Genomic DNA, 70,309 nt, shown 5'->3' on the forward strand with positions numbered 1-70,309 from the left:
GATTTATCTTCTGTATTTCATCTCCTATAGATTCCGAAAGGGCTAGGTCAAGAGGAATGCTCCTTTCCTCTACAGGCCATATCTGACCCAATTTCCCCAGGGAACTGAGCACATTGATGCTGTCCACATGGACCCTACTTTTAGTCCATCAAAACAATCCCCCTTTTGGCCATTTCTGTCTTTTTCTAATCCCCCAGACCATGACACTTCTCTGTCTATTAAGTAGCTGGGCCCTTTCTGCAATGTCATTGCTTGTCCTAAAATTGTAATTTTTATCACTCGTCAGTTTTTCTAGTTTTCATAACTCTTGAGAATTTCAGTGATGAATGCAGAATAGAAGAGAGGTCCTCATTATAGCCTAGCTTCTTCTCAAAATCCAAGAGGAACGCTCTGCTACTCTTTCAGCCATTCTAGTCTTATATGTACCCAATCTCAAAAAAGGTTTCATAGCAGATGAAAAAAAAAAACTTCTTTTACATTATAATAACATTATAATATATATTACATAGAAAATAAAGTGTGATGTCTTATGAACTCCTGTTTATACAACAAAATGTAAATAGAATTCATTTTGGAAACATTATATTTAGTCAACTTTCTTTCTGAATAACCTATATTACTTCAAATATGACAGACATACGTTTCTGGTTTCATACATTATGTGGCTCATTTAGCTATTCAGAAAGCATTTACTGAGCACCTAATATGTGCCAGACTCCATTCTAACCCTTTGAGATGTAGGGTAACACACTCACAAGGTCCTATCCTCAAGGAGCTGATAAGTGTTTTTTTTTTATATTTTAATTGTCTTTTTTTTAAAAGATAAATAGATCACACAAAACATTATGTTAAGAGCTGATATGTGTTGTAGACACAAACACTAAAGCAATTGACAAATTTAATTAGTTTATATACTATGCTGTAGTGTGCTTGTTAATATTAATGGTACATAATTAATAATTACTGAATTATAGGGTACTAAGGCCTTTTTACAACACTTTTCACCTGGATATTTTTTAAAGTTTAAAAAGTATTTCATTCTCCCTGGGTATCTTGACAATTTGCATTTCAATACTTTTTGCAGTTATGAGCCTCATTTGTTTCTTCAGCACAAGAGAAAACTATAACAGCAAACAAAATATTTCTATCATATGCTTCTGAATGACATTTGGTAATTTTTTTTTGCCCATGGTAATATCTCCTTTCTGAATTTCATGTCTGCCACAGTTTTGAACACTGAGTCACATCAGTGATCATCTTCCATCAGAGAAAGTTTTCCTCTCCAGCATGCTCTTCAGAGCAGCCTTTACATCCTTGTTCCTCAGACTATAGATGAGGGGATTGAGCATGGGGGTCATTACTCCATAGAAGAGGGAGATAAGGGCTTCAGTGACATCTTCAATATCTCTGTCAACAGCATCTTTAGGCTTGGGCTTTGCATACATGAAGAAGATGGTTCCGTAGAAAATAATCACCACTGTCAGGTGGGCTGAGCAGGTGGAGAAAGCCTTACGCTTTCCTTCAGTGGAAGGGATCCTCAGAATGGTGGCAACAATAAAAATGTAAGAGATGGAAATTACCAGCAATGGGGATCACCAGAACAATGAGATTTGACCCCGCCATGCTGATCACATTGGTGGAAATGTCAGCACAGGCCAGTTTCAGGATAGCCAGAATTTCACAGACAAAATGGTGAATGACATTATTAGCACAGAATGGTAATTGTATTGTGAGAGATGTCTGCACTATGGAGTCCACCAATCCAATGACCCAACACCCAGCTGCCATGGGCACATAGGTACCCTTGCTCATGATGACGGGGTACCTCAGTGGGTAGCAGATGGCCACATAGCGGTCAAGTGCCATCATTCCCAGGAGAACACATTCGGTGGCCCCCATGGCAAAGGAGAGAAACATTTGCACCATGCACCCTGAGAAGGAAACCCTTTTCCTTTCTGTCAGGAAGCTGTCAAGAATTAATGGAACAGAGCAGCTCGTGTAGCAGATGTCCAGGAAGGAGAGATTACAGAGGAAGAAATACATGGGGGTGTGCAGGTGAGAATCATAGATGATTACTGTAATCAGGACTCCATTTCCCAGCAGGATCATCAGGTACATCCATAAAACTAGCACAAAGAAAACTGTCTGGACCTTTGGGTGAGCAGAGAGCCCCACCAGGACAAATTCTGTCAACATGGACTCATTGATCTTTTCCATGTTACATATACTCTTTCTGCAACAGTTTCTCTATGGATGATAGAACAGGTATTTGTTAATATAGGGCCTGCAAGAGCTGCCTGTTTTTAAGCCTCTTATTCTGTGTTATTACATCCTATAATTGGATACAACAGACTAGCATGGCTGATTTATTCACCAGGTCCCCCAAGCACAGTGTCATGGGCCCGCCACTGTTTTAGATTAGAGTTTCTTTTAAAATCAAGAGGAAAAAATAGAACTTGGGGGTTGTAATAACATCAATACGTTTGTCTTTACTCCAGTGCCATTCTCGATATAACTTCTAATATTTTTCTTAAGGATGAAAGGGACCCTGAAGTTAAAAGTGCCCATCAAAGTCAAGATGCAGTCCATGTGGCCAAGTCTCTTTCAAAACTGCTTCTTGTCTGCCGGTGGTAGAAGTAGTGCCCATGTCTTCACTGAAGAAAGGATCTCATCTGTAGATTTGTCAGTGTCTTTTTAAAAAATATTTTTGGGGGTATACATTCAAATAAATATTTTTAAAATTCAAATATATTGAAAATATCTACAAAGTCCATTTTTTCATGTTAGGGACATGCAATGTTGTGTCTTGTAAACTCCACTTAATTTGCTTATTTTCACTTCAATAACCATCATTTATGGATCAAATGGAACAATAGTGCTTTCATTAAAATGTACACAATTAACTATACCACTGATATCCAACCACTGTTTTTTGACAAATATGGTTTACACAGAAGAATAATTTATAAAACCAAAAGGGGAGTTCTGCTGGTTGAATTTGTTGTGTGTTTTTGGGTAGATATAGCACTATCTCTTTGTGACTTATACACTCTTCTCAGTTCTGTTTCAGAAGACTCCAAGAGCATAGTTCAAAAAACCATCAGAGTCATATATATTAATTAATGTTGGTTATTTATACATTTAAATAACTTTATTAATTACCATGATAAAAACAGAACAGTGTATTAATTGATTACTACATACCAAATATATTTCTAAAAGTGTCTAATCCTAACAACCTCAGTAAATAGGGTCTATTATTGTAGGATAGGGAGGTTATCCTTCTTTAAACATTTGGTAAACTTCACCGGTAAATCATGATATAAAACGACTGAAGAAAAAAAGGGAATTATTACAATAGATACAGAAAAAGAAATTGAAAATATTTAATCTGTAATTTTGTATAAACTATGAAGTATAGGATTACTATTGAAGGTAGTCCTAAAACAGAAAGAAAACACTTTACTAAAAACCTATAACAAAATATTGTTTGTTCATAATTAATGAAAACAGTTTATACATGCTCATTGGGATGTTACTGTGTAAAATATACGTCATTCCTGGTCAAAATTATAAGATAAGAAGTAGGCAGATTTATAACTGAAAGAGGAAAAATAAATATAAGACTCGATGTAAAAAATTACTAGGATTGCTGACCATAAAATCAATGAAAAGATCAATAGTTCTATCCATATTAGAAGAAACTGATTAGAACACAAAATGGAAACAAATATAACAGAAAACTAACAGATAAAAAGCATCTGGGCTTTATCCTAACAGAGAATGCACAAAACCTTTATATCTATCATTTAAAAATTATATACAGGACATAACAGGATATTTGTAAAGGTATAATGTTAATGAATAGGATAAGCTTGATATGTTTTGATGACATTAAAATAAAGACTATTCTCTAACTATGGACCTTGATTAGTAGCAATGGCTCAATATGGTTCATCAATTGTAACAAATGTACTTCACTTATATAAGCTGTTAATAATAGAGGAAAATGGCAAAGTAGGTATAGCTCAGTGGTTGAGCACCTTCTTCACATGTACAAGGTCCTGGTTTCAATTCCTGGTACCTCGTAAAAAATAGAGGAAAATGAGTGTTGTGGGGGTTATTTGGGAATTTCCTATATTTGTGACGTAACTCTTCTATAATCTGAAACTTCCCTAAAAACAGTTTATTATGAATTTTTAAAATATCAGAAATAATGTTAACAGACTGTAGAAGACATTTATTATATCTAAACCTGACCAGAGGTTAATATCTAGAATATACAAAAACTCTTGCTAATGAAAAATGATAATGCTTTAAACCAACAGAAAATTGGGTCAGTATGGATGGAGGAGTGGTAGTGAGAAAATTAGGAGGAAAAAAGTTTCACACATTGGTGAGCTACATTAAATGCAGTTAAGGAATTATAATTTTTCTTCAAGTAATTGGGAAACTTCGGAACTTTCACCAGAGGATAATAGAGATGGAAACTCTGAAGAGAGTTGAGATGGAATCAGTTTTCAGGGCCATGCACTTTTCTCACCAATATTCAACTGTTGTAAGATATTCAGCAAAATGACCTGTTCTGTAGGTTTGCAATCATTTGTTCCTCCTCTGACTTATAGAGAACCTGACTCAAAAGTCCTCATGTTTGAGGATGAGATAGTGTTAATTATAGGTCAAGTTGGTATCAAAAAGTTTCCCATGACAAAAAGGCAATCCCCCCATTTCCTATGTAATATTGAATGGAAATCAAAGTGTTTCTTGGTTAATTTGGAAGGCCATGCCAAAAACTCTATTAGATCCTTCACAGCTAGGTCTTAATTAACAAACTAAATCAGCTAAAGATATTGTATTTACTGTCCCATTCTGCCTGGATCTTCCAGCTTTGTTCATTTCTGAGTATGAAGAGTAGTCCCCCAGAGGAAAAGAAAATATACTACTTAATTATGATATTAATTTCCCTAGGGTCACAGGAACTAACCTTTCTCCTATTCATACCTTTTTGGGGGTGTGCTTTTTAGTCAGAAAACTTCTAGACATAGCGTGTTCATTAAAGCATTGCTCACTGTGAAGAGAAGTACCAGTTCATTTTGTCTTCAGTTTACCCCCAGAGGTCCCAGTTTGTTTTAGATATTGGAAGCAATTTGTAGTCAAGTTTATATGGGCTGGCACACAACTCCATAGCACCAGGTTCTTTAGAAGTGTGCACAAATTGTCCAAGGAGAATAAGATAATTAGTTAAGATCAAAGTTTTAGATCTAAAGAAATCCCCATCAAGTTAAACAAGTGTTCTACCTACTGTTGTATTTTTTTTATAGGTTAAGTAAAAACATGAGTATTTAGAAGATAATAGCAATGGAATTAAAGATGCAGGTCTAATTTTACCAAAAGTGAAGAGAATAAGTGATGTATGAATGTAGTTTTTTTTCTTTTTTTAAACTTTATTTCCAAAGACATTTTAGGTTACAGAAAAGCTGCATTGAAAATACAGGAGATTCCCATATACCCCACCCTCTCCCCTCTCCTCTCTCACATTTTCCCCTATTAATAACATCTAACATGAGTGTGGTATGTTTGTTACAAATTGATGAACAAATAGTGAAACAGTGCTACTAACAATGGTCAACTGTTTATATTATGGCTTCCACTTTGCACCATACTATTTTATAGATTTTGACAAAATGTATATAATGGCCTGTATCTGTCCTTGCAAAATCATGCTGAACTATTCTAGTTCCCTAAAAATGCCTTATATTCTACCTATTCTTCCCTCTTCCTCCCCTTAGAACCTATGGCAACCACTACATTTCAGTTTTATGAGAATAAGGTTCATAGTTATGTGCGTTAATTTTGAGGGCTTGACATTTTAGTCTGTTTTCTTTTATTAGTAGCTATGACAGTCAGTGGAAGCATGGGGGGATTTAGAAGTGATGAGTTTTTGTGTGTTTGTCTGTTTTTTAAATTATTACTGGAATAATGAAAATGCCCTAATAATGATTGATGAATGCGCAACTCTGTGATTATACCAAATACCATTGTCTTTTCATTTTAGATGGATTGGCTTCTTCATTTATATGTATCAATAAAATTGATTTGTTAAAAAAATGAATACAGGCTGAAAAAAATGTCGGCTGCACATGTATGAGCGATGTCACATAATACTGTGTTTCTTGCTTCTCCTAGCTCCTGTGTCTTCACTTATATATTGGGATTAACAGAGGCTCATTAACATGGTCCCAGTTAATTATGATCACATATGCTAAGATGATGCAAAATAGGAGGAACTTAAAGCACATTTGACTCCTCCTTGAGTCATAATTAATTATAATTAAAAGAGTAGGAGACTCAAAGTTACTTTCTTAGGCATCCCAAGTCTGAATGCCACAATTTCTACCCTATAGGCAGTTGACCTAGGCAAGCCACTGCATGACTCTTCAGAGTCCAGCTTTCTTCATATGGAAAGTTAACAGTAGCATTTTCATAAATTTAATGGGTGAATTCAATGATATGCTACTGTGAAAGCACTTTGCAGCCTACAAGTCCTGTCCAAATGTGTGCTCATTCATTCATGAAAAATATACACAGCAATAGCAATGCACCTGATGGTCAAAATTGCTGGGATTGAGGATAAGGAGACAGAAGTGAAGAAATGGAATTATTTAGAAGTCAATATTTCTCAAGGCCAAAGGATAGCCCTTTATACAAGTACTTCAGCAATTGTCAAGCAGCTTAATTTCTTTTCATATGATTTTACAATTTTAAAGCTTAAAGGGAATTTTGCCCTAAGCTACTGTTTTTTCATTTTAGAAACAAGGAATATGATGCTGATAGAAGGTCAATGACTTACTAGTATTCTGTAAGGCACTGAATTATCTCACTCAGGAAATATATTCTGTGTAAATTTTACCCAGTTTAATGACAACCAGAGAGAGGCTGTGGGTTTGGTTGGTTGATTAAATCCAAACAGAACAACAGGCATTTTGAGTATATGACATCCACAGACTTGGTATACTGAGCATAGTTTCTGCTACTAATGAAACTATTTGACAAAATGTAGGGGTAGATGGCCTAGATACTCAGATATGTATGTCTTTTCTTGGAACATCTTTGTTAGCCAAGACTAATCCATGTCAGTAGTAAACAAAATAAGCAGAGTTAAGTGGCCTGTGGAAGATTTCTGTCTGCACACAATTTACTCTCTGTACCATAAATAACACTGACCAAAGCTCACACTGGATCTCAGGGGTCTTTGGGGCCCTAAGTCTCAAAGCTACTGATCACAAATGATCCTGGACCAAGGGACTTGCAGAAAAGATTCATGGAAGAGGATGTTTGTGTTCATTAATTTTGAGAGAGTTAGATGTAGGAGTAATTCTTTTCTCTTAATTAATTTTAGTGCAATAATTGTTTTGAAGATAAGTCTACAAGGAATCTAACTAAGCTGTTGAAAAATCTTTCAAACATCATGGTTGCAACAACTGCTGGAAATAGTCAAATAATTGAATTAAGTTTTTTGCAAATTATAAGACCAATAATAGAGCTCAAAGTGTTTGGCTACTGAAGAAAATGAGAGCTAACACACCTACTTTGCAGGTTAGAGCATGAGACAAAAGTATTCTAATTTTCTCTTTCTATTTGCAGGAAGGAGGAGAAGAATGCATGCTTCTTAAAGAGGCAGGTATGATATTTGATAAAAGCACTTAATTTGCTTTAGATTGCTTAGATATGAAACTTGTCTTGGAACCTCCTTTTTTCTCTTTTTTTTAAAGGAAGGCAATCTCTGCCTTTGAGCATTCTTGGAAAATTACCCTGACAGTGGCCTATTTGCAGTTAGGAAAATTAGATATATCCAGTTAAAACATAGAACACATATGAAATGAAATCCCTAATTTGAGTTTATCAAAAAAGAATTTTGACTGTGATATAATTTATGTACTTCTGGGTCTGAAGAATGGTTTCCTTTCCTTGATTTGAGATCAGCCTTCTTCCCTAAGAGCTGCCTGGCTTTACAGCCTCCAGAAATGCTTGCCACTTTGTGTATAAATGTGTAAGATTGAGTGAGGGGCTATTCATGAGTATTATATAGCAAACAAATGCTGTAATTATTTTTTCAAGTTTCCACTTACCAGTAGATTATTCCTCTGTTACAACTGAGAGATGAAACTTTTTAATGCACTCCACCTTCAGGCCCAGAGTTTCTTGTTCAATTTCAGATGAAAAGTTCAAAGATGGCCCAGTGGGTTCTTGGGGTGTTCTTTGCAACCCCAGTGTTTCTTGACATTTTGAGCTCCGGAAACATGTTCCAAAGGACAATCCATTAGCACAGCAAGGCCATTTAAATTCTTTGTGAGGAGGGAGGGCATCCAATATTTGCAACAAATTAAAGTTAGAAATGTAAACATGGAGGATTAGAAACTTTCTAAAACTCCAGGGACAATGTCCCACAGACCCAATTACGATAGCTGTATTCTTGTAATAACACTACTTAAATAAGAAACAGATACTGCAGTATATTTTACCTCAATATTTGAAGGTTTTAAGATTCAAATAAACAAAAAATGTTTACTAAGCATAGCTTTTCCTGTTTTAAAATGATCTACCTGAAAAAATTCCCATGAATAAAATCATAAATTGCCTTCATTTCAATAGTACTTTCAAATAGCTAATGGGGTTCTCAAAACCCAATCCTGAGACAGTACAATCATCCATACCTAACAGACAAGGGGCCTGAGACAAGCAATTTAGAATTGTTTGCTGAAATATGTAGATGATAGAGGAAAAACAGCCCATATCCAGCCTTTGTGTTTCCAGCTCCTGCATTCCACTGCAGCACCTCCCCATCTCTCACTGAGAAGAGCTTCAGATGAGCTTTGAGTATCAGTATCAGCTCCATCCATGAGTATAGGAAAGTACGGTTAGAAGAATGAAAACAATTTAGATCAACAATTAAATGTCAGTAAAAATCAAAACTGAGCTATAATTCTCTGTAGATCCAAATCAGGTATGATGTGCATGCATAATTATTTATTAAGAACAATTCCTCTTTACACTTAATGTCATGGGTTTGCAACCGAACCCACCATTTGTTCAGAAATGCATATTCCTTTCTCAAAATTTTTCTCTGAAAGCTTTGTCAGATAATCCCACTTTTCAAATTGGTAATTTCTCCTTAACCCCCAAACACATTTTTCTTTCATTCATTCCACATGCAATAAATTAAGTTGTTCAGGCACCTGCCTTCAATGCCAAATATTGATAGCCCAACACCAATTGATTCAGTGACTATCTCCATGCATTTACCTGTCTTTAATTTATCTGATCCTTATTGTGTTGTATGAGATATATGACATTATTATCTTTATTTTACAGATTTGGTTATTGGGGGGGGCGCTTAAAAAGTAAGGTATCTTTTGAATATTATATGTTTTTAAGTGGTGGGGTGCTGGGCATCATTTCCCAGCCTGGTAGAGTATATACTCTTAGCCACTAGAGATACTTGATAAAAACAATAATAAATTTGAAAGGGTGTATGTAGGAGTCTTGCAGTCTTGCATTGTGTGCTATTGGGTAGTTACTCAAGTGCTCAACTCTCCACAATGTAACTACCTTCAAGATTGAGTGTCAGCTCTCCAGCTGTGAGCTACCATCTGGAAATCATGCTGCTCATTTGGCTTCCTCTTATACTTCATCATTCTAGAAGTTTCCCTTCAGAAATGGAGAGTAACTTTTTAGTATTAATTTTTAGCCCAAAGACGTAGAAGCCCCCTTCTCATGGAGTAGATGAATAACCCAACTGGCCTCCCATCATGTTTTTGAACTTACTATTTTCATTTGATGAATGAACTTATCTGTGCATCTCTTTTTGTCACAATGTTGTTTGGATATAATTTCTGATATGATGGGTATTTCAGGTGAATTCCAGTAGTGTTTTTTGGTTGCTGTGATTGTTTGTAGGTGTATGGGCCTCAGTAAATCATGTTCTCAAAGCTAATCCTTTCTTGTGGGCATAAACGAATTGTTACTAAGGCTTTTTGATTAGGTTACTTTAGTAAAGAGTGCCCCACAGTAGGACTTAATTCTCTTACTGGAGTCCTTTAAAGAGAATGTAATTCACAGAGAGAGGGAAGGAGAAAGTCATAGAACCCAGGAAAGGAGGGAAGACCAGCAGATGCTGCCATGTGCCTTCCCGTGTGACAGAGGAGTCCAGCATGGCTGGAAGCTGGTCTTTGAGAAGATAGTATCATCTGATGATGCCTTGCTTTGGACATTTTTCTCAGCCTCAAAACTATAAGCTTGTAAACTCATAAATCCCCATTTAAAAGCCAACCCATTTCACAACATCTGCATTTCAGCAGTCTAGCAGACTAAAACAGCTGGCCGTTATAGGATTTTGTCAAATTCTATGGTAAGAGTGATTGCATTTTCCTGGTGCTCCTAATATTATTTGAGCATCAGGGTCTTAGAAGAATGGATTGAACAATGGCTCTTGTAAGTTAAGGTCCCCATTAAATGTGAGCTTTGTTTCCTGGTGGCTAGGAGTAGATTGGTTAATATTGTAATTCTGTTAGTCTGATCCTCACTTTGAGATATCAACATTATAATATCTACATAATGAATAACAGCACTTTTCAATTTTGTCAAATATATGTCTCTGTGGTAATAAGCAAGAGAACTTAATTAAATATCTCTGCAACTTTAACTCTGTATGGGCACAAACTGGCGTATGCTGTCTTCTGAAACAGTTATTAAAAAGTTAAGTGTTAGCCAAATTAATTGGAGATACCAGTGATGGTTAGGTTAATATGTCAACTCAGCCGGGTGGTTATGCCCAGTTGTTTGGTCAAGAAAGCACTGGGCTAATTTCAATACAAGGACATTTAGTCATCAGTGCATAGATGACTGATTACATCTAAAGTCAGCCAGAGAGATTGCCATCATCAATGAGTGACATTTTATCCAATCAGTTGAATACCTTAAAAGGGGAAGTGATCTCAGCATTCAGAGATAATTTCCCAGCTTGTCTTTGGACAGCTAACATCTCCCAGGAACTCATAAAAGACCTTCATTGGACTTTCATTGGAGACCCTGGTTTGCAACTTTGCAACCTGCCTGTGGAATCTGGACTTGTGCATTCCCATGGTCATGTGAGAGACTCATAAAATCTCATACTATTGACAGATATCTCCTGTTGATTCTGTTTCCCTAGAGACCTCTGACTAATAGTTTGGTACTGGGAGTGGGGTTCTTGAGGAACAGAGTTGTAAACATGGGATGTTTGAAGTAGTTCTGGGAGTTTTGCAATTGGCTCTCTACTCTAATTGAACTCAAGGGTACTAATGACTCCCTTTCCAATATTGAAGAGGCCACTAACTATCCATGGTGTGTGTTGACAATAGAGATATGCAAAGTATCATCAGTGGATTCCCCTACTTTCATGCTTATAAGAAGCAAGGATCTGGGTAAGAGTATTTTCAACATCTTAACAGAGTTTTGTGGAGTCAAAAGGTATAATGATGTTGGCTGGCTCACCTTGATACTCTCGATACTGTTAGAAAAGAAAGAGATGAGTTAAAGGCTTCAAATTTGAAACTTAAACACCACAAGAATGATGCAAAAGTTTCTATGTGTACCCTGAAAGAAAATCTTGTTTCTTGTAGCCATTGACTTGAAATATCTGAGAACCAAACTTGACTATCATTGTAAGCATAGTAGAGTTACAAAGGAAACTAAAATCTCAACCCTGCAGGGTTTCTGCAGTTAAAGTGAAGGCATTGATTGGAAAAGAGTGGAACACAGATGACTGGGATGGAGACATATGGGATGATGATAATATTGGTGGGGCCACTGGAACCCTAATTCCATGTCTGTGTTTTCTCAGTGTTGCAATTTGAAGCTTTTGTGGACATCAGAAAGTTACATTCTTAATCTAATCCATTCCTGTGTATGTAAGCCTTTTGTAGGTGGGTCTTTTGATTAAATCACCTCAGTTAAGGACCTTTGATAAAATTGCATGGCTCAGGGTGAATCTTAATCTTCTTACTGGAGTCCTTCATAAATGAAGGAATAAAAGCTGGAGACACAGAAAAAAAACATCAGAGACACACAGGAACACAGTAAGCAATGTACAGAGACTGAGAGAGAAGACCCTGGGAGCTAGAGGCTGGAATTGATGAAGCACAGAGTGAGGAAGACACTTTTTCCAGAAGCCGAAAACAGCAAGGTCCAGAGGAGAGGGGAGAGATGAGTGGATGCCCTCATGTTCCTGATTACCTACAGCTAGAGCTCAGGAAGAAAGTTTATTCTGATAATGCCTTTGTTTGGACACTTGCATGGCCTCAGAACTGTAAGTTTATAAGTTACTAAATCCCCAGTATAAAAGCCTACCCATTTCTGGTATATTGCATTCGCAGCCTTTAATAAACTAAAACAGAAATTGGTACCAAAAGAATGGAGTTGGTCTGCTATGCAAATACCAAAAATGTTAAAAGGGCTTTTTAAAATGGGAAAGGGGAAGATTCAGGAAGAAAAAGTCTAGATTGCCTTGAAAAGACTGTTGGTAGAAATATGAACGCTAAAGATGTTTTCAGTGAAGACTTAGACAGAAATGATGAAAGTATCATTGCAAACTAGAAGGAAAGTCATTCTTGCTTTAAAGTGGCAGAGAACTTGGTAAAATAGACTCCTGATGTTAGATAAAAGGCAGAATTTGAAAGTGATGAGCTTAGATATTTAGCTGAGGATATTTCCAAACTAAATGTGGAAAGTGTAGTCTGCCTTCTCCATGCAGCATATTGTCAAATCAGAAAGGAATAAGATAAACTGAGAACTCACTGGGCACAAAGATAGCAGACATTGATTGTCTGGGCATTGTGTTACCAGATTTTGTCTAGGTTCTTGACTATGCTGCAGAAATAAATTTCAAGAGCATGTTGGGTGAGTTAGGCCAGTAATTTATCAGGTAGGGAGCAATGAGAAATGGGGGAAAATAACAGATCAGGGCTCTCAGATAGAGAGGAAGGGGCTGAAAAGTGATAAAGCAGGCTGATTTACTGGCTAAAATTTCCCATTATAGATTATAAATCCCCAGGTTTACTTGCATAGTGATCCAAGTGGGAGAAGAAGGCAGCCAGAGTCAGGGTCCAGAGCAGAGAGAGAGCAAAATCAGCCCTTGTGCCTGATTTTTGAACCATTAATTATTCCACCCCTTTGCTAATGACAGGGAAGGAGTTCCAGCTCTTTGATTACCCCACCCATCAGTCCCCCATGATGGCCCAATGATAAAGACTTTGGGGAATATCCAGGGCTTCTCCTGGCTTCTGGAGGAAGTCATGTTCTGAATGACAGATTCTTGAGGAGGATCTTCCAGCAGCTATCTTGGGGATTATTGATGTCCATGTGAACTTCTTGCCAGGTTTCAGATCCATCTATTGATTCTCTATCTTACTGGCTGGCTTCATTCCCCCCTCAGAGTTTACACCTTTATTTCTTAAAGGAGTGCTGAAGGGAGATGAGCATTCTTCTGGAGATACTTCCTATGATTAGGGGCAGTAGGCCCTACCTGAAAAGGTACAAAAACCTCCTGCTATTCTGTCTCAGTTGGAGGAAGATGGATCTGGCATCTTGGGCAAAGCTGTATGAAGTCCCCATATGGCAAACAAGATGTTGATTCTGGAAGAAATAAACTTTATTAGAATTTTGAGAATATATGGTGCCACTAAGAGGACACTGGACCACAGAATTTAAAAAGGCCAGGTGCCTGCAAAGGCTGCATTTTCCCAAAGCTGGTGGGAAACAGTATTTTTCTTTGAGTTATTTTATGCTGTTGGCTAACTCTAGAGAGAGATTGCAGTAGACAATGGGGTTAGGTATAAATTGCCAATCCCAGTTCCTATGGTAGAGGAGAGGAATGAGAAAAGGCATTGCCTTTTCAGTTAAGCTATAGGATATGAAACAGACATGGTTTCTTAAAGGTATGTCTGGTTTGCCCTGCCCCTAGCAATAGGTATTTGGCTAGAGTTAGAGGGAGCAGCTGACTTTGACATAGTCTCTACTTAGCTTTTTCTCTTTAAGAGGTATTTTAAGCCATCCAGTGAATCCCATCAGGTGTTTCTGGTGAACTGACACTTTCTTGGGCTGCTGGCTTCACTCAGGATTAGTGCACCAAGCTGGAAATTCCTTCTTTAACATCTGTGGAAGTGGTCAGAACTACAGAGTGAAGTTCCTTACATTTTGGCTTTAATTGACAATGAGGCTTGTTTTCCTACCAAGTTTTGGTCAGAACCTGGTTTTCCAGGTTCTGGGTGAGGAATGGTTGTTTATGGACTATCTGAAAGGGGCTACGTTGAAGTGGTTCCTAGCCACCTTGTTTGCTGTTTCTTTTCTGGTGGGAAAATGCTTAGCCCTGGTAGGATGGCATGTCTGTCTGCCAGTCCTCTCCAGGGTATGAGTGGGACAGGTTTGTAATAAGGGTTAAAAGGGAGGCCTGGGCTAAGCACATTTATTAACTACTTAGAAAATTAAGTTTACCAGAATTTTTAATATGTTCAATGTTTATTTGCATATGGTCTAGAATAGAAAAGATGTTATTATAATCATCAGGCATGTATATAGAATACAGGAACAGTATTTAATACTAATTAATATACTACCAAAAGCTAAGTTTCTTTTTGAGCTGCACTTAATGGATTAAAGTTCCAGGCTTGCAATAACTTACATGTTATCTCTTCATGGGAGCAGGCTGTAAAGCCATTTGTGTTTAACTTCTGCATACAGTACTCTGGTGATAATTTTTCCGCTTGGTATGTCCTTCACACAACCAGCAAGCTGCAGCATCATTGACCCTAAAGAGAAGCTAAGAAGGTAGTTTCCAGTATTCCACCAGTCTGGTGCATAGCACCCTTCAGCACTATGAACCAGTGCCAATCTGGAGGTGATATCCATTGTCCATTTGGCTATATTAAGCCAATTATAATTGGCTGCTGCAGGAGTTTGAAAACTGCAACATAGTCTCCATCAACTCCAGGAGCACAAACAGAGATGTAGTAGATACCTTTGTTGTTTTAGGGGTTAGTGACAATCTAGCCAATAACTCAAATGGAGAAGCAACCAAGAAAGTTTGACAATGCTGAAGTCTATCTCTTGATTTTTATACACTTTTTTAAACACTTCAAATACAATGTGTAGCATATCAAATGAACTTTTTTAGTACTTTGCTTACTTCTACAGTTTTATCACAAAGATATTAATTAGCAGGTATTTTACTTTAGTAGTAGAGGAAAAACTACCATTTTTTAAAAAGTGAAAATTAAAGATTCCCAGTGGAACTAAGGTAACTTTTCATTACCACCACTTGAATATGTACTTTGAGGAGGCTTCCAGACAGGTTTCACTACTATGAAGTTATTTTGAGGGCTCTTTTTAATTACTCTAATTTGCTCTGTGACCTTGCAGTTTTGTACAAGAATTTCATTTCTTAATTATTGCTTATAACCAAAATTTATCCAATGTTTTAATACAATTTTCCTTTGCTTCATTTTTTACTTTGCTTTATTTTTTACTTTGACTTTAGCAGACCTTGGATGAGCAAGACTAATTCTATGTATATTCAATGAGGCTATCAAAGCCTCAAGGAAACTGGTTTCTCTCATGAATTACTGCTTTTAGGAAGCCCGACAGTCAAGACAATAGGCTTTCTTCACTTCCCAGTCCTGAGATAACAGGACTCCAGTGGCCACAGGACTGGAAGAGTGGATGTTCAAATTTGAGGGTTGAGAATTCCACCAAGCAGCAATTTAGTCCACACTTGTACCCATGAGAGAAAGCAGGGTCACTATACCACTAGGACAGGAGACAGGAATGTCTCAAGTTTGCTTTCCCCTGAGTCAAAGGGGCAGAAGCTGTTACGAAATGACCATAAGCAAAGGCAAGGGGTGAGGCTAGGCTTAGAAGTGACCATAAATGAAGGTAAGGTCAGTTTTAAAATTTACACTTATAATAGTAGGCTTAGGCTAAATCTACCCAATTATAATTTCAGTTATTATCCTTCTGTTTCATTATATAAAGGCATATATAAATGATCTTAACTCTTAATTACAGTTTCTAATAAGCTTTTACCTTGAAGTAAATTGGGTACCTTTATTAACTAAGCTACAAGAATTTTATTAGTAACAACTTTGTGAATGTGTTCTGCTTTTCTAACAGCTGAATTAATTCCACTTGTGATTTATACATTAAATCCACTCACAAGACAGTATTGACATTTAAAGACTATTTTTAGGTTACCTTTCACTGTCATCCAATTTGTAATAGGTGAACCCCAAATCTGATTTCCTAGGCACAAGCAAACTGACAAAGTTAAATGCAGATTTCAAAGTTGAACACAAAGTTAAGCACAGTTTAAAACAGAAGAGAGAATTTTATACCTTTAGCATTTCTAGGAACTCTCTACTCTTAATTGATGGCACAAAAGGTTTCTTATTTTCCAGGAGAGGTTTAGTAACAGTCTTGATCCTGATCTCTATTCATACCTTTTATAGGCAAACCAAGTTTAAACTGAGAAGGCTGTTTCTAAAAGAGTGTTATTCAAAGTTTGAGACTTATTTCCTCATTTCTTTAAGGAGATTTGACATGAGGTTTCTGGGTCTCAGATCTGTCTTTCCTATTTTCTTACACTGGTTTACCTGGAATTCAGGATTTCATACAATTGCTGCTCTCAGCTATACTGTGGCCATATAGAACAGCAGTAGGCAGAATTTTCTGGTTCTTGAGGAGACACTCCTATGGAGAGTTTACTGGTGGGCTAAGAGGCTGCACTCATTATTCTAGGAAGAGTGAAGAAGCACTTTTTAGTCAACCGATCTGGCATCCCAGAGTCCTAGTCTGACTAAAATGTTCACCACTCCACATAATTTGGAGTTGATGCTCTGTCCCAGCTCCTGAGAATTTCAATTTTCAGAGCCCAAGTGGCCTACAAGCATCCCTGTGGGCAACCTAGGTCTTGGGGGATAGCTGATTTCTGGAGATCAGATCAAAACACCCATGCCGAATTGGTGGGAGAAGTTTTGAGCAGTTATCCCAAATCAAAGTGCCTGAGATGTCTCAGGTTATTTGGCTGCCCTCTGAATTGAAGGACCCATGGAATAGGGGCCATTCCGAGTTTACTGCTCTGGTTCTCAGCACCCCTGCATTCCAGGGTCCAAGACTAACTGCACTGTTACCCAAACAGAAGTTACTGAGTTAAATCTCAGGAAATGTTTGGCTGCTCTCTGAATAGAAGTGCCCAACCTTTCAAGTCTTGGGGTCATTCAGAGTTACTTCTCTGGTTCCCACCATTCCAGGTATCAGAGACTCTGCCTCTGGGCATTTCTGGGGACATTCTGGACTTGGAAGACAGATCAGATAGATTAGATGCCCTCTGAGCTGAATACTACTCCTTCAAGGGAGAAGGGGCAGAAAGCTTCTTCCTCCTATCCTTCCAGAAGTCTTAGGCACAGGCCTAGTTTTATAACTTTACTGTCTGAAAGTATCTCAGTTAGACCAGCTATCAAAAGGTCATTAAGTGATTAGAGATCAATTGTTCTAGCTAACAATTGTTCTAGCTAAGGCATTGGGGCTCTGAGGCAATAGTTTCCTTGCTAGAAAAGGCATTTTCCATTTTACAGTTTTTAAGACATTCCAAACTATTTTAACACAAACCTGTAAAGAGAAATTCAGTAGCAAGAAGTAGGAAGAAAAAAAACATGGGAAAGGTTAATTATGCAAGGGTATCCTGGCCTGTGACCCCCCTGAGGAAGGGAACTCCTGTGGTATCCATTTTGGCTCTGCCTACTGCCTTCTCACTTCATCCCCCAGGTAACTGAGTGTAATTAGATAGGGAAACCACTTGCAAAGGTGTGGACTCACTGGGAGGGGCAAACCCCCAGCTCTCTACCCTTGCTGTGATGCCTTTGAGGGGAGAAGGCAGGAGAAAGAAACAACAGCAGGCCGGAGGACAAAGTCTCTGGCTGCTAAAAGGGCTTGAAAAAGAAACTTGGCAATGCCCAGCACTCTGCTGGGGAACCTCTGTCTTGGCAGTGCTGTGATTTGAGCCACTGCCCTATGACCCAGCTGTCCAGGCTGGGGTCAGATCTCATAAGCCTGGGCATGAGGTGCAGATGCTGAGAATTCCCATGCCCCAGCCTCTTCCCTCCTGGGATTATGTACTGTGGGGGCTCATAGCAAACCTGTTTAAAATGGAGAACCAGAGGAAGGCATTAAATAGGCTGGAGGCCACGGTTTCACTCACCAATAAGCTCCTGGGCAGGCTCATCAAATATGTTACCAGATTTTGTCTAGGTTCTTGACTATGCTGCAGAAATGAATTTCAAGAGCATGTTGGGTGAGTTAGGCAAGTAATTTATCCAGGTAGGGAGGGACAAGAAATGGGAGAAAATAACAGATCAGGGTCCCAGGTAGAGAGGAAGGGGCTGAAAAGTGATAAAGCGGGCTGATTTACTGACTACAATTTCCCATTATAGATTATAAATCCCCAGGTTTACTTGCATAGTGATGCAAGTGGGGGGAGAAGGCAGCCAGTGTCAATGTCCAGGCAGAGAGAGAGCAAATTCAGACCTCGCACCTGCTTTTTGAACCATTAATTATTCCACCCTTTGTTAATGATGGGGACGGAGTTCCAGCTCTTTGATTACTCCACCCATCAGTCCCCCATGAAGGCCCAATAATAAAGTCCTTGGATAATATCCAGGGCTTCTCCTGGCTTCTGGAGGAAGTCATGTTCTGAAGGACAGACTCTTGGGGAGGGTCTTCCAGCAGCCATCTTAGGGTTATTGATGTCCACATGGACTTCTTGCCAGGTTCCAGATCTATCTATTGATTCCCTATCTTACTAGCTGGCTTCAACTGATTGGTACTTTCTAACCATCCAGAAAGTAAATCCCTAGAGAATAGTGCCCCAGTGAGGTCTGAACATGGAACCAGCCAGTCCTTTCAGTGTAAGTCAGAATTGGAAATGCAGTTATCCAAGAGATATCTGTAGAAGGTCTTACTGTCTGATGGCTTGAACTCCTGTTTCCTATATGTGAAACCAACAATTTATTTTGAGAGATCTGTATGAACAGGACCATTGCTAGCCTGAAGTAAAAGTGACAGAAAAGGGAGAGATTGAAGGAAAAATTCCAGTACCATGAAATCAGAGGTCTGTACTAAAGGCATCTTTTTGGCCCTAGAGAGCAGACCCACCATTGTGTGTGGAAAAGGTGAGTATGCCTGGAGCTTGAAGAGGGTGGGCCTTCTACCCCATTATTCAGGAAGAGTGTTGCTGTCCCAGGCTTCAGAGAGGGAGGAGTACATTTCCTGGGCATTGGGGAGAGTTTGGCCCATACTCCACCTGTTCTGAGGTGGTTGAGTGTGTCTTAGAAATTGGGAAGAGTCCGACCATCACCCCTGTGTTCCAGAGGGTAGAGCCTGGAGTCCTACCACTACCCTAATGCTTCATGATGGTGGAGCTGAGAACATAGCTACTGAGAAAGCCGATGGAAAGGGTTGAAACCCTGAGGACAAGAAACCATGGTTCTGTAGATGACTCTCAACCTGTGAAATCTAACGGAGGATGCCCTGCAGGTTTTGGGAACTGTTTGGGACCCATGACTCCTGTTTTCCTTCCAATTTCTCCCTATATTAATGGAAATATTTATTCTATGGCTTTCCTTTCTTTGTATATTAGAAGCAGATAACTGGTTTTCTAAGTTTCATAGGACCACAACCTGAGGGGAGTTTTGCCCCAGAACAGACTACATGCCTACAACTGATTTTTATGAGACTTAATACTGTTACTAAAATGATTTAAGATTTTTGAAGTATTGTGATGGAATGAATGTATTTTGCATATGCAAAGACAAGTGTTTTGGGGGTCTGGAGAGTGGGGTGTGGCAATTTAAAGCTTAGTGCTTTCCGGGATATCATGTTCTTAAAACTAATCCATTCCTGTGTATGTAAACCTACTTTAGGTGGGATGTTTTGTTTAAAGTGCTTCAGTTAAGGGTCTTTGAGTAGATTATGCGACCCAGGGTAGGTCTTACTTCTCTTCCTAGAGTCCTTTATAAACTGAGGTATAAAAAGCTTTATAAAAAGCCACAGACTGAAAAAAAGCTAGAGACGGAGATCTACCCAAAGGTGAAATCAACAAAACTCAGAAACTGAGAAGAAGCCATGTTAGCCAGAGCTGAAAGCCACGAGGTCCAGAGGAGAGGGGGTTGTCTAGCTGACATTGCCTATGTCTAACTGCCCACAGCTGCAGCTCAAGGAGAGCCCTTAGCCGGATGCCTTGATTTGGACATTTTTCTCCCCCTCAGAACTGTATGCTTATAAGTTAACAAGACTCCATTGTAAAAGCCAACCCATTTCTGGTATTTACCTTGGCAGGCTTTAGCAACCTGAAACACTAAGGAACAGTTTCTATTGATTACTTTTGTTTTTCTGTGTTTGGGCTACACTTTCTTGTTTCTATGGAGGTCTCATAACATTTCACTGAAACCTGAACATTTAATATTATTATGTGGCAAATCCTGAAATCAGAATTTTCATTCCCCAGGGTTTGTTTTTGCTGCTTCTGAAGTTGTTGTTCTTTGTTCAGTTATTTTTCTGACCCAATTTTGTGAGGTCTGCATTCTTGGTTGTTTATGACTACTGAGGTCTCTGTTCCATTAGCTTAGTTGTGAATTAGATATTTGACAAAGATTTTCATAAATGCCTGTAACCAAAAATTAAAAAAACTAAAGTATCCAGTCTTTGCAGATTACTTCTGTGTACATGTTGAGGCCAGACTCTGAAATTCAGCCAGGTGTTTACAACTCAGCCATAATTTTCACTTCCTGCTTGTGCATAGATTGCAAGTTAGCTGGAGGTAACAACTTTGCTTTTCTTAATTTCTTTTCTGATGATGCACCCATCCCTGTGCATGCACAAGCAATTCTGCATTTCCAGGAATATATGGGAGTGCTACAAACCTCTTATTCTCCAAACCATCTCATTCCCTAGGCTTGCTTTTGAAGAAGTTTGGATTGTTGATTGTCTTCCCCAACTACTATCTCTTGTGCCAGGAGGAGGCAGGTAATACGTTTGGCTTTAAATTTTTTGGCAAATTCTTCCTGGTCAGTCAATTAAACCCTGAGAGAGATCCAATTAAATGACATAAAGGCCAGTCTTTTGAGCCAGTTCTTCAGGGAACCTCCAGGTAGGTTAAAACAAACCACCACGATTTTGAATGACTAAAGCCCACGCTGGTCCCTTTTACTCAGAAACTGTACCAGGGATGTGGGTTGTTTTTTTCAAGGCTGCCATTAAGCTGTAATGCCAGGGATGTGGCCCACAGCAAGACACAGTTCCACAATTCTCTTTTACAGAGAGTCAGCTGTGGTTGCTGTTGTTTTTTTTTCTCTAATAAATACTCCCCTGTTGTTGTAAGCTTTTTATTAGATTGCAGCTGAGGCAGGCTAATAAAATAGGGAATCAATAGGTGGATCTGGAACCTTCTCAGGAATTGGGAAAATTTGCCTACTGCTGGTCTACATGGCCACAGTAAAGCTGAGAGCAGCCTCTCTTTGGGATCCTGAATTCCACTTAAACCAGTGTAAGAGAAGAGGACAGACAGAGCTGAGGGCCAGAAACCTCATGTCATGTCTCCTTATAGAAAATGAGGAAGTACACCTCCAACTTTCATTAAGTCCCTATTTGAAACAACCTTCTCAGTTTTAAACTCAGTTATGCCTAATAAAGCTGTGAATAGGGATCAAGATCCAGACCAGTTACCAAACCTCGTCTGGAAAATAAGAAACCTCATGTGCCATCGATTAAGATCAAAAGTTCCTAGAAATGCTAAGGGTATAAAATTCTCCCTTCTGTTTTAGTCTGTGTTTAACTTTATGTTCAACTTTGAAATATTCTTTTAACTTTGCCAGTTTGTTGCGCATAGGAAATCAGATTTTGAGTTAACCTATTAAAAATTGGATAATTGTGAAAAGTAATCTAAAATGAATCTTCAAATGTCAATACAGTCTTGAAAGAGGATTTAATGTATAAATCACAAGTGGAATTAGTTCTACTGATAGAAAGCAGAAAAATTTAGCAAAGTTGTTACTAATAAAATTCTTATAACTTAGTTAATAAAAGTACCCAATTCACCTTAAAGTAAAAACTTACTAGAAACTTTAATTATTAGTTAATATCATTATATAAATGCCTATATATTATAAAACAACATAAGGATAATAACTGAAATTATAACTGGGTAGATTTAGCTTAAACCTACTATTGCAAGTGTTTACATTGCATTGGAAATATTTAGAAAGTGTGTAAAAATTAAAGGAGTTATACCTCAGCATTGTCAAACTCTCTTGTACATTCAAACCAGGCCTTCAATGCACTGTAGTTTGCCTCTGCATTTGAGTTTTTGGCTCGGTTGGTCACTGATCCCTAAAACAATACAGGTATCTATTACATCTTTGGTTGTGCTCCTGAAGTAGATGGAGACTATGTTACAGTTTTGAACTCTGGCAGCAGCCAGCAATGGCTCAAAATGGCCAGATATACAATAGATATCGCCTCCAGACTGGTGCTGTTTCATAGTGCCAAAGGGCACTGTGCTCAATGCCAGTGAAATACTGGAGCCTACCTTTCTAGATTCTCTCTAGAGTCAAAGGTGCTGCAGCATGCTGTCTGTGTGAAGGACATACCAAATGGAGTAATAATTTCAAGAGTGATGTAAGTAGAACTTAAACACAATTGGCATTATTGTCTGCTCCCTTTGAGAGATAACATGTAAGGTATTGCAAATCTGGAGCTTATCTCTATTAATTGCAACTCAAAGAGAAACTTATGCAATGATAGTACATTAATTAGTATTAAATACTGCACCTATATCTTCTTCTCTAGATATATACCTAATGATTATGGTGATATCTTTTTTATTCTAGACCATATTCAGAGAGATATTGAATATGCTAAAAGTCCTGGTAAACTTTATTTTCTATTAGTCAGTGAACATGCTTTTAAGATAAAAATTGGCCACCTTGCTTAAGAGCAGTGGGGGCAACAGCCCTTTTAATTTAGAAAGCCACTAAATTAACTTGGGGTTGGCCTCGCAGTCTTCAATCCACACCAGGTAAAAGACCTGCTTAATGCAGTTCTCCCTCCTAGCCCTTATTCCAAAACCTGTTCCAATCATACCTTGTGGATGACTGGCAAACCTACATGCCATCCTACCAGGGTTAAGCATTTCCCACCAGAAGGGAAACAGCAAACGAGGTGGCTAGGACCTACTTCAGCTTAGCCCTTTCAAGATGGAAAACCTTTCCTCACCCAGGACCTGGAAGCCACTGAGCTGTAATGCCAGGGATTTGGCCAGGGTAAGATAAAATGCCACAGTTCTCTTTGACAGAGAGTCAGCTGGTTGTTGCTGTTGTTTTTTTCTCCCATAAATATTCCCCTGTTGTTGTAAATTTTTTATTAAATTGCAGGGTTCCAAAAATGTTCATTCTGGTTATTTTTCCCAGCCTAATTGTTGCATTTGTGAAGGGATGGCATATTAGTCAGTCAAAGGGGTACTGGTGCAAAGTACCATAAATCTTTTGACTTTTATAAAGGGTATTTATTTGGGGTAGAAGCTTACACTTACCATGCCATAAAGTGTAAGTTACTTCTCTCACCAAAGTCTGTTGCCATGTGTTGGAGCAAGATGGCTGCCAATCTGCAAGGGTTCAGGCTCCCTCTTCCTCTCTTGGCTCTGTTGTCCCAGCTTCTTCCTGTATCAGCTGTAGGTTGAGATAAGTCTTGTCTATCTCCTGGGGCTCATTCCTCTCCAAGCTCAGCTGCTCTCATCTCTCTTCAAGGTCAACTGCAGACTATCAGGTGAATGGCTCATTTCTCTTAGAGGGCCTCTGCTCTGTCTAATGTATCTGCTTCTCTGTGTGTTTATTCCTGGGACCCCAGCCCAAAACTCTAACTTCCCTTCTTTGCAGTGTGGTTTTGCTGTGAGTCCCTGCCCAACAAGGGGGTGGGGACCCTACATCCTTCTGACATGCCCCAATCAAGTAAAAGTGAAACCTTTGAGGCCAATATAATCTAATATGCCCAGAGGAAAAGACCAGTTCAGAAACATAATTCAACGTCTATTTTTGGAATTTGTGAATAAGATCAAACTGTTACAGATGGATTTTGGCGATCCTCTACTCCACTATTTTTGCTAATGTCTCCTTCACACTTTTATCTTTTAAGTTTTTCACAGTTGCATCACTTTATCCCCCTAACTTAAGTTTATTGCACTTTAACTGGTCATTAGATATTTTCAGTATGATAGTACATTGTGCGCATTTGTCTGAAAGTTCTGAATGTTTAATCACTGTCCCCAGGTCATGGTACCACACTAATTCAGAAGACCTCTGGTCCCCTGCTGGGAGGTGCACCAGGGACTCAGATCAGTCTGTGACTCAGAGTCACTATCATCTTTTTTGTCCCTTTAACTTTCAATCCGCATCTGCTTTAATTGCACTGATTCTGCTTTTGTGGCATTATCAGGTTTTTAAAATCCATCAGGGCTGGGATAAGTTGCATCAATCCCTTGCATTTATGTAGAGCATGAGAATTTAATGGGGTCACCTGACCACCTATTCTCTTACAGTGAACCAGTAAAGACCTTAGTAGTTAAACCATTAAATTTTTAGTTTTTCATGCCACTTTAAGTTAATTATCTGATCACTTTCACTTGCTTTAATTATCCTAAAATTTTTCCATTATTTTTATCTTTACTTTCTTTAGAATATTCCTAATATATATTCCTATATATAACTTATAGAATTATAATTATATATATGTATATAAGCTAGTAGATCCATGACAACTTCACACACCTCACTCTGCCTTCCCAACCATGTCAGGAAAAGGAGTCCTAGCCGCTAGAGTGATTTTCATCACGGCATCAATCATCACCTGATTCGAAGGCATAAAATTAGGGGATGCTTTAGTATCATCATACAACCAATCCACATTGCATCTATACATCTATTTTATAGTACTCATCAAATTGTGTTATACCAATTCTTTATAGTTCTGTTTATTCCACTCTGTTCAGATTCCTTGATGAAAGGGATTATAACAACCCCATCATCTGGTGGAGATACATATTCTAAAATATGATAATGAACATGGACATATTTTATGAATTCTAAAATGCTGTAAGGTATCATTAAAATGTAGAAGAATAAGAAATAAAAATAAAAGTAGTATTTCATTAAAAATGTTTCCTGGGACACATATGAACTTGGCAAAAATATGAAATATCAGAGACATTTGTGAAAGGTACCCTATCCTCTGCTTTAGGAAGAAAAGAATTACAGAAAAATACCTCAATTTTATTTCTTTTAAAAATGTTTTTGATGGAATTATCCAGGGCTATATTTAAAACTTCATTTCAATTCTAAAATATAGGTGTAAATCTATGTGAATAGGATAATGGGAGTTCTTAAGAAATTCCTTATACTATGCTTATTGGTATAATGTTGCAACCTTCAGGATTTTGTTAGTCATATAAAGTAGTTTCTATAGTAAATACTTGGCATAAACATGTTATGTGTTTTTAACACAACTTTGTTTTTCCAGCACACATTTCCTTGCAAAATGTTCAGTCAGATATTGTATCCTCAGTGCCAAGACCAATGCCCGGTGCTTAGTGGGTGCTCGGTAAATATTTGCTTAATGGAAGAATTTAATTTAATGTATTGGAAAAACATTCTCAAATTTTAAATTTTAGTAAATAAACCCAGTTACATCTCAACCTCCAAATATAAAAAGTAACTACAATCTTAAAAGCATTTGTTTTTTTTCTCGAATATTAGACTTTTGTCATTGTTACAGATTCATTTATTACTGGTGAGTCTGTGACTTTGGCAGATCACTTTACCATTAAATACATTCAATTACTCTCCTTTCTCATGAAAAGAGAGTCATAATAGGTGACTCCTATGGTGGTTTCCTATCCTAAACATCTATAAATTTATATGACAATTTTCTTTTTTTAAAATTTATTGAAGTATATCACTCATACATAAACATACATAAACAATAAATTATAGTAATAGTTGTGGATTTACAAAACATACATAGCATCATACAGGATTCTCATAATTCACCCTACCACCAATACCTTGCATTGTTGTTAAACATTTTAAACTAATGATTAAAGAGCATTGTCAAAATATTACTACTAACCAAAGTATTTTCCTGCAACCCACACTATTATAATTATATTTATATCATTTATATATGAACACACATAAACAATAAGTGTATAGTAAAAGTTGTGAACCCACAAAGCAAACATGCATAATGTTATACAGGGATCCCATATATCAACCCTCCACCAACACTTTGCATTCTCATAAGATATATGTTACAGATTATGAAAGAATATTGTCAAAATCTTACTACTAATCATAGTTCTTATCTTACATTTGGTATAGTTTTCCCTCAATACACCCTATTGTTATTTTTTAAATATATTTTTTATGACAGAGGTTGTAAACTTGTAAAACAATCATGCACATGTGCAGAATTCCCAAACAACATCCATCTATCAACACACCATATTGTGGTGGAACATTTGTTACAGATAAAATAATACCATCTGATTGTTACCACGTCCATAGTTTATATTTGGCACACATTCTCCATACTGCCCCGTTATCAACACAGTACATCTTTTGCACAGATGCAAGCATATTACATTATTACTGTAAACCACAGTACATAGGTCACTCCAGTTGTATTTTTCCCATGCTTCTTCACATTCCCACCATGCTGTGTAGTGATGCACATTTCTAGACTCTCTTCCAGACATTTCTCTCCTGTCTTTTCTTTTCAGGCTCTAGCACACCCTTTAGCATTTCCTGAAAATCTGGTCCCTTGGTTAGAAATTCTCTCAGTTCCTGTTTATCTGTGAATATTGTAATCTTGACCTCATTTTTGAAAGACAGTCTTGTCAGACATAAAACTCTTGGCTGTTAAGTTTTTCTCTTGTAGTATCTTAAACATATCATGCCACTGTCTTCTTGCCACCATGGTTTCTGGTGAGAAATCAGCACTTAATCCTATTGGGTATCTCTTATATGTTATGTACTACTTTTCTCTTGCTGTTCTCAGAATTCTCTTTTTGTCTTTGGCATTTGACATTCTGATGAGTATATGTGTCTTGGAGCTGGACTATTCAGATTTTTTTGGATGGAGTACGTTGTGCTTCTTGGACATGGATATCTATATCCTTCAATAGGATTGGGAAATTTTCTACCATTATTGCTTCAAATATTCCTTCTGAGACACCAATGACACATATGTTTGCATGTCTTTTGCCCCAGAAGACTTCTGATTATTCAGTCTGTGCCAGCCAAAGTTACCTGCAGTTACCTGGATAGGCTGGTGCAGGTCCCGCCAGCCTCTTCCCTGCCAGAAGTGGGGCTGAAGTGTAGGCTAGGGCTGCAAGTCAATCTGGGTGAAAGAAACCAGTTCCTAGTGTCACTGTGATTTTTGATCCTGGCTTCCCCTCAGGCTGGCAGTTGAGTCAAAATGGTAGCCACTGGCCTCTTTCTGACTGGGACATCTGTAACCCTCTGAGTTACCCCGAAATCATGAGCAAGGTGTTGAATGTGCTGATGGTTTCAATGTCATGGTTCTCTGGTGGAATCAACTCGATTGTGCAAACAGCTTTTGCAATGCAGCTGCTGTTTTGTGGGAATAACATTATCAATCATTTTGGATGTAAAATCTTAGCAGTACTGAAGTTAGTTTTTTTTTTTACATTTCCCTGAATGCTGGTATCCAACATGATCTTCCTAGTTCTTCCGTGGCTGGTCATCTACTTCTCCTATATTTTTATCCTCTCCATGATCTTGAGCATGAAATCAGCCACAGGCAGGCACAGGCCTTTTCCACCTGCTCTTCACACCTGACTGTGATGATGATATTTTACGGTACCATTTTCTTTATGTATGCAAAGCCCATATCTCAAGACCAGTTGGAGAAGACAAGTTTCAAACATCAGACAAGTTCATGTCCCTGTTTTATGGGGCAATAACCCTTATGTTGAAACCTGTAATCTACAGCATGAGGAATAAAGATGTAAAAGCTGTTGTGCAGTATCTTTTGACTTGGAAACCTATTTAATAAGAAACCTGGAAAATGTGCATGGTCCGTAATCTTCTATAATAAGAAGAAAATCAACCTTATTAGCAAAATCAATGAGGAACTTCACTGAGGAAACCACAGTTAGGAAGAGAGATTTTTTTCTTTGCCTTCACTAGACTTGCTTACCTAGAATCACTGAGGACCATAGTCTGCTAACAATCCAGCTTCCAACAAGTTCTGATCCAGATTTTCAAAGACAAAGTATTCTTTTAGAATCTTATCTTTGTTGATTTGTGGAATGAATGTTCTGGTGTACTCTGTGGCAACCTAAAGAAAAAAATTCACACAACAATTTAGATATAGACAGGCAGAGATAGAAATTCTGCTCTACCTCAGACTACTTAAATGTTATTAGGTACTCAAGTGAAAATAGAGACATTATCTCTCTTTATCCCTAATTATACTTTAGTGTGTATTTCCCAAAAATGAGAAAGTCTACTGTGTTTTTCTGGGGGCCTTTTCCCCCCAGAATATTAGTTTTCATGTCCCCTTAATTTCATTTATGCATTTTTACTGCAATAGTTTCTTGCTAATTTGTTTAAACCTGGAAAGCATAAAGAGCTTCAATTTGATAATAAATGCCTCTGGGTAAAAGTGAGAGGATTTTTTCCACTTTCATTAGTGACCAGACCTTCTCATGATTGACACATTATTTCTTTTGTTAGGTTGAAAAATTGTTAGATACTTTCCAGTCCCAGGGATTAGAATCTATTCTTTGTAGTTTCGAGCCTGGATATCTTATGTCTAAACTTTTTTTTTTTTAAAGATTCATTTATTTATTTATTTATTTACTTACTTACTTATTTATTTATTTATTTCTCTCCCCTTCCCCCACCCCAACCCGGTTGTCTGTTCTCTGTGTCTATTTGCTTCATCTTCTTTGTCCGCTTCTGTTGTTGTCAGAGGCATGGGAATCTGTGTTTCTTTTTGTTGCGTCATCTTGTTGTGTCAGTTCTCCATGTGTGTGGTGCCATTCCTGGGCAGGCTGCACTTTCTTTCACGCTGGGCAGCTCTCCTTACTGGGCGCACTCCTTGCGTGTGGGGCTCCCCTACGCAGGGGACACCCCTGCGTGGCAGGCACTCGCTGCACGCATCAGCACTGTGCATGGGCCAGCTGCACACGGGTCAAGGAGGCCTGGGGTTTGAACCATGGACCTCCCATGTGGTAGACGGATGCCCTAACCACTGGGCCAAGTCCGCCGCTGCGTCTACACTCTTATAAGGAATTTTATACAGAGCATGCCAGAGAGGGCTATTTTGTGTGTGTGTGTGTTTTTTCTTTTTTGGTCCTGTTTTCCCAGTTTTGGTTTCATCTCTGTGTTATAAGCAGTTTAGGTAGACTCCTTCATTGGTCCTTACTATTCATCGTTTGCTGCCTGAGATACATGCATATGTCAAGATTTGCTAAATCTGAAATCTACTTAAAGGTAGAAAACTTCCTTTTAATTTTTCTTCATCGTAACACTATTACAAGACAAGTTTTGGACTGGGTAGACACTCAGCACATATACTTATGTTTTGATGGAAAATTTTACCACATATTTTTAGATCCTCAAGTGTTGCTCTGTATTTTGTATATTATGAAATTATATGCTGCTTCAATATTTAAAGCCATTGCTTGCAGTAGTATATTTCACTGAATGACAACTGAGGGAATGATGGAAGTTGAATGGGGGGCAAAACTTGAGCCTCCTTTTCTGAAGCTCTTTCTCACAGTTTTTAAATAGAGCTCTGAATCTATACATTTGAACACTATTCTCCATTACATCTCATGTGACATTCTGTCTCCACAGCTTAACAATGTTTTAAAACCCAGTATTAAATGCTATTTTTTTTCACAAAAACATTTAATTCAGATTAAAAAATTTGAATTACCAAATTAAAAAGCATGTATTAAGAACAATACAACCATCTCATCTCACAGAAGTACATTTAACTCAAATCAACAAATATTTATTTGAACATGTGTTTTGTGCAAGACCTTGTAAATAGTGCATGAACAATAAAAACTACTAAGAAATAATGTTGGTTACAAATAGAAGCCCTTTTAGCTGAAGAGACAAATATGTGGTAACTATAATAAGCATATTTAAATTAATACAATATAAACTTGAAGTCAGGTATTAAAAATTGAAGTGAATAAAAGATCCTGACAGGTTAGCATGGCCAAAGGAAGACTGCCTGGTATGAATGGCCAGTTATACTCATTCTGGGTCAGGAGACAATAAAGAGTAGTAAGTACTGAGGGCACTCACAAAGTGCTCAAATCCTAGGGCCACCATTCACATGGTATTCTGTAGAATACACCCCTTGGAGCAGTTATAAATGATGACTGGTTGTTCTTAAATACCCTGGGTCAGTTATTCATTAAAAGAATGAGCTCAGGGCTTCAAATTCCCAGCTCAACACTACATGAATGATGTCAAAGTTTCTATATGTGCCCTGAAAGAAACTCTTATTTCTTACACCTGCACATTTACGATTTATAAAAACCTCATGCGAGTCTCATTATGCAAGTAACAATCTTAAAACATGAATTAAATTCCCAACATTACATGGTGTCTGCTGTTAAAGTGAGAGCTCTGAATGGGAAGAAAAGTAACCCTGGAAATTTGAACAGAGATATATGGTCTGATCATGATGAACATGGGACATTGGACCCATAAATTCTGCTGTGTCTTCATTGCCACCTAAGTGTATTCTGCTCTGCCATCTCCATTGGAAGAAATAAAACAGCATTTCCTGATGAACTTGTACTTGCCTCCTCTGAAGAAACAGTCTCCATCTGGAGAAATTAACTGTTTCACTATTGGAAGTGTAATAGAATCCCCTGAGGTAGTTGACCTACAAGCACTGGTAATTTCTCTCTTTATCCAACCCTACTACCCTCTTTTATTCCAGACCTACAAGTAGAAAGAAGTCCCATAAGACCTCAACTGTGAGATAAAAATTGTGACCAATGAAGAATTGCACTATATCCAAAAGAATTGTGTGATTTTTCAAATTTCTACATACCAATATTACGGTAATATGTATGAGAATTGATACTGCGGGTATGAGATAATGGTGTACAGAATATAAAGTTGTCATGCTAAATTTATTATTATAGGCCATCTCTTAGTTTGCTAAAGGCTGGCAATACAAAAGTACCAGAAACAGGTTTGTTTTTATTATGGGAATTTATTAGGGTAAATTCTTAGTTATAAGACTCTGAAAATGTGCAAATCAAAGCATCATCAAAGATACTATCTTACCAAAGCTGGTGATTCTGGACTCCTGCCATGTGGCAAGGCAAAATGGCAGCCAGTCTTTGCTTTCTCCTCTAGACTCACTTGCTCTCTGAGCTTAGCTGTCGGTGATCAGTCATGTGACTCTTCTAGCTGCTCCTCTGATTCCAGCCTCCACTGCTCTCTCAGCTTCTCCTATTTCTCTCTCTGTGACCATCGGTAACCCTGGAGTCCTTTCACACATGGCAGGGTAAAATGGCAACTCTTTCTCTGTGTCTCTTTATGTTTCTCCTATTTATAAAGGACTCTAGGAAGACAGTCAAACTCACCCAGGGTCACATCTCATTGAACTACTCCAATCAAAGACCCCCATTTGTATCCAATCCAATCAAAGGGTATTTTATTTTATTTTATCATTATTGTTTTTATTTTTTAGGAGACACCAGGGGTTGAACCTGGAGCTCATACATGGGAAGCAGGCACTTAACCAACTGAGTCGTTCCTTTTTTTCTGTTGTTGTTACAAAAATTAACCCATTTTTTACAGGCTAGAGCTATTTCAAATTGTGGCACTTATACTGGTCTTTCAATTCTTTCAGTCTCCTGATGGCAGACTTTACTGTGACTGCAGACATGGTGGTGTAGTTCCAGGCACAGTCAGCTACTGTTTTCATACAGGAACCACTATGCCAGGTGCCTGTAGCTCTTCTCTTTATTTTGGTCTTGCCACAGAAAGGACAAGTGCACTTGGCATGCTGGCTGATTTCAGTTTTCTTCACTATTTTCCTAAGGGAGGCACCATAATGGGTCCAGTATTTATTTACCAAGGACTCCTCAATTCTTGGTGCATTTTGCCATGTTGCTGCCAACTAACTCTGAGCCGGTGTGCTGGTAGTTTTGAGTTGGGACTGAATAGGAATGGACTAGCTCCAAGAACATGATGTTTTCTAGGATTCACAAAAGTTTCAAACTGTCACAGGTCAATTAAACAGAGATACTGGACACAATACTGTAGCTTGAGAGGTCTCTGACAGCCTAGATCATGAAGCATGGAATAAAAGATGTCTTACACTGAGTGAATTTGAAACTCCAGCACTGCTGTGATATTCAAAGACATAGAGTGATTGAAATGTTAGAGTGGATGTATCATAATAGATCTCTGCCACTGGAGAAATGTGAGACGGCATACCTTTCACTACAACTTGGGGAACAAATTTGTCAGAGCAGCTCCATCATCCCTGAGGACTCCATGGTTGAACTTCTTTATAGGTCAGATATTACTTTGGGATCTGCAGCTACTGAACTTGGATCCTTAAACACAAATGGGTTGATCAGAACCTGGATTGGCAGAATCAAGTGGCAATATCTAATCACCTAAGACATCGTAGGGAATGTTGAGATATCCCTGCTAAGATGAAGGGACAGTTGTTGCATCTGATCCCTTCTACAATCAAAAAGAAGGTGACTTCTTTGGAGTTCCTCATTGGGCTGTACTACTCCAGCCATTTATAGAGTGACTAAAAAGGCTGGTAGTTTTGAGTTGGAACTGGAAGTAAGAGGATTCTCTGCAGCAGGTTCACACTGCTATGCAAGCTTCTCTCTCATTTTAGCCATGTGGTCCAGCAGATTCAACTGTATTAGAAGTGTCAGTGGCAAACTGGGATGCTGTTTGGAGACTTTGACAGATCCATAATGGAGCATCACTGCATAGACACATAGAATATTTTTATTAAAAAAATTTTTTATTGAAGTATATCATTCATACATGAACACATAAACAATAAGAGCATAGTAAAGATTGTGAACTTATGAAAAATACATACATAACATCACACAGGGGTCTCATACATCATCCCTACACCAACTCTTTGCATTGGTGTGGAATATTTGTTACAAACTATGCAAAAGCATCATCAAAATATTACTACCAACTATATTCCTTATCTTACATTTGGTGTATTTTTCCCCCAACTCATACTATTTTTTAAAATGTATTTTTGTTACAGATATTGTGAACTTGCAAAACAATCAACAGATGTGTAGATTTCCCATACAATTCCACAGTCCTGACATCCTCTGTAAACATCTACTGTCTTTTTGAGAAACAGCTCTTGGTCTGCTATTGGACTTTAGTCGAGACTGAACACTTAACCATAGGCCACCAAGATAACATGACTCCTGACCTGTCCCTCATGAACTGACTCTTGTTTGATCCACTAAGCCATATTATTGGGTGTGCATAGCAGCACATCATCATCAAAGAGAAGTGCTATATATGAGATTGGGCTTGAGTAGGCTGTGAAGCCACAAGTAAGTTGAATGACAAAATGGCCCAAATGCCCATAGCCCCACTCCTGCCACATTGCCTTCTCTCTCACAGAATAGAGCTATAGCCTATTGTGGAGTTCCCTAAAATCATTGCTTGAGGAAGAGAAAAGTCGGGTCTGGTTAAAAAAGATCTACGCAATATGCAGGTACCACAAGAAACTGGACAGCTGCAGTACTAGAACCCCTTCCAGGACATCCCTGTTGGACAGTGGTGAAGGAATATCTTCCCAGTGAGCAGATCTATCAGTGCACCTGATTGCTCATTTTGTTGGATAGAAAAATGGCTGGAGGTGCATGTACACACTGATTCATGGACTGTGGCCAAGGGTTTGACAGTATGGTGAAGGACATGGAAGGGAAATGGTAGGCAAATTGGTAACAAAAATTCTATGGTAGAGGTATGTGGCTAGACCTTTCTGAATAAGAGAAAATCAGAAAAGTGTGTATGTCCCATGTGAATTCTCATCAAACGGTCAAGTCAGCTGAGGAGGATTTTTAATATCCAGTAGAAAGGATGTCCCATTCTGTGAATACGAATCAGTCTCTTTCCCCTGCTAGGCCTGTCATTGCCCAATGGATTCATGAACAAAGTGGCTGTGGTGGTAAGGATGGGGTTATGCATGGGAGAAGCCATATAGACTTACACTCACAAAGGCCTATCTGGCTACAGCCACTTCTGCATGTCCAATCTGCCAGGTGTAGAGATCATCATTCATTCTTCATATTCCACTATTCCTAAAGATGTTCAGGCTGCCACCCAGTAGCATGTAGATTACATTTGATGACTTTCATTGTGGAAGGGGAAGGATTGTTTTCTTGCTAGAATAGATAGGATTCTGGATACAGAATTATCTGCACTGCAAAAACTGTTATGACCTGATCTACCATCTGTGAACTTACAGAATACCTTCTCCTCTGTTATGTTTTCATTGCAGAATTGCTCCAGAGTTAATGAAGTGTAGCAATGTTTCCATGCCAATGGAATTTACTGGTCCTACCATGTTCCCTATGATACTGAAGCAATGGATTGAAAGAATGGAAGAATGGCATTTAAGAATTTAAGGATTCATTTATGGCATGAATTGGGTCTCAAAATCTTGTAGGGCTGGGGCAATGATCTAGAGGAAACTTTATGTTCCAAATCACCATCCATTCTATGGTGTGCTATCTTAGCAAGTTAATGGATCCAGGAATCAAGGGGTGGAAATGGAGTGGTACCACTCACTAAAATCTCCATAACCTTATTTCCTTCTGGTCTAGAGGTCTTATTTCCAAAGGTAGGAGTGTCTCCACCAGGAAACACAACACTTATTCCCTTGAACTGGAGTTAAGATGATCGCTCAGCCACTCTGAGCTGCATATGTCTTTGAATCAATAGGCAAAGAAGGGAGTTATAGTTTGGATTGCGGTGAGTTGTCCTGATTACCAAGGGAGGTAAAGAAATGTATTCCTGGAATACACAATATCCCTTAAGACGTCTCTCAGTATTATGGTGCCTTGTAATTAAATTTCATGGAAAACTACAAGAATGGAATCCAGGCAAGATTACTAATGACTTGGTAACCTTCAAAATGTCTTATATTCATTACTCTATGAATCTTCTTATTTCACTATGCTCAGATATCTTTGATTTAACAACCCCATTCTCTTGCAATATCAGATACCCAGTAGTGTTGCTTTTATGTACTAATAGATACGAACAGATTTTATAAACTGTCAGGTGTTACTATTAAATAAGTAAAGCATAGAAAATAAGAATTTTATTAAAAGTATCTCTTAGGTCTTACATGAACTTGTCAAAATATATCAATAAAATGTGATAGATATTTGTACAAATACATTGCTTTCTCTCCTTAAGGAATAAATAAGGAAAACGTACAGCTCACTTTCATTCAGTTTTACAATGGTATATTGAGAGTTGCCTAAGTTTATTTCCAATGTCATTTTTGATCATAAAATATCCATGTAAATCAGTTCTCTTAAAGTCATGGAATTTTCTAACATATTTTTAAAACCATGTTCATTTGGAAAAATGTTGCCACCTTGAGGGTTCTGTAAGTATTATCAATTATTTTCTCATGTAAAAAAGTTGGCCATTAAATGTTATGTGTATTTAAATCAACTCTGTTTTTCCAGCACATTTCTTTACAAAATGCTCACTGAGATTTTGTAATCCAGTGTCCAAGCAGTTGTTGGCACATAGGCTTGATCAATAGTAACATACTTATTAATTAACAAATTAATTTAATAGGTAAATACTGGGAAAATTCTCAAAATTTAAAGTATAACAAATAAACCCTAGTATCCAAAGGTAAGGTGTTGTTTTAAAGTAATTTTTGTCATCTACAATACTATACTTTGTGTTTTTTTCTTATTAAAATACTAAGGGACTTTGTGACCTTGGAACATTATTTAATTACTTTATGCTTCAGTATATACTCACCTATAGAAAGTGGAAAAGTATCTGATTTTTATAGTGTTTTTAACCCTTAAATTATTATTAAAAAATATAAAATATGCCCCTGGACATAACTTAATTGGTATTCTTTTGAATAAACTTGCTATTTGGGAATTATTTTCAATTACAGACAATTTGCAGAGATACTACAGAGAGTATCTGTTTTCTCATTCAGATAATTAGACTTTTGCAGTTGTTACTTATTCAATATTACTGTGTCACTCTGAAACCATATTTCATTATGCCATACTTCAATGTACCCATCTATAGAAAAGGATGTGTTACTGTTTATTTATTTATTTTTTTCTCATTATTTTTTAAAAATGTTACATTAAAAAAATATGAGGTCCCTATATACTCCCCACTCCCCTCACCCCACTCCTCCCATATCAATAACCTCTTTCATCATTATGGGACATTCATTGCATTTGGTGAATATACTGTTTAATTACTAAGAGTTTGACATCTCTAAACATCTATGAATTTCTAAGATAAAAGTACTGACATATTTCTATTTGTATTTTGAGGCAAACTTTATATTTTAGGGTGTGTGTGTGAGTTTCTACATGGGTACATAAATAGTTCTTTGTTCCTCCTTTCTTAAGCAAACTGCTAATTCTCAGAATTGAAATATTTTGCAGAGAAACATTCCATATATAAGAATATTACAGTCAGAACCTGAGGGTTGATATATAAAATAGAGCCTATATAAAATAGGCATTTCTTTAACACTTAAATTTAAAAATGTGAATTATACCTACATTAAGTTATTGTTGAATTCTTGATATCTTTTTCTACTATGCTTGAAAATTATGGACTCACTTTTCTCCTTCAGATTTATTTTCATTCCATAAAAGGTATAAATTTGGTATATCCTGCATGAACTGATCTGCTCTGAAAGATAGAGGAAAAAACAGCAAAAAGTTCAACAATAATCATTTAATTCATAGCAATACTATGTTTTATTTCATTTATAATATCTAGGTCATTTCTCAAATCTAGCATTTGACTTTTTAAATTGTCATTTGATTTATTGAGCACTAATGTTTAATTAATTTTGCTTTAGTAAATGTAGTTTGAATTTGAAAGTTTTTATATTCCCTAACATTTATTTGGTAAATATCTACCCTATTTCAAAATTAACATTGGCAGGCAAAATTTATTTCTGAATTCTTGTTCAGTACAATTTATTCCCAACAACACTCTTAATTGGAAATGTGGTACACTGTCCCTGACATACTAAGAAGTTTCTTCATTCCACACATCTCTCACTCCAACTTTAAATTGCTTTGGGGATTGGGGAACAATTAAAACAACTGTTGCATAGCAAATATCTACTAATCCACATCTGTGGAATCTAGCATCATATTTTGAACCTGATCTTAATTCAGAATGACACAAATATTAAGGGAAAATAACCTGCTCTACCAAGAGGTGGAAATAATTTATCAGTATAAAGGTAAGTCTTAAATATCATGAAACTGTTACCTTTTCAATTATAAATAAAGGAACTAATAAATATGAATTTTTAAATGAATAACCTGAAATAAAACACCTACCAATATGCTATTATCAACATCATACATCAGCAATTTTTATAGATAATTTTATAATGACTGTGGAGCCATAAAGCAATTTCAAAATGCTATTTTATTTTTTCAACATTGCATCCCTCTGAGGAAAATAAGGCACATATACTTATCACTATTTTACAAAAGAGAAAACTGAGGATATAAATAGAAGCAAAGAAAATCAAAACAAAAATGTTGATACTAAGTCCCAAGCAATTTACCACTCTGCTAAGTCCACTTCACATTTGTTCGAATGAATATGAAGTGATCCCACTCTACTTATATAGACTAAACTAATGAGTATACCTAATATCTCCCAGCTTGTTTGTACTGACTGAAAGATACTAAAAAAAAATAAAAAAGAAACATTCAAAAGAAAAATCTAAAGCTTAAGGCAGAAGAACAATTGGCACATATTAAATTTGTTTTGATCATAAAGTCACTAATTCTGCACAAGGAAATTGCCTAAAAACCTAGAAATTAAATATTAATGTATTCAGTTTAGACCCGTCTGTTATGTGCAGCCACTGAGTTAGTCACTAGTTGAAGAGGGATAAACAAAGCAGACAGGGTCCTTCCTCTGTGTCTCTGTTATTTCACTAAATACAAGATAACCAGTGTAAGGTGTTAGGAGAAGAAAAAACAAAAGCAGTAAGATAGGCTATTGCTCAATGTGGGTTTGAATGGCAGAGGGGATCTCTGCCTGGGAGGGGAGGGCTTGGAGCTGGTGGCAGGGGAAGCTTGCAGGTGGCCTAAGATGCATTGTCATTACAGTTGTCTGGAAGAGAAATCCTCTGCACGCCTGGACCCAGAGACCAGACCTGGAACCTCAACATTTTTCCCAGTAAGGTCAGTGCCCTGCCATCTTTCTTCTATTTACAACCATGATTAGGTATTTCAGAGTGTTCCTGCTCCTTTCCCAGTATCCTTTGATTAATTTCTAGACACGATGGGGGGAGAAATTTGATTGATTGTACGAAGTAGTGTAGTGTAAATATAGAATCATTGTCACTTTCCTCTGGGCATTGCTGAATGAGTACAGTCAAGGTTGTCCTGGGATCTCATTTTACTATCCAAGATGAGGACAATTCCCTCTTGTTAACATATGATTTCTCTGTGGATTTTAATGGCACCAGTTATTCTGAGTAGTCGTAGAAAGAGTATAGGCTCTGGATCTTGTCACTGCTCATTATTTTCCATGAACTTGAGCAAATAAAGTAATTTCCAAGTACACAATATGACACCTACAAGCCAGCAATAAAAATTGGCTAAATGAAATAAATGTAGGATTTTTTTTTAACGCAAATACAAGATACTTTAAATAAAAAGTTAAGTAATGTAACTTAACTTTTTATTTAAAGTATCTTGTATTTGCGATGTATGCTTTCTGGATTTTGTGACACATTTTAATGTTAAAAGTTAAATTATTTTTTTTACATGCATGTAGTGTGACGTTTTTCCCACATCGGAATAATGATTATAAAAAGATGACATGTCACACAGGTTAAGTATGTTTTTCAATTGAAAAGCTACAGATTACCTACTTATTATTTCTCCCAAAAAACCACAAAGTGGTTCATAACAATATCTAGCCAACATATCCAAAGGTAAGTGGATTAAAAATACAAACACAAGTCTTCAGTTCCAATTAAGGGAGCTCTCTATACAGACTCATCAATACCAGTGGTACTCCTTGACTTTTAGAGAGCTGGAAGACATACTAAATAATTCCACTCAAAACATTTACCTCAAATAGCCTTTTTCCAGTTTCCCACTCATGAATAAATATAATACTTTGTTAATTCTATTTCAGAAAACTTTTTCCAAGTTGTTTTTATTTACAATGCCAACTCTCAAAAGGGCACTAAACTGAAGTTAACTGAACAGTAAACTAAGCAAAAACTGTTTTACATAGAGAGGGAAAGCCGAAAATGCAACTTTTTTTTATATTCAGGTTTTTTTTCTCTTTATTTATTTTTTTTAATGTTACATTCAAAAAATATGAGGTCCCCATATACCCTCCACCCCCCTCACTCCACTCTTCCGCCCATAACAACAACCTCCTCCATCATCATGAGACATTCATTGCACTTGGTGAATACATCTCTGAGCACCACTGCACCTCATGGTCAATGGTCCACACCATAGCCCACACTCTCCCACAGTCCACCCAGTGGGCCATGGGAGGACATACAATGTCTGGTAACTGTCCCTGCAGCACCACCCAGACTACTCCAACCCCCCAAAGTGCCCCCACATCACATCTATAGAGATCCCACAGTTCAGTTTTATTCAGAGCAAAGAAAAAGGAAACTTTTGCTCATAGTGGAAGAAACTTGGCCATAGGTTTGGAATCTGTACTCAAACTACACATGCAATGAGGACAATATTCTGCTAATACAATTGATTTGCTGCTGCATTTGTCTACTGTTTGTCTCATATTAACAGTTATAAAGAGAGCAGTGCAACTAGTATTTGGAACTTTTTACATAGCTCTGAGTTTTATATGAATTAATTAAAAAATTAACACTTTATGGTCAATAATTTGTCTCTGAAACTGAGATGGCACATTCACTCTCTTTTGTTTTTTCTTCTTAGTTGAAATATTTCTACTGTCTATTTTTAAATTCGATTCTAATTGGAGAATCTGCCAAGTTTGGTTTCTTGATTTCCAGTCCTTATCTGCTCTAGAGTTAAGTTACCATCTTCTATTACACAAGAAACTCAGAGGGAGAATGGCGAAAAGGGCTGTGCTGATATTCTCAATAACTCACATTAGCCCACATGAGGAATAACTTATGATTTTGGACAACTTCATATCTGGTAGTATTTATGGAAAGATCAAATTTCACAGCCAGTCAGTGATTTCACAGCCACAACACTCTAAATATCTGAATCTTTGTGTCATGTCTCTGCTCAAAAACTTCATAGATTGTAAGAGTCACTGGGATGTGAGTTAAAGTCACAGGTTCTGAGCCCTTACCCCTGCTTAGTGCTTTCTACTAATGCGACACTTCCCCACCAAAAGCAATGGCCATTTTTCCACCACACTTTTGAGACTTTGTGTACTCCAGAACTTTGTCACCACTCCTCTATAGAAATTCTCTTCTCTTAAAAGGTGGTACTGCTATCCGATTACCCCTCAACTTTGCTCAACTGATATAGTTTTTAATTTACCTCTATCCTGTCTTCTCTTCCACACATATCTAATCATTTCCATACTTCCATGTCTGGCCTGAGTCTGAAATTCTTCCTGAATTATCCCTTGAATGGTTTATTGCTCATAAAATTCTTCTTTCCAGGAAAATTCATGATTTTCAGCCAAACTACACAATATAATTATGCTTATATTTTCAGCAAGAGATTCCCTACATCACTAACTGATTGTGAACATTGCCATGACAGTTACCTTAGATTACTGGTTTCATTTTCTTCCTGTGCTTGGAATGTATGAGAGGGCTCAGACAGAATGCCAGGAATGTCCTAAAAATATTTTAGAGTCCAGCCTAAATAATCTTGCTTTTTAAAAAAAATGGTATTTTCAAGTATATATTTTTCTTAAGAGTATTTGATATCATGGCATAACTGGAGTTTACTGTAAAACACAAAAGAAGTATGTTCTTGTAATTAGCCATATACTAAGCCAATCTACATAGTGAGACAAAAGATAATCTCTCTGATTCAGAATATCTGGAGAGTCTGTCAACTAGGGGTAGATTGAAACCTTAACACTCGGTGTTATTTCTTGATCAAATTTGTCAACATCATCTGGTAGCTTATGAAATGCAGATTCTAAGGTCCTGCCCTAAACACTAAAACAGAATCTGCACTTCAGTAAGATCATAAGACCACATTATTGTGAAATTTAAAGTTAGTGAAGCAGTGAACTAGACATGGCATCAAACTTCTGAGTTTCAAGCTCCAGTTGTTATTTACTAGTTCACTGGCTTTTGCTAAGTTTGTCTCTCAAGAATGAAAAAAATTCTGGCTAATATAGGAATGATTATTAGTAAAGCAGATCACATACATACCTAACATATTTAAACATTGTTTTTTTCTCAGGTTGACTAAAGTAAAGTATGAAGATAAATTCTGAAGCTACAAAACAAAATAAGCAAAGATACTATTTAATGTTCTCTAAAGTTTCTCCATCATATCCAAGCAGAATTGGTTTATTAAGTGGTCTTGTCGTAAGAACAATCAAACAAGATATTAAGAGTGGAGTTCAGTAAGAAATTAACAATGGACTTTGCCTTCTTTTGATTTTAAAATGTAGTGTGTGTGATTTAATTTATCATAGGTAAATATCTATAACATATACAATACAACCAACTGGAGTATAAACAAAAATAAAGTTCCTTTGAAATTTTGACCATGTAGGCTAAGTAAAGATCAAAATTCCTCCCTGTTGAGGTTAATTTGCCTTTGCCACCTCCTGCATCCTGGGCCTGATGAAATGAAGATGTATACTAGGAGGTCTGTAATCATCCATACTTTTCATAATCTTCAACATAAAAGTGTCCTCAACAGTAGGAGAGGTTATTTCTGGATTTATGTCTGATCATAGATAGAGCATCACACATTAGCTACAGGGATAGGTACATCCAATTCTCTCAGTTTCACTGTATTTTAATCATGTGCTTTATTGAAGGTTCTTACATGTCAGAATTTCAAACAAACACTACTTTATTCTGTGCTAAAAATGAATTGATTTCTCAGGCAATTTGTAACATTTGTTGCTTGGCACTGAATATATTTTAGATTATGCTTTCCTCTGACATCCTGAAAGCAGATGACATGGATAATTATAACCATACATTTGTGCCAGAATTTCTTCTTCTGGGTCTTTCTGGCCATCCAAAACTTGAAATCATTTACTTTGCTCTGATTCTAGTGATGTATCTAGTTATTGTACTTGGCAACAGTGTCCTCATTATAGCCAGTATCTTTGATGTTCGTCTTCATACCCCCATGTACTTCTTCCTGGGAAACCTCTCTTTCCTGGATATCTGCTATACATCTGCTTCAATTCCCTCAACATTGATCACCTTCATTTCAAAGAAAAGAAGCATTTCCTTCTATGGATGTGCAGTGCAGATGTTCCTTGTGTTTGCCATGGGGTCTACAGAGTGCTTCCTCCTTGGCATGATGGCTTTGGACCGCTATGTGGCCATCTGTAACCCTCTGAGATACTCCATCATCATGAGCAAGGTGGTGTATGTGCTGATGGCTTCCACATCATGGTTCTCTGGTGGAATCAACTCAGTTGTGCAAACAGCTCTTGCCATGCGGCTGCCATTTTGTGGGAATGTTATCAATCATTTTGGATGTGAAATCTTAGCAGTCCTCAAGTTAGCTTGTACTGACATATCCCTGAATGTTATCACCATGCTGGTGTCCAATTTGGCCTTCCTGGTTCTTCCACTGCTGGCCATCTTCTTCTCCTATATTTTTATCCTCTACACAATCTTGAGAATGAAATCAGCCACAGGGAGGCGCAAGGCCTTTTCCACATGCTCTTCACATCTGACTGTGGTGATCATATTTTATGGTACCATTTTCTTTATGTATGCAAAGCCCGTGTCTCAAGACCAGCCTGGGGAAGACAAATTTCAAACTTTAGACAAACTCATGTTCCTGTTTTATGGGGCAATGACCCCTATGTTGAATCCTATAATCTATAGCCTGAGGAACAAGGATGTAAAAGCTGCTGTGAAATATTTGTTGACCTGCAAATCTATCCAATAAGATAAATGGTAAATGTCAACTTTGTGTAATTTTCAGATAGATGGCTTTATTAGCCAAATCATTGTGTACTCTGCTTGGAGAAAACCACAGGTGGAAAGATGTATTTTTTTCTTTGCCTACACTAGTCTTGTTTACTGAGGACTGTATTGTGCTAGCAACTTTATTGTTATTGTATTTATTATCTTGTGTTAGAGAAATTTGTAACATCGATATAAAAAATAAAATAAGACAAAAAAGAGAACTGATGATTCAGAAGTCAGATGGAGGTATTTCTATCAATATTAACTCAACCAGTTTCATCTAGGGAATTCTATAATATTGATTATATATATAAATATATCTCATGACACCCTGGGGAGCCTTGTCTAATACAAAATGTGAAATGCATTTTGTGGGAAGTTACTTTGAGACTGTAAATAACCTCTGTAACAATGAACAGTCACCCACCAGTTTTGGCATGGATTGATGTTTCTCACCTTAATCAATTTTTTTTTTTTTTTTTGGAAGTTCTTTCTTTTTTTTTTTTTTTTTTTAATTTTTTTATTTTTTATTGACTTTGTAATAATATTACATTAAAAATATATATGTGAGGTCCCATTCAACCCCACCCCCCCACCCCCCCTCTCCCCCCCCCCAACAACACTCGTTCCCATCATCATGACACATCCATTGGATTTGGTAAGTACATCTTTGGGCACCTCTGCACCTCATATACATTGGTTCACATCATGGCCCATACTCTCCTCTATTCCATCATGTAGGCCCTGTGAGGATTTACAATGTCCGGTGATTACCTCTGAAGCACCATCCAGGGCAGCTCCATGTCCCGAAGACGCCTCCACCTCTCATCTCTTCCTGCCTTTCCCCATACCCTTCGTCCATTATGTCCACTTTTCCCAATCCAATGCCACCTCTTCTATGTGGACACTGGATTGGTTGTGTCCATTGCACCTTTATGTCAAGAGGAGGTTCAGATTCCACCTGGATGCTGGATGCAATCCTCCCATTTTCAGTTGTAATCACTCTAGGCTCCATGGTGTGGTGGTTGTCCTTCTTCACCTCCATCTTAGCTGAGTGTGGTAAGTCCAATAAATCAGATTGTAGGTGACCTTAATCAATTTTTGTTATTGTTCCAGCTCAACTCCTAAAGGGCATGAGTTGGGGCAGCCCTGTGACTGAAAAATGTACCTGGCAATAAGTCAGACATGAACTTTATTTGGACTTACAAATAGGAGAAAGTCTCCAGAGCCAACAGTCTGGTGAATGAGGATAGTGCTATGCAAAGAGAAGGGCAAATGAGGGGTAATATGAAGGGTTTCAGAAGAAGGACGGTCCATAGGGTATGAGAACAGAATTTATCTTAGGGTCCCGCAAGCACACATGGGGTCTGGAGATGTTGTCACAGGAATGAAGTTTTACTGCTCTGAGGTGATTATGGATTATGATACCATTTATACATCATTTCCCCTCTGGAGAGGGTTGTTAACCTTTATTTTAACTTACGTCTAAGTCATGAACTAAGTCTAAGTTAGGGGGAGCCCAGGCCCTGGGTCCCAACAGTTACCATGCTGCTATATGTTATTTCTAATTGCATTGTTCCTTCCTCAATTATCCATGACCATTCTTTTCTAAGGAAGAACTTTCCTTTATTCTTTACTTTTTATTCATCCATTAATTCATTTAAGTCAATTTTGACCCAAGGGCTCTCATTTTAGTCAAAATGGGTTACACCACATGTTTATGATTAGGTTTTATAATTAAAATTTATTTTTATATCAATGTTACAAGTTACTCATTAACACAAGATGATAACTTCAATACAATAAATCTGCTTTAATTAGCAGTTATGCTCCCCCATTATTTTTTTCTTTCCTCAGTCTTGAGGGATTTGGTATGATGTCCACTCTGTTTCAGGCTGAGAAGGGACATAGATGTGATCTCTTTTCACAAGCCTTTCCTGTTACTTTACCAGAATTGTAGTTGGTGCTGGGGTTTAAGATATATCTACAGGATCTGAATCTCGGGACTGACCATATGATAGCCAGGCCCTGAGTCTCAACAGACTTCAGCTCCTACACTCTGGTTTATTGGACTTACCCCACTCAGCTAACATGGAGTTGAAGAATGTCAACCACCACACCATGGAGCCAAGAGTGCCTACAACTGAAAGCGGGAGGATTGCATCCAGCATCCATGTGGAATCTAAGCCCCCTCTTGACATAGATGTGGAATGGACACAACCAATCCAAGGTCCACAGGATGGAGAAATAGAATATGGATTAGAGTGGACTTACTGATATTCTATTCATGAACTATTGTGGTTAGTAATTGAAGAAAATGTGGCATTGGTGTGGAGAAAGTGGCCATGGTGGCTGCTGGGTGTGGGGAATGGGAGGAAGAGATGAGATGTGGAGGCGTTTTCGGGACTTGGAGTTGTCCTGGGTGGTGCTGCAGGGACAATTACTGGACATTGTAGGTCCTCCCATGGCCCGCTGGATGGAACATGGGAGAGTGTGGGCTATGATGTGGACCATTGACCATGAGGTGAAGTGATGCTCAGAGATGTATTCACCAAATGCAATGAATGTCTCATGATGATGGAGAATGTCGCTATGGGGAGAGTAGTGGGGTGAGGGGGATGGGGGGTACATGGGGACCTCATTTTTTTTTAATGTAATAGTTAAAAAATGAATTAAATAAAAATAAATAAATAAATAAAAGCACTTGAAAAAATAAAACCAGGAGCTGGGTCTTTGAGAAGATCAATAAAATTGACAAACCCTTAATTAGACTAACAAAGGAAAAAAGATGATACAAATGCACAAAATAAGAAATGAGAAAGGAGATACCATCACTGACCCCACAGAAATAAAGACTATTATAAGAGGATACTTTGAAAAACTATATTCCAACAAGAAGGACATTTTAGAGGAAATGGACAAATTCCTAGAAATACATAAGCAACCTATTGATGAAAGAAGAAATTGATCATCTAAACAAACCAATCAGAAGTAAAGAGAATCAGTCATTAAAAACCTCCCAACTAAGAAAAGCCCTGGGCCAGATGGCTTCACAGGTGAGTTCTACCAAACATTCCTGAAAGAACTAACACCAATCTTAAACTCTTTGAAAAAATCAAAACAGAAGGAACGTTACCACACTCATTCTATGATGCCAACATTACCCTAGTGTCAAAGCCAAAGACACCACAAGAAAGGAAAATGACAGACCAAGCTCTCTAATGAATATAGACATGAAAATCCTCAATAAAATACTTGCTAATCATATTCAACAACACATTAAGTGAATTATACACCATGACCAAATGGGATTCATTTCTGGTATGCAACGATGGTTCAACGTAAGAAAATCAATTAATGTAATACACCATATAAACAGATTGAAGGAAAAAAATCACATGATCATATCTATAATGCAGAAAAAGCATTTGACAAAATACATAACCCTTTCTTGATAAAAACACTGCAAAGGATAGGAATAGATGGAAACTTTCTGAACACGATAAAGGGTATATTTGAAAAACCCACAGCTAACATCATTTACAATGGTGAAATCCTAAAATCTTTCCCTCTAAGAGCCAGCACAAGACAAGGATGCCCACTATCACCCCTTCAATTTAACATTGTTAGAAGTACTTGCTCATGCACTGAGGCAAGTACCAGGCATAAAAGGCATCCAAATTGGAAAGGAAGCAGTGAAAATTTCACTATTTGCAGATGACACTATCTTCTACATAGAAAACCCTAAGAAGTCTACAACAAAACTTCTAGAATTTATAAATGAGTTCAGTAAAGTCACAGGTTATAAGATCAATGCACAAAAATCAGTAGCATTTCTGTACACCAATAATGAGCAATCTCAGGAGGAAATCAAGAAACAATAACATTTACAATAGTAAATAAAAATATCAAATATCTAGGAATAAACTTAACTAAAGATGTAAAAGACTTATACAAAGAAAACTACACAACACTGTTCAAGGAAATCAAAAAAGACCTAAATAAATGGAAGATATTCCCTGTTCATGAATAGGAAGACTAAATATTATTAAGATTCCTATCCTACCAAAACTGACCTACAGATTCAATGCAATCCTAATAAAAACCAACACAGCATTCTTCAATGAACTAGAAAAACTAACTATGAAATTTATTTGGAAAAGAAAAAGGCCCTGAATAGCCAAAGACATATTGAAAAAGAAAAATGAAATTGGAGGAATCACACTACCTGACTTCAAAACATACTACAAAGCTACAGTAGTGAAAAACTGGCAAGGTATTGGCACAAGGATAGACATACTGACCAATGGAAGTGAATTGAGAGTTCTGATATAGATCCTCATATATACAATCATATGATATTCAACAAGGCCATCAAACCCACTCAACTGGGAAAGAATGGCCTCTTCAACAAATGGTGCCTGGAGAACTGGATATCCATATGTAAAAGAATGAAAGAGGATTACCAACTCACATCTTATACAAAAATCAGGTCAAGATGGATAAAAAACCTAAATATAAGAGCCAAGACCATAAAGACCTTGGAAAGCAATGTGTGGAAGCATCTAAAGGATCTTGTAATAGGAAATGGCTTCATGAACTTCACACCAAAAGCACGAGAAGCAAAAGAACAAATAGATAAATGGGACTTCCTCAAAATTAAAACCTTTTGCACCTCAAAGGTGTTTGTCAAGAAAGTGAAAGAGAGCCTACACAATGGGAGAAAATATGTGGTTACCATATATCTGATAGGAGACTTATATCCTGCATATGTAAAGAACTCCTGTATGTGAAACATAAAAAGAGAAACAACCCTTTTTAAAAATGGGAAAAAGATTTGAACAGACACTTCTCCAAAGAAGAAATACAAATAGCCAAAAAGCACATGAAAAAATGCTCATAATCACTAGCTATTAGGGAAATGCAAATCGAAATTACAATGAGATACCATCTTACTCCCATTAGACTGGCAACTATCAAAAAAAACCCCAAAGACTACAAGTGCTGGAGATGTTGTGGAGCAATGGGAACACTCATCCACTGCTGATGGGAATGCAGAAGGATCCAGCCATTCTGGAGGATGGTTTGGGGGTTTCTCAAAAAATTAGCTATAGATTTGCTGTATAACCCAGCAATTCCACTGCTGGGTATATACCCAGTAGAACTAAAAACAAGGACACAAACCGATATATGCACACTAATGTTCATAGCACTATTCAGTATTGCCAAAAGTTGGAATCAACCCAAATGCCCATCAACAGATGAATGGATAAATAAAATGTGGTATATATATATATACAGTGGAATATTACTCAGCTACAAGAAGGAATACAGTGCAAACACATATGATCTTCATATGAAACACATATGAATCTTGAGGACCTTATGTTGAGTGAAGCAACCAAGGCATTGAAGGACAAATACTACATGACTTCTCTGATATGAAATAAGTGAACCAAGCTGTCTCAGAGAGCTAGAGACTGGATGATAGGCTTAAAGGATATTCAGGGGGAGAGAAAGATTGTGAGCTGATACCTACATGGGTGAAATCTATGATAAGCTGGAGGTAAGTGTTTGTACAGGGAAGGGATAAAATGGGGGCATAGGGATATCTTTCGGTGGGGCTTTGTGGGCTTGAGGGGGGCTAGGGATGGAAGGATGGGTCAGATGGCCCAAGAAATTGGGGGGAGGGTGGGGGGAACATTTGAACATAGGAGATGGTCAGGTATGTGGTTGAAAGTATAATGTTGAGAAAACTCTTTAGAAAATATAATAAGGAAAGTTACCTGTTTAAGATGCTTAAGGGGGGGCATCTGACACAGGGCAGGCTTCTAGGTAGTGTGTGAGTGCTCATTTTGTCATAGTGGGTTATATCATTGGGTGGAGACCCATACAATAAGAGCGAAGGTATACCCACATCCTGGGGAGGACTGATGTTCTCAAACAGAAGGCATTGTATCTCTTGAGAGAATTCGTGGCTCCCAATGGGTTATGGCAGTCAAGTATGTCAAGTCCTCAACAATGTTGCCAGTATTTCTGAATATAGTCCTTCAAGTAATGAATATTGATTGTCACAGTGGGCCCCGAGGGGAGGGGGAAAAAGGTATTGAATAGATGGAATCAGTGTAATTGTGGGGCAATGGAAGTGTTCCACAAGATCATGCAATGATGGATATAGAACATGTTAAATTACACCAAAAATGTATAAAAGTCTATAGGCTAAAATGTAAACCATAATAGAAAACTCAAGATAACTAAAAATTTAGAAAATTGTATTATTTAAAATATAAACCATAATGTAAACCCAAATGGAACCAAGTTTGAAACCTATTATTTCTATATCTGTACATCAGCTGCAGTATATATAATATGAACATGTAACAAGATCATTGCTGGGGAAGGGACAACGTGTTTGAAGTTGGATATGTGGGAGTACCATATATTGTATATGTGAATTACTGTGATCTAAAAGTTTTGTAAAGACAAGCAATACTTAGAAAAAAAAAGAAAGGATGTAGACTCTGGAAGAAATAGAAGAAATTGCCTTGCCACTGTACAGACAGGGCAATTCCTGTAGCAGTGATGAAAGTCAAAATGTCAAAAACAAAACTTTTTCATTTTTTGATATCCCAATTTATTTTTATTTTATTTAATTTTTCTAAGTAAGTATGTATTCTATATCTAACCTTTGAACCTATCACTATATTCCATTTTACTATTAATGGAATTGGCAATATATTCAATTTCATTTTTGAAGAAGTTTTGGACCACAGAGAGGTTCAAGTATGGTAGGGGAGAAACACTGGTGTGGGGTGTTACTGATGGGGGCCACATGGTTGGGAGGGAATTCTCCAGGGCATGTATACAGGGTACATAAAAATGTTTGGATATTTTCATAGTGGTTACAGTTAAAAACAACAACTGAGGGAGTGCTGAGTTCCTAGCCAGGAGAGCTTTAACACATTCCCCAATGGAACAGCAACAATCTCCCAAGTGCAATGACAAAGACAAAAAAAGAAGAATGGTCTAATAATGAGCCCTTGATGCTGATGACTATGTTTATGAGCCTGTGCACCTGAAATATGAACTAGGTCTAGAGCTGCAGGGTGCCTAAGAGTTACCTCCTGAGAACCTCCAACTTACTCAAATGTGGCCACTCTCTAAGCCAAACTCAGCTTGTAAATGCATTACTGTCCCCCCAGCGTGGGACATGACTCCCAGGGATGAGCCTCCCTGGCACCGAGGGACTACTACAAAGCACCAGCTGATGATGTAACTATAAAAATACCTTGAATAAAAGGGTCAACTCAGACCAGCAGAATATCTCAGCTTACGTGTAATATCAGGTGTTAAAAATGCTTTTTGACCTTGAATAAAAGGGGGAAATGGAAAGGACAAGTGAGTATATATGGCTATGCATCTCCAAAAAAGAGTTGGTAGGTCGTCAGAGGGGTTGTGCTAATGCATGCCTCAGCAGGGTCCCAGAGACAGCTAAAGTAGTACAACTCCAAATACTGGTTCTATAGACATGGCAGATGGCTCTGGAGTTCAGTGTCATGTCAGTTGGCCCTACTTTGGAGTTTGTGTTCGTGAGGGTGATGGAGTTGGACTCAGATGTGACCTTTATACACATGCCTCTTCTGTCAATTTTACTGGACCTGTGGTTGGCACTGGGGTTGATGTATACTCAGGATACCTGAATCTCTGGACTTTGTGTGTGACAGCCAGGCCCTGAGCCTCAGCAAAGTTGCAACTCCTACCCTCTGGTTTATTGGACTTACCCCAGCCAGCTAACAGGGAGGTGAAGATGGTCAACCACCACACCAGGGAGCCAAGAGTGCCTACAATTGCAAGCAGGAGAATTGCATCCATCATCCAGGTGAAATATAAGCCCCCTCTCAATATAGAGGTGGAGTGGACATAGCCATCCCAGGGTCCACAGGATGGAGGAATAGAGTGTGGATTAGAGTGGATTTACTGATATTCACTATGGAAATATTGTGATTAGTATGGAAGAAATTGTAGCACTGATGTGGAGAAAGTGACCACGGTAGCTGCTGAGGGTAAGGAGAGAGAAGAAGAGATATGATGCGGGGTCATTTTCAGGACTTGGAGTTGTCCTGGGTGGTACTGCAGGGACAGATGCTGGACATTGTATGCCCTGCCATGGCCCACTGGGTGGACTGGAGGAGAGTGTAAACTACAATATAAACCATTATCTATGTGGTGGAGCAGTGCTCCAAAATGTATTCACCAAATGCAACAATGTCCCACAATGATGAAAGAGCTTCTTGATGTGGGAGGAGTGGGTGAGGGAGGTGGGGGGTGTATGAGTACCTCTTATATTTTTTGAATGTAACATTTTTAAAAAGTAGAGAAAAAAAGGTATAATGTGGGCATTTTGGGGACACTGGATTTGTTCCTGCATGACATTGCAGTGAGGGACACATGCCTTTGTATATTTTGTCATAACTTACAATGAACACATATTAAAGCTTTGCTACTAACCATGGACTACAGTTTACATTATAGTTTACACTCTGTGTCACAAAATTTTGTCATCAATTATAACAAATGTACCACACTAATGAAGGATGCACTTATTGTGGGAAAGTGTGTGTGTGTGGGGAAAGGGGACATTTGTATATCCCTTATAGTTTTTATGTAACATTTATGCAATCTAAAGCTTCTTTAAAAATAAAATATATTTTTAAAAAAAGATATACAGTGGCCTGTATCTTTCATTGCAATGTCATTCAGGATAATTCCCAAGTCCTGAAAATGTCCCCAAATTACACCTACTTTTCCTCTCCCTCTCCTCAGAACCTTCAGTGACCTTTACCTCCACATCCATGGTAAAAGTTCTTCCTTTGCTAAGATCACAAGTCTACAATAGAACAACTGTAAGTCTACTCTAGTCCATCATCCATTCTCCAGTCCTGAGGCTTCTGTGATGGTGATGCCCACTCCACCTCTAATTGAGAGGGACTTAGATCACATGGGGCAGATGGATGGGACTTTCTTGCTTGCAGTTGTAGACTCTCTCTAATCTTTGAGATGGTGGTTGTCTCTCATCATCTCCTTATTAGTTGTCCTAGGAGACAACTGGAAAGTAGGTATTACAAGTCTATTGAGATTCAGGGCCCATCTGGCACATGGACAGCCCAAAGATTCAAGTCTCTTGGATGTACGACTATCAATTCTAGTACTAAATCTAGGTTCAAATAGAGGGGAAGCAGAACCATGTGTAGGAAAAACACAACTGAATCCAACTCTATCACAATGGGGAGCATAAATTCCAAAGTAGGGCCCACTGGTAGGGTGCCAAACTCCCAAGCTGTCTGCTTTGCTTGTAATGTCTGGATGTCTCCATAGCCCCCAGAAGCCCCACTATGAGGTAATTTTACTTTGTCAGTCTATGAGCTTCTGGTGAGATGTGCATAAATGTAACCTCTGAAATGACCTCCAGATTCACTATGACTTCTCTTAGCCATATAAACTCGTTTGTCTTTACCCTTTCCCCCTTTTTGGTCAAGGTCTTTTTCCAATTGCATTCCTAGTTGAATCTTGGTAGTAATCCCTCAGTGCCAGGGAGGCTCATCCCTGGGAGTCATGTCCCATGCTGGGGTGAAGGTAATGCATTTATATGTTGAGTTTTGGCTTAGAAAGAGGCCACATGTGAGCAACAAGGAAAATATCAGAATGTAATGCATAGGCACCGTATAATACTGTGCTTAGTTTCAGTTTCAAAATTAAAGGTTCATAAGGGCAGTCATCACAATCAAGGGCACATCAATGGTCCATCCTCCTTCAATAGTCCCTATGACTGTACTCAGGAGATTCTAGCTGTCCCATTAGAGAATGTGGCAGAGAGCTCCAGATGGGAATTTGATATTTCTTTGGTTATTGTGTGGATCTCCACCCACTGTGACAATGCCCCATGAACACTTGAACATATTCATATGCCTTATAGGTATGCCCCATGTGAATTTCTACCCATACATTCCCCATCTCTGACACCCCATACCAATGATCCTTCACTGCCACAGTTGTAACCCTTCTGTGATCAAAATGTCCTCAAAATTGAAGCCAACAAAATAACCAAATACAATTAACAGGAAAATGATATAATAATTATGGTTTTAAAAATAATGAATAAAATGCAAATAAAACTTTGAAATAATAAATAATAAAACATGAAATTAAGCATTTTTAACATTGTCTTTCATCACTGTAAAATCTGTCTTGTATGTACAGTGACATTTACTTCCATTTATTCACCCGGTGTCTTATTTTTTTCATTTTGTCTTCAAAGAAGCTTTAAGATACAGAAAACTTATGTACAGAATATAGGTGATTCCTTTATACCCAAAATCCTCTCCCTTTTTCTCTTTCCCCAATTAATAACATTTTACATGTGGATGGTACATTTGTTACAATTGATGTACAAATATTAAAACATTGCTACTAACCATGGACAATGATTTACATTGTAGTTTACATTTTGGACTTCTATAGATTTTGATGAATTTTAACATGGTCTATATCCATCCTTGCAGTATCACCTAGCACAATTCCATCACCCCCAAAATATCCCATATGTCATCTATTCTATTCCTCCCTCCTTCTCCCCTTAGGATCCACACTGAATTAAAATTAATGAACCAGAATTGGTTTCAGTGATCTTAGTTTCAAGATTTACTGTATTATTTCCTAATTTGGCAACAGTCTTTAAGTTCTGTCTTTCAAATTGGAAAAAATTAATATAAAGAATGATTATTTTAAAGCATCAAGTGATATATACAAATACATACAGATACATACAAACACATAAAGAATTTAAACATTATTTTTCTTTTCTCAGGTTTTCTTAAGTGAATTAACAAGATAATATGTAAAGCTGTAGAATAAAATGACCAAAGATACTTTGCAATGTTCTCCAGGATTTTTCATCATATACTTGCTGAACTGGTCCATTAAGTAGTCTTGTCATAAAAACACTCAAGATGATAAGAGAAGATTTCAATAGGAGATTAAGAACCAACTTTGTCTTTAAAGAGATGGTAAATAGCAGTGCAAGTGAATCAACTAATTAAGATGAAATGTCTATAATATATACAATGAAATTGACTGGAATATGGTATGCTGTATCAGGAATAGAAGAAAATGTGCACAAAATCATGGTTGCACTGAAATTTTGACTATGTAGTTTAATTCATGAAACAAAAAGTTCAGTCTTTGTTGAGTTTAATTTTGCCACTGTCACCCTTGTTTGCTGGATCAAATGAAATGAAGAAGTTTGGCTTGAGGTCTGTAACAATTCAAAGGTTTTAGAAATAAATCTCAGGAATGTATTTTCAAGACCAAGAGGGTTACTTCTCCAAAGGTGCTGAACACAGATAGATCATCACATATTAACCATGGGGCACAGGAAATATCCAGCAGTCCCAGGTTCATTGTATTTTAGTCACAGATGTTGGTGAAGAGATCTGGATATTAGAGCTTCAAGAAATCACTCCTTTTATTACACCTTAAAAATTATTTCTCAGGTAATTTTGAACTATTTTTGGTTGGCAGTGAATGTGTTTTTATGTTTGGTCTTCATCTGACAGCCTTAAAGCAAATTACATTGGTAAATATAACCAAACATTTGCTTCAGAATCTCTTCTTCTGAGTCTTTCCAACCATCCAAAACTTGAAATCACTTACTTTTCTAACTGTAGTATTGTGACTAGTGATTCTTCTTGATTTATAGTACCTTACAGAACAATTCCAGTAATTCTGAGATCATTATGTCATTGGCCACTTGGGGAAAGCATTATTTTTAAAATTAACTTTGCATTAGCTATAATATAGCATGTACTAGAAAAGGACATATGAACTGATGTCTTGTATCCACCACCTATCACCTCTGAGGTCTTGCATAACTTCCTTTCATTCTCTCAGTTTCTGTACTTCCATACACAGATTGAAGTAGTGAGTGTTCACAGGAGAATAATAAACAGTAATGAGAAGATACAGATAAAATTCCTAAAAACGATTCCAAGTCAAATTATGCATGGACATTTTAGGAGCTTAATGGCTATTTGGTTAATATTCTTCATTAGGATAGAGTGCATTTTAATGAATACATTAGGGGACTTAGGTTGAATTGTTAAGATAACCTGAGTCCAGAATGGTAGACCTCCCACGTTCTGGTTTTGACTTCAAATATCTTTAACTTTCTGGAACTTGATTTTGTATTTGTATTTATAAAGTTGTGGAAATATTAATTCCCTGATGCATTTCCATGAGGATCTAGTAATATGAACTTGAGACATTAGCTGGGAAATATACATGCATTCCTAGAGTTGTTTTTGCATTTGTTTGCTTACTTGTGTATTAATTCAACAAATTTCTATAAGTAGCATACTATGTAACAGATATTGAATTTCGATGGATGCTAAGTATGCAACACTGAAGAAAACAGTTATAATTATATTTTTATTTGTTTATTTTTCTAAGCTCCAAAATTTATCATTTCTCTTGGGTATTTCAGCATTTTATGAACCACAGGGTCTTTTCCTTTCACAGGATTATATGGTCATAATGATTCTATTTTAGAATATACTAAAATATTTTCATAATATACATTTTACAAATAATAAAACAACTTCAGAAAAAAAACCAAATGTCTTCCTATTACCATCTGATATTTGGTTCTGTATGGAAATGATAGTCTGATGAATTTGCTGACCATGCTCTATCTGATTCACTACATTTCTCATGTAGAAAATTGTATATGAATATTGTATATAAAGACACCTCAAGAGAGACTGAAGAATTGATGGTACTAGTAATTTATCAGAAGAAAAGCTAAATGACAGAGTCCAACCTCTGAAGAGATGGCAATGATAGGCAGATGGTTTTGGAGAATGGAATAAAATACAAACTGAAACCAACACAGAAAGCAGCTTAGCAGCTGCCACTGCCTTGACGAAAAACCATTGCTTGGGTGGTGCTGACAGAAACATGAAGCAAATTAGAGGCATGCCATTTATCTTCCTCTAACTTTTAAATCTCTCTCTGGCTCCTCTTTAAGCAGTGTCTGACAGAAGCCAACCGATAGATGAAAAATGTGATTTTAAATGCTCCAACCCTAACTCACAAAGCAGAACAGAAAGAAGTGGGTTTGAAGTAATGAGACAACAGTTTAATAACATCAAAATTGCTCCATAAAAAGTAAGGATGGCAATTTTGTGCCTACTCTGCTTTATGGCCTTTTAAAGTCCACCGAACACAAATAATAATCAAATATCCAAAGTACTATGCAAGAATTACCTCATTAAATTCCAATAATTACCTATTGACAAGAAAGGAAGAATTATAAGTTTACTCATACAATTTAGTAGTTGCAGTCCTTCCCTTTAGATTTGTGTTCTGTATTTCATCTCCTAGAGACTCACAAAGGACTAGGTAAAGGACAGTGCTTCTTTTCTCTACTGACTGTATCCAACCCAATTTCCCCAAGGGAAGTGAGTACATTGGTGCTATCCACATGGACGCAGTTTTTAGTCAATCAAAATAACCCCCTTCTTGGCCATTTCTATCTTATTCTATTCCCCTAAACCATGATGCTCCTGTCTATTAAGTAGTTTGACACTTTCTCCTTGCCGTTGCTAGTCCTCATATTGTAATTTTTGTCAGTCCTCAGTTCTAGTTCTCAGACATCTCAAGAAGTCCTGTGCTGAATGTTGAATAGAAAAGAGGTCCTCCTTATAGCCTGGCTTCTTCTGAAAGTCCAGGAAGAATGCTCTGCTACATTGTCACATGTATTTAATTAAATTAAAACCTAGGCTGCAATACCAGGGGACTCTTTTGGCTATGCATCCAATCTCAGGTAAGTTGTGGCAGCTCAAGTTCTCTTTCTAATGCTTCTTCCTCCTGCCTGGGAGTCCTCTTAAGGTGGTGAAGACATTGTGTTGAGAGGTATTGATGTACCAGCACAGCCGTGCTGGAAGGGGACGCATGCAGGACAGGAAAGCAAGCAGGAACAGACAATCCTTGTTCTTCCTCCTCTGCAGAGGGAGCCTGAAGGCAGAAATAGATGCTCAGCAGCCTTGGAGGTTTTACAGTGTCAGGGGACTCTTACTGCTATTCTAGACTTGTATGTACCCAATCTTAGAAAAGGTTTCATAGCAGGTGAAAAAAAAAATTCCTCTATATCATAACAACATCATAATATACATTGCATAGGAAATAAAAAATGATGCCCTACGCAACCCTGTTTATATGACAAAATGTAAATAGAATTCATTTTTAAAATATTATATTTAGTCAACTTTCTTCTACAATAACCTATATTACCTCAGATATGACAGACATACATTTCTGGTTTCATATATTATATGACTCTTTTAGTTATTAATAAAATACTTACTGAGCACCTAATATGTACCAGATTCCATTCTAGCCCTTTGGGAGGTAGGGGAACAAACACACAAGGTCCTATCCTCAGGGAGCTGATAAGTGTTGTAGCCCCAAACACTAAAATAATTGATGAATTTAATTACTTTATGTACCGTAATGTAATGTGGTGGTTAATATTAATGGTGCATAATTAATTAATAATTATGGAATTATAGGGTATTAAGGCCTTTTTACAACAATGTTCAGCTAGCTACTTTCAAAAGTTTTAAAAGAGGTTCATTCCCACTGGGGATCTCAACCATTTGCATTTCCATACTTTTTACAGCTATCAGCTGATTTCTTTCTTCAGTTACAACAGAAAACGATAATAACAGCAACGAAAATATTTCTATCATATGCTTCTGAATAACACTTGGTTATTTTTTCTGAATTTCATGTTTGCCACAATTTTAAACACTGAACCATAGTCAGTGTTAATCTTCTGTCAGAGAAGAGTTTCTTCCCTAGCATGTTGTTCACAGCAGCTTTTACATCCTTGTTCCTCAGACTATAGACGAGGGGTTTGAGCATGGGGGTCATTACTCCATAGAAGAGGGAGATGAGGACTTCAGTGACATCTTCAATATCTGGATCAACAGCATCTTTAGACTTGGGCTTTGCATACATGAAGAAGATGGTTCCATAGAAAATAATCACCACTGTCAGGTGGGCTGAGCAGGTGGAGAAAGCCTTACGCTTTCCTTCAGTGGATGGGATCCTCAGGATGGTGGCAACAATAAAAGTGTAAGATATGGAAATTACTAGCAATGGAATAACCAGAACAATGAGATTTGACCCTGCCATGCTGATGACATTGGTGGAAATATCAGCACAGGCCAGTTTGAGGATAGCCAGAATTTCACAGACAAAATGATGAATGACATTATTAGCATAGAATGATAATTGTATGATGAGAGATGTCTGCACCATGGAGTTCACCAGCCCAACAACCCAACACCCAGCTGCCATGGGCACATACATTCCCTTGCTCATGATGACGGGGTACCTCAGTGGGTAGCAGATGGCCACGTAGTGGTCAAGTGCCATCATGCCCAGGAGAACACATTGGGTGCCCCCCATGGCAAAGGAGAGAAACACTTGCACTATGCACCCAGAGAAGGAAACCCTTTTCCTTTCTGTCAAGAATTAATGGAACAGAGCAGGTCATGTAGCAGATGTCCAGGAAGGAGAGAGTACAGAGGGAGAAATACATGGGGGTGTGCAGGTGAAAATCATAGATGATTACTGTGATCAGGACTCCATTTCCCAGCAGGATCATCAGGTACATCCATAAAACTAGCACAAAGGACACTGTCTAGACCTTTGAGTGGGCAGAGAGCCCCACCAGGACGAATTCTGTCAACATAGACTCACTGGTCCTTTCCATGTTACATATACTCTTTGTGCAACAGGCTCTCTATGGATGATAGAACAGGTATTTGTTAATGTAGTGCTCGCAAGAGCTGCCTGTTTTTAAGCCTATTTTTTCTGCATTATAGTGTCCTGTGATTGGATGCAACAGATATAAAGCATCTGGGCTTTATTCTAACAGAGCATGCACAAAGCCTTTATATTTATCATTCAAAAGTTATATAAAGGGCATAACAGACTATCAATAATTGAAGATGTATAATTTTAAGGAATAGGATAAATTCAATATGTTTGATGGCATTAAAATAAAGACTCTTCTCAAACTATAGACACTGATTAGTAGTAATGGCTCAATATCGTTAATCAATTGTAACAAATGTACCTCACTTATATAAGCAGTTAATAATAGAGGAATATAGCGGAGCAGGTATAGATCAGTGGTTGAGCGCCTGCTTCGCCTGCATTAGGTCCTGGTTCAATTTCTGGTACCTCCAAAAAAAAAAAAAAAAAGCAGGGAGAAAAATGAGTATGTGGGGGAGGGGTTATATGGGGATCCCCTGTATTTTTGATATAACTCTTTCGTAATCTAAAATTCCCTAAAAATAATGTTTATTATGATTTTTTAAAATATCAGAAATAATGTCAACAGACTGAAAAAGACATTTATTATATATAAAACTGACCAGGGATTAATATCTAGAATATACAAAAACTCTTGCTGATGAAATCAGATAAAGCTTTAAACCAACAGAAAATTGGGTTGCAATGGATGGAGGAGCGGTAGTCAGAAAATTAGGAGGAAGAAAGATTCATGCGTAGGTGAGCTACGTTAAATGCAGTTAAGGAATTATAATTTTTCTTCAAGTAATTGGGAACCCTTGGAACTTTCACCAGGGGATAATAAAGATAAAAGCTCAGAAGAGAGTTGAGATGGTGTCAGTTTTCAGGGTCAAGCACTTTTCTCAACAATATTCAACTGTTTTAAGGGATTCAGCACAATGAACTGTTTCATAGGTGTGCAATCAGAGATTCCTCCTCTGTTTTATAGAGAACCTGACCCAAATGTCCTCATGTTTTGGGATAAGATACACAGTTGTTAATTATAGGACAAGTTGGTATCAAAAAGTCTAATTTCCCAAGACAAAAAGGCAATCCTCCCATTTCCTGTAATATAGCATGGAAATCAAAGTGTTTCTTGGTTAATTTGGAAGGCAAGGGCAAAACTGTGTTAGATCCATCATATTTAGGTCTTAAATAACCAACTAAGCCAACTAAAGGTATTGTATTTACATTCCTGTTCTGCCTGGATCTTTCAGCTTTCTTCACTTCTGAGTGTGAAGGGTACTCCACCAAAGGAAAAAATCCTAATTAATTAATCATGATATTAATTTACCTGGGGTCATAGGAACACTGACTTTCTTCTATTTAGACCTTTGGGGGTGGGCTTTTCAGCCAGAAAACTTCTAGAAGTAGTGAGTTCCTGAAAGCGTTGCTCGCTGGGAAGAGAAGTACCAGTTCATTTTGTCTTCAGTTTACCCCCAGAGGTCCCAGCTTGTTTTAGGCATTAGAAGCAATTTGTAGTCAAGTTTATATGGGCTGGCACACAACTCCATAGCACAGGTTCTATTAGAAGTGTGCAGAAATTGTCTGGGGAGAACAAGATAATTAGTAAAGATCAAAGGTTTAGATCTTAAGAAGAAATCCCTGCCAAATTAAATGATTGTCCTACCTACCATTGAATTTTTTTAACAGATTAAGCTAAAAATATTTATGAATATATACAAGTAATAGCAATGAAATGAAAGATACAGGTTTAATTTTACCAAAAGTTAAAAGAATAAAAGATTTATGAACATATTCTTTTCTTTTTTTTTAACTTTATTTCCAAAGAAGTTTCAGGTTACAGAGAAGCTCCATCAAAAATATAGGGGATTCCCAAATACCCCACTACCTCCCCTCTCACATTTTCCCCTATTAATAACTTCTAACATGAGTGTGGTACATTTGTTACAATTGATTAATAAATATTGAAGCAGTGCTACTAACATGATCAATAGTTTATACTTTCGCTTATACTTTGCACCATACAATTTTGTAGGTTTTGAAAAAATTTATCAGATATAATGGTTTGTATCTGGCATTGCAAAATCATGCTGAACAATCCGATGCTCTAAAAATGACCTATATTCTATCTATGCTTCCCTCTCCCTCCCCTCAGAACCTATGGTAATCACTAAGGTTCAATTTTACGAGAATAATTTTCATTGTTTCAAGCATTAATATTAAGAGTTTGACATATTGGTCTGTTTTCTTTTATTAGCAGCTATGTAAGTTAGGGGAAGCATGGAGAGATTGAGAGGTGATGAGGTTTTGTTTATTATTATTATTATTATAACTGGAATAATGAAAATGCTCTAATAATGACTGAATTGATGAATGCACAACTCTGTGATTATACCAAATACCATTGTCTGTTCACTTTAGACGGATTGACTGTTTTATTAATATGTATCAATAAAATTGACTTGTTAATAAAAGGCTTATGGGCTGAAAAAATCTTGTCTACACATGTACAAGCAATGTCACATAATACTATGTTTCTACTTTCTCCCAGCTCCTGTGTCCTCACTTATGTTTTGGGGTTAACAGAAGCTCATTAGGATGGTCCCAGTTAGCTATGATTACATATGCTAAGATGATGGCACGTAGGAGGAACTTAAAACACATTTGACTCCCTGTTGGGTCATAATAAATTGTAATTAAAAGAGGAGGATTAAAACCTTGTTTGAAAACCACATTGTTTTGGTTATTTCTTTTAAATTAGAAAATTGAAAAAAAAAAAGTTACATTCTTAGGCATCCCAAGTCCAAATGCCACATCTATATTATAGGCAAGTGACCCAGGACTCCATGGCTTTTCTTTACCTGAAAAGTGACCAGTAGCATTTCTTTACCTGTAGTCCAGCTTTCTTTATCTGAAAAGTGACCAGTAGCATTTCCATAGATTTAATGGGTAAATTCAATGATATGCTACTGTGAAAGCACTTTGCAAGCTGCAAGGCCTATCCAAATGTGTGTTAATTCATTCATTAAAAACATACACAGCAACAGCGTTGCATGTGATGGTCATATTGCAGGGATTGGTGGTGAGACAGAAGTGAAGAAATGGAATTATTTAGAAGTCTTATTTCTTTATATACAAGAATTTATACAAGTATTTCAGCATTTGTTAAACAGCTTAATCTTCTTCTTTCATATGATTTAAAAATTTTAAAGCTTCAAGGGAATTCTGTCCTAAGCTATTATACTTCCATTTTAGAAACAAGGAATGTGATACTGAGAGAAAATCAGTTACTTACTAGTATTCTGTGCATAATTGATGGTGTGTAGGAAGCAAGTGTTGACTGACTTTTGGGCTCACCCTGTTTCCAAAGCAATGCATTATCTCAGATGGGGAATTGTATACTGTGTAAATCTTACCCAGTTTAATGACAATCACAGAGAGACTGCAGACTTGGTTGGGTGATTAAACCAAACAGAACCACAGGCATGTTGAGAATATGACATCCACAGACTTGGTATACTGTGCATTGTTTCTGCTACTAATGAAAGCACTTGATAAAATGCAGAGGTAGCTGTCATAGATGCTGAGATGTATTTGTTCTTTTCTGGGAACAACTGTTAGCCACAACTAATCCATGTCAGTAGTAAACAAAATAAAACAGAGCTAAGGGGCCTGTGGAGACTTCTGTCTGCACACAGTTTTCTCTCTGTACCATAAATAACACTGACCAAAGCTCACACTGGATCTCAGGGGTCCTTGGGGCACTAAAACACAAAGCTACTGATCACAAATGATCTTGGACCGAGGGACTTGCAGAAAAGAATCACAGAAGAGGTTGTTTGTGTTCATTCATACTGAGAGAGTTAAATATAGAAATAATACTTTTGTCATAATTAATTTTAGTATAATAATTATTTTATAGATAAGTCTACAATAATATAGCAAAGCTATAGAAAAATGTTTCAAACATCATGGTTGCAACTACTGCTAGAAATAGTCAAATAATTGAATTACGTTTTCAGCAAATTATAAGTCCAATAATAGGGCTCGAAGTGTTTGGCTACTCAAGAAATGAGAGTTAACATACCTGCTTTGCAGGCTAGGGCACCAGACAATGGAATTCTAATTTTCTCTTTCTCTTTGCAAAAAAGAGCCGGGATGTTATCAGAGAGGTTGCCCTTATGCACACCTCAGCAGAGTCCCAGAGACAGATAAAGTAGATACAACCACAGGTATTAGTTCTTCTGAGGACTACAGAGACCCACAGGTTCTATGGTCATGGCAGATGGAGTTCAGTGCCATGTCACTTGGCCTACTTTGGAGTTTGTGTTTCTGTGTGATGGAGCTAGACTCACATGTGATCTTTTTTCACAAGCCTCTCCTGTTACTTTTACCAGACTTGTGATTGGCATTGGGGTTTAGTCTATACCCAGGGGACCTGAATCTCTGGACTGTCCATGTGATAGCCAGGCCCTGAGCCTCAACAGACTTGCAACTCCTACACTCTGGTTTATTGGACTTACCCCACTCAGCTAATATGGAGGTGAAGAAGGTCAACCACCACACCATGGAGCCAAGGGTGCCTACAACTGAAAGCAGGAGAATTGCATCCATCATCCATGTGGAATCTAAGCTCCCTTTTGATATAGTTGTGGAGTGGACACAATCATTCCAGGGTCCACAGGATGGAGGAATAGAGTATGGATTAGAGTAGACTTACTGATATTCTATTCATGAACTATTGTGATTAATAATTGAAAAAAAATGTAGCATTGATGTGGAGAAAGTGACCATGGTAGCTGCTGAGGGTAGGTAGTGGGAAGAAGAGATGTGATGTGGGGGCATTTTCAGGACTTGGAGTTATCCTGGGTGGTACTGTGGGGACAGTTACCAGGCATTGTATGTCCTCCCATGGCCCACTGGGTGGACTGGGGGAGAGTGTAAACTACAATGACCATGTGGTGCAGCAGTGCTCAGAGATGTATTCACCAAGTGCAATGAATGTCCCATGATGATGGAGGAGGTTGTTGTTATGGGAGGAGTGGGGTGAGGGGGTGGGGGGTATATGGGGACCTCATATTTTTTGAATATGACACTAAAAAATAAATAAAGACAAAATTAAATAAATAAATAAATAAATAAATAAATAAATAAATAAATAAATAAATAAATAAAAGGAGGGCAATCTCTGCCTGAGAGCATTCTTGGAAAATTACCCTGACAGTGGCCTATTTGCAATTAGGGAAATTAGCTATATCCAGTTAAAACATAGAACACCTATGAAATGATATCCCTAATTTGAAACACAGTATTTATAAAAAAAGAATTTAGACTACAATATAATTTATGTACTTCTGGGTCTGAGCAATGGTTTCCTTTCCTTGATTTGAGATTAGCCTTCTTCCCGAAGAGCTACTTTGTTTTATAGCCTCAAGAAATACTCGCCACTTTGTGTATAAATGTGTATGAATGTGTATAAAGGTTGAATAAAGGGGCTGTTTATGAGTATTATATAGCAAACAAATGCTGTAATTATTTTTTCAAGTTTCCACTTACCAGTAGATTATTCCTCAGTTTTAACTGAGAGATGAAGTTTTTTAATACGTTCGATTTTCAGGCCCAGAGTTTCTAGTTCAGTTTCAGAAGAAAAGCTGAAAGATGCCCCCATGGGTTCTTGGGGTGTTCTTTGTGACCCCAGTATTTCTTGACATTTTGAGCTCTGGGAACATGCTTTAAAGGACCATCCATTAGCACAGCAAGGCCACTTAAATTCTTTGTGAGGAGGGAGGGCATCCAATATTTGCAACAAATTAAAGTTAGAAATATAAACATGGAGGATTAGAAACTTTCCAAAACTCCAGGGACAATGTCCTACAGACTCAATTACGACAGTCGTATTCTTTAGTAATGCCACTCAAATAAGAAACAAATATTGCAGTACATTTTATCCCAATATTTGAAGGTTTTAAGATTCAAATAAACAAAATAATGTTTAATTAGCTTTGCTGTTTCTGTTTTGAAATGATCTACCTGAAAAACTTCCCATGAATAAAAGCATAAATTGCCTTCATTTTCATAGTGTTTTCAGATAGCTAATGGGGTTCTCAGGACTTGACCCTGAGATAGTACAATTATCCATACCATACAGACAGAGGGCCTGAGACAAGCAATTTGGAATTGTTTGCTGAAATATGTAGATGATAGAGGAAAAAAAGCTCATATACATCCTTTGTGTTTCCAGCTCCTGCATTCCATCTGCAGCAACACCCTGCCTCTCACTGAGAAGAGCTTCCGATGAGCTTTGAGTATCAGTTCCATCCATGAATACAGGAAAGTACAGTTAGAAGAATGGAAACAATTTAGATCAACAATTAAATGTCAGTAAAAATAAAAACTGAGCTATAATTCTCTGTAGATACAAATCAGGTATGATGTGCATGCATAATTATTTATTAAGAACAATTCCTCTTTACACTTAATGTCATGGGTTTGCAACCAAACCCATCATTTGTCTCAGAAATGCACATTCCTTTCTCAAAGTTTTTCTCTGAAAGCTTTGTCAGATGATCCCACTTTTCAAATTGGTAATTTCTCCTTAACCCCCAAACACATTTTTCTTTCATTCATTCTATATGCAATAAATGAAGTTGTTCAGACACCTTGCCTTCAATGCCAAATATTAATAGCCTAACACCAATTGATTCAGTGACTATCTCCATGCATTTACCTGTCTTTAATTTATCTGATCCTTATTTGTGTTGTATGAGATATATGACATTATTATCTTACAGATTTGGTTATTCGCAGGGGTGGGTAAAAAGTAAGGTATCTTTTGATATTATATGTTTCCTAAGGGGTGGGGTGCTGGGAATCATTTCCCAGCCTGGTAGAGTATATACTCTTACCCACTAGAGATACTTGATAAAAAGAATAATAGACTAGAAAGGGTGGATGTACAAGACTTGCAGTCTTGTATTCTGTGTTATTAGGTAGTTACTGAAGTGCTCAACCAATCACAATGTAACTGTATTCAAGACTGAGTGTCAGCTCTCCAGCTGTGAGCCTTTGAGTTATGGAAGTACATCTGGATTCTCTGTTTTATTCCACTGATTCACCTATATACTTATTATGTCTCTACCACATTGGGTTTAAATTTTTTTTTTTATTTTTATAGAAGCTTTAGATTACATAAATGTTACATAAAAAACATAGGGGATCCCGTATGCCCCAACTCTTCCACTCCTACATTTTCCCGCATAACAACATCCTTCATTAGTGTGGTACATTTCCTACAATTGATGAACATATATTGAATCATTTCTACTAACCATGGACTATAGTTTACGTTATAGTTTTACACTCTGTCCTGCACAATTTTGTAGGTTATGACAAAATACATAATGGCTTGTATCCATCATTGCAATGCCATACAGGACAATTCCAATGTCCCAAAAATGTCCCCATATTACACCTATTCTTCCCTCTCCTTGCTCTCAGAACCTCTGGTGGCCACTGTCTTTGTATCATTGATAAAAATTCTTCCATTGCTGCAATGATAATAAGTCTATAATAGAATAACGATAAGTCTACTTTAGTCCATTGTTCATTTCCCAGTCTTGAGGATTTTGGGATGGATACCACATTGTTTTGATTATTGTAGTTTTGTGATATGTTTTTAAATTGGGATGTTTGACTTTTCCAAGTTTTTCCTTCTTTTTAAAAATTGTGTTGGCTATTCTGGATCCTTTACAGTTCCATATGAATTTTTGCATCAGATTATTTCCATTTTTGCAAAAAAGGCATTTGAAATTTTGATAGGTATTGCATTGGATCTATAAATCTATTTGGTGAGTATTGCCATTTTAAGAATTTTAAGTCTTCCAACCCATGTTCTGAATTTATTTCCATTTATTTAGGTCTTCTTTAATTTCTATCAGAAATGATTTGTGGTTTTCACAGTAAAAATCTTGTATCTTCTTGGCTAAACTTATTCCCAAGTATTTTTTTTTAAAATGACATATGACATTATACATGAAATTGGTTTCTTAATTTCTTTTTTGGATTGCTCATTGTTAGTGTATGGAAATAAAAACATTATTGTATGTTGATCTTGAACCCTGCAACTTTGCTGAATTCAATTATTAGCCCTAAAAGAGTGTTTTTGTAAATATGTTTTAGGATTTTCAGTATATTAGGTTATGTCATTTGCAACCAAAGACTGTTTTACTTATTTATTTCCAATTTAAATGCTATTAATTATTGTCTTATTGTTCTGGCTAGAAATTCCAGTGCAGTGTTCTATAGAAGTGGTGTGAGTGACATCTTTATTCCTTATCCTAGAGGAAATCTGTCAGTGTTTCATCATTGAATATGATATTATCTCTGAGTTTTTCATAAATGCCCTTCATGATATTGAAGAAGCTCTCTATATTCCTACCTTGCTAAATGGTTTTTTTTTTTCCCAAATAATTTAGGGGTATCGAATGTTGCCAAATGATTTTTCTGCATCAATTGAGATGGTCATGTGTGATGTGTTCCCTTCATTCTAAATTAATGTGGAGTGTTACATTGACTGATATTCTTATGTTGAATATATTAATACATTAATAGGATGAATCCCACTCCCTGGTCATGGTGTATAATCCATTAAACATTCTGTTCAATTTGGTTTGCTGATTCTTAGAAGATGTTTTTATCTATCTGCATAAGTGATATTGGTCTGTAGTTTTCTTTTTCTGTAGCATCTTTGTCTGCCTTGGATATCATAGTAAAACAGAGTTCACAGAATAAGTTTTGAAGTGTTCCTTCCTCTTCTATTTTTTAGAATAGTTTGAGCAGGATTGATGTTACTTCTTCTTTAAACATTGGGTAAAAATGCAGATCTACAGGTGAAAACTCAGTTTTGTTTACATGGAAAGGTCTAAATTATTTGAAGGGTATTTTGAAAGATTATTTTGCTGGATATAGAATTCTTTGTTGACACTTTCCTTTGAACTCTTCAAATATGTCATATGTTTAAGTTTGATAAAGACTTCCAATGTAATATACCTGAAATGGGTTGGCTTTTGCAATGGGAATTTATTAAATTAAAAGCTAACATTTCTGAGGCTGTGAAAATGTCCGAATTAAGGCATCATCAGAGATGCTGTCTCACCAAGGGTCAATTGCTGGTGATTCTGGACTCCTACCATGTGGCAAGGCATAATGTTGGCTCTGCCTCTCTCTGCCTTCTCCTTCAGGCTCACTTTCTCCCTGAGCTCACCTGTGGGCGATCAGGTGCATGACTGGGCATAATGCCAATCCACTCTTCCCTCTCCTGTCCTCTCTTCTCTGTCTCTATTCTTCAGCTTCTTGTTCTTGGTGGGTCTTCTCTCTCAGCCTCTTGCAGGCCTCTTTCTGAGTGCCTGTGCTCTGCTGATTCCAACCTCCAGCCTCCAGGCTGTTTCTCTGTGTCTGTGCAGCTCTTTTCTGATGTCTGCGGCTTTTAAATATTCTACTTATAATGAACTCCAGTAAGAGGATTAAAGCCCACCCTGGGTCATGCAATCTAATCAAAGGCCTTTAACCAAAATGATCTAATCAAAATTGATCTAAGCAAAAGGTCATTTAACTTATCTAATTTCATCACTGGTTCACAGCAGATTTAAGAACACAGTTTTCTGGGGTCCACATAAAAGACTCAAACCAACTCATCCCATTGTGTTTTGGCCTCCAAGCTATAAATCTTACCCGAGGTTCCCTTGTCCATGACAATACTTCAATCTTGCTCCTTTCATGATTTTTCTTTTTCTTTTGACTATTGGATTATAACATTTTTTATATGGAACTCCTTGAATTTATCCTACTTTGATTTCACTGAACTTCTTGGATGTGTAGATCCATGTGTTTCACCAAGTTTGGGAAATTGTTGACCATTATTTCTTCAAGTATTCTTTCTTCCTTTTTCCATCTCCTCTCCTTCTGGATCTCCCTTTATGCTTATGTTGCTGTGCTTGATGTTGTTATACAGGTCTTTTAGGCTCTATTCATTTTCCTCCATTCCTTTTCTTTAAACTCTTCAGATTGTATAATCTCAATAGACCCATTTTCAAGTTTGCTTATTCTTTCTCCCACCTGCTGAGATCTGCAGTTGAACCCCAATAGTGCTTTTTTTCATATCTCTTATTGTGCTATTCAACTAAAAAAATTCCATTTGGTTTCTTTCAGAATCTCTAACTTTTCATTAATGTTATTTATTTGAGATATGCTTCTCAAGGTTTCCTTTAGATCTTTGTTAATGACTTCCTTTAGCTCCATGAGTATATTTTAAATAGTTAATTTGAAGTCTTTGATTAGTACTTCAATGTCTGTGTTCCTCAGTGTGGCAGTTTGAAGATTTTGTGGACACATAATTTTGTGGAAATTATATTCTTAATTTAATCTTTTCCTGTGTATATAAACATATTTTAGAAGGGTCCTTTTGATTAAAATTACCCCAGTTAAGGACCTTTGACTAGAATGCATGGCTCAGAGTGAGTCTTAATCCTCTTACTGGAGTCCTTTATAAATGGAAGAATTAAAAACTGGAGACAAAGAAAAGAAAAGAAAAAAAAAAAAGCAGCAGAGACACACAGGAACTCAGTGAGAAATGCCCAGAGACTGAGAGAGAAGGCCCTGGGAGCTTGAGGTTGGAGTCGATGGAGCACAGAGAGAGAAGGACACTTTCTCCAGAAGCTGAACTCTGCAAGGTCCAGAAGAGAGGCAAGAATTGAGTGGATGCCATCATGTTCCTGATTGTCTACTGTCAAAGCTCAGCAAGAAAACCTATTCTGATGATGCCTTTGTTTAGACAATTTCACAGCCTCAAAAC

General features: G+C 37.3%; 1 protein-coding gene and 3 pseudogenes across 1 annotated transcript; 2 read left to right on the forward strand and 2 right to left on the reverse strand.

Moving 5' to 3' along the window:
• Nucleotides 1-1,253: 1,253 nt before the first annotated feature.
• LOC101416574 (olfactory receptor 13C8-like) lies at nucleotides 1,254-2,217 on the reverse strand (annotated as a pseudogene).
• Nucleotides 2,218-27,106: 24,889 nt separating this feature from the next.
• Nucleotides 27,107-28,206, forward strand: LOC101434029 (olfactory receptor 13C3-like; annotated as a pseudogene).
• A 14,401-nt stretch (nucleotides 28,207-42,607) lies between these two features.
• Nucleotides 42,608-43,558, forward strand: LOC101433598 (olfactory receptor 13C3-like). Its single transcript, XM_004462369.4, has one exon. The coding sequence runs from the start codon at nucleotides 42,608-42,610 to the stop codon at nucleotides 43,556-43,558; it is 951 nt and encodes a 316-aa protein (XP_004462426.2).
• Nucleotides 43,559-58,419: 14,861 nt separating this feature from the next.
• On the reverse strand, nucleotides 58,420-59,413 carry LOC101433165 (olfactory receptor 13C8-like; annotated as a pseudogene).
• Nucleotides 59,414-70,309: the final 10,896 nt, after the last annotated feature.

This window comes from Dasypus novemcinctus, chromosome 8, assembly GCF_030445035.2.
Source record: "Dasypus novemcinctus isolate mDasNov1 chromosome 8, mDasNov1.1.hap2, whole genome shotgun sequence".
NCBI lineage: Eukaryota > Metazoa > Chordata > Mammalia > Cingulata > Dasypodidae > Dasypus > Dasypus novemcinctus.

What these genes read in the sequence shown, in the direction of transcription:
- LOC101433598 (XM_004462369.4), top strand. Translation starts at nt 42,608, where the DNA reads ATGGATAATTATAACCATACATTTGTGCCAGAATTTCTTCTTCTGGGT.